General features: G+C 40.1%; 1 non-coding gene across 1 annotated transcript; it reads right to left on the bottom strand.

Moving 5' to 3' along the window:
- Window positions 1-48,701: 48,701 nt before the first annotated feature.
- Window positions 48,702-48,808, bottom strand: LOC127117118 (small nucleolar RNA R71). Its single transcript, XR_007801878.1, has one exon. It is a non-coding gene; the product is annotated as a small nucleolar RNA R71 (small nucleolar RNA).
- Window positions 48,809-72,089: the final 23,281 nt, after the last annotated feature.

Below are 72,089 nucleotides of genomic sequence, written 5' to 3'. Positions count from 1 at the left end.
GAGACTAGGTTATGCTTGCAATGCTGATGCATGATTTTTACAGTGTAATGCTCCATAACCATGGAAATTCTACGCAATGAGTTATGCAATATGCTATGCTTCTCTAAATGATGAATGTAAAAAAAAAAGAAAAAAAAAAGGTATCCCCCTCAAGGGACGACATGAGCAACTCTGCTGAGGAACTCGATATCTCTCCACTCTCCACCCTACTGGGGAATAGCACTGCTGCTGGGGAAAGGACAACCCTTACTAAGGATGACCTCCACTGAACCCGATCCGCTTGGGGACTTCGCTGGGGAAACAACAACCTTCAGGCCCGGCTGCCGAAGAAATACCGATCTCGAACCTGCTGGGGAGATAACAATCTCAACCCTGCTAGGGGAAACAGCAAACTTCAGACTTGTCTCCCGAGGAAACACCGACCTCGAATCCACTGGGGAGAAACAGTAACCTTCAGGCCTAACTGCCGAAGAAATACCGATCTCGAACCTGCTGGGGAGATACGGAATGTTGACACGGAACACCTGTTGACTCGTAGAACACCGGCGTTCACCATCTAACCAGAATATTAACTTTCTATTCTTTCATACTTTGAAGAGTCTTCTTGATTCATCACCTTGTATTCTCGACTTCTCTCTACTCCGAGACAATCGATCTCCTCAGATTCGGGCCAACTCTCCAGTCCTCAGACTTTGAAGAGTCTTCTTGATTAACCCTCAAGGATCGTCACAATTCTTTCGCCGTCTCTTCACCATCCTTCAACTCCTTGCCCTTAATTGGACTCGAAGGATTCTTTCGTCAAAAAGATTCACGTCACAACCTGCAAGTGAGTGAAAATATCTAACATCACCTGCAAAAGAGATCGTTAGATAAAAACGTGCCCCAGACGTGCCAAAATTTCAACACCTGGGTCACTCAACCTTCCGAATAAGATTTCAAGTCCTCAATCCTATAAACATGCATTGGAAGGGACCCCTATGTCTTAAAATGCAAAGATTCTTATCAAAATAAACGGATGTTTTTGCAATCAAAGCGGTTATGAAAACAAAAACAAAACTATTTGACTGAATATGCATTTTATTGATTGAAAAGGTGGCTCGTAACTGAGCAGTACACAGGAAGCAATCCCTGAAAAGAGGTAATTGTGCACAAAAGGAAAATCTATCCTAATGGCAATGTGAACCCGTGATCTCATCGAGTTCCAACCCGGTTACAACCCATATGTCCTCAAGACTCTCCGTGCTTTCCGCCTTCTGAACAAGACGCTTCCGACAGATCTCCGTCGGGGATTACCCATATGTCATATCCACAGTATAAACGATCATGCTAGACACAGTTGTTCGTTTCATTCCCTCTTTTTCCTGGACTGCCCTTTCGGGTTTTCAGTCCACCGGGATACCCTTTTTTGCCCAAGTCGCCCTTGTGGGGTTTTCGACTTGCCGGGTGTACAGTTTTTTCTCCTTTTATCCCTAATTTTTGCCCGAACCTTTTCATTTTCATTTTTGTTTGGTTCGCCGGGATGCCCATTTTTTCCTGGACTATTTTATTCTTTTCGTCCAGCGGGTCTCTCATACGAAGTATTTTTTAACTGCATCCGCATTCACAAGGGATGGAAAATCCTCGCCATCCATGGTCGTTAACAACAAGGCTCCACCAGAGAAAACCTTCTTGACCATGAATGGACCCTCATAATTGGGTGTCCACTTGACCCGACAATCGTTCTGAGGAGGAAGGATCCTTTTCAACACCATATCTCCCACATGGTACACACGAGGTCGCACCTTTCGGTCAAAAGCCCGCTTCATTTGCTGCTGGTACAACTTCCCATGACAAATGGCCGCCAGCCTCTTTTCCTCAATCAGTCTCAACTCTTCATACCGAGTCCTTACCCATTCAGCCTCTTCCAATTTCACATCCATCAGGACTCTCAACGACGGAATCTGAACCTCAACCGGTTGTCGTACCCCAATTTTGTCCGGGCATACTTAAATTTTCATAGAATTTATTTTATTTTTCATTTAGCATCATATGCATAACATGACACACATTTGCATCATGAATAATACCTGAAATATCAGTCAGAATGAATTTATTTGAGAATACAGAAAAATCGGTTGAATCGTTAAAGATTTGAAGAAGGACTGTATTTTTTAAGTATATTTTGTCCTGACAATTCTAGTGTGACCGGTTCATTTTTTTTCGAACAAATGTACATCCGATTTTTATTTATAATCAATCTTTTTATTTATATGTTTTAATATTCAAAACAAAAAATTCATGTTATTATATCTTTCTTTTTTTAAGTTGAATTAAGGATTGTTGATGTTTTTCTTTAAATATTAAATAATTAGGATTTGTTTAAAATTTAATATTAGTTAGTTTTTTTAATATTAGTTAGTTTTTTTAAATATTAATTAGTCTTTTTTTAGGATTTGTTATTTGAGTAAATAATAATTATGAAATATATATATTCTACATTGGATACCCTAATCCACTAAAAACAAATTCACACAATCCCTCAGCACTCACTCTAACGGATAGATCTCTTCCAGCTAGCACTCACGCATCCCCCCTCATCAATTCCGTTTCTCTCACAAAACGACAAAACCCTCCCACAACTCACTCTCTTCATTCTCTCCTCTCTCTTCGTTACAAATCCCTCTCCTCACTACCTCACATTTCTCATTCAGAAATCTCTCTTCACTCTCACGAAAACCCAACAAAACCTTCATCAAACCTTCACTCCACCGTTAACCTCTCCATCTACCAGCGAATCCTCCCTTCAACCACCACCAAACCCTAAATCCGCCGCCACTTTCCATCCTCACCTTCATGCAACCCATGAACCAACAAAACCTCCGCCTTCACTCAAATCGACCAATCACCGCCGTTGCCGTCCATCCGTAGCTCGCGATTTCTTTTCCGGTCGGTACACACTGAGAGTATTGAGTCGTGGTCTGAACCGTATCAATTTCCATTGTAAATACCCGATTGATGACTTTCTTGGCCAGCTTAAAGTTCGTACACCAATTGTTTTGATAAGGAGGTCGAGTTATTGGGTACTGCTTGGTACTCTTTACAACCCAAAAGCAAGGAGTCTAAGAATGAAGAATCTGGCGAGGTTCGTTTGAGTATACGTTTTGAGATGGAAACTGCGTCGGTCAAGTTAAGGGTTCACAAGGATCCAGTATTCCATCCAAAAGTGCTGAATCGCCCTTAAGGTCTTCCACTGGATATTCGATCTCATTTTCTTTTGCAAAGGAGGGAGTTGCGTCAGCTACCAACATCCAACACATTGTGACCTTACGGTAATCATTTAAGTCATGCTGTGAAGTCTGTAGTTTCTCTCCGATTGATTTATTTCATTTTGTTGATCTGTTTTGGTAGAAATTTTGCCTAGTTGTTTTAATAAGTTGTAATGAGTAATGAACGTAGCGGTGGGGTTAAGGCTGTACGTTTGAAGTCGAGTTCCATTCTCCGTCTCAATGCGTATTGGTTTTGATTTTAGTTTTTATTCAAAATTACATTATTGTTTTGGCATTCAATCCTGTTGGCCTATTGTGATGCTTGTGGTTTTGTTTATCCAACTATCTCCTTGTTTCTTTTTATAACTTGGAAGAGTGAATTGTTGTGATGGAAAGGAAATTAATTCCTGCTCTTCACGATGATGTTAGGTATTTCATTTTCTTCATGGTTTTTGGGACCAAATGATTGTTGCTAAAAAAAATCAATCCATCTATAAATAAGTTTAAGTTTGTTTTAGCAGTGTATGTTAAAAGATCAGCCTACCGACGATTTTTAGAGTTGTTTTAATTGTGTTTCTTGTTAAAAAATTTTGAAATATATTACATCTACAGGAATTTCCCAGCTAGGAACGTTGTAAATAAGTTGGATGTTATCTTTTGTATTTTATTACATTTTGAATTGGATTAAACCCTTGGGTTCAACGATTTCATGTTGCTACACCACCCAATTTCTCAATATATCAATGGAACACCTTCACCGAGTTTTGAATTTGCGTACGACATTAATCATATTGTCCTTATGCTCAAACCGGTTCCGAGCACATTTTCCTCAACACATACTGAGTAAATCAATATTAATGTCTATTTTCCTTCTCTTTTGATTAATTAGTTTAATTTCAATTAATCAATTTTAATTAACTAAATTATTTGATCTAATTAAATAATTTTGATAATTAAACTTAATTAATTCAATTAATTGATTTAATCAAATTTTTCATAAGTTAATTAATTAATTTTTTCCAATCTCACAACTTCACATTATTTCAACAAAAAAACTATTTCATGTCATCATCACTTCATAAATAATTTTCAATTTTATGGAATGTCAATTCATCAACAACACAAACCAATTTCAAAAAGCACAAATCATACAATTCTCGATTTAAATATCGAGCCCACTTTCAAATACCCTTGTAAGTCGATTGCTCTTAGCATCGCCATCAACCTCACATAGCTTACTCTTGGGCTTCCTTACAATGAAACCTACTTGGTTATTGATTAATCGAGTAGATGAAATAATACACTAAATAAAATTCATTTATTCATAAACATGAACTCAAACTATTTTCCAAACCAACTCAATTTCGAAAGACTTTTCTTTTAAACATAAACTTGGGATGAAAAGGAGATAGGAGGCGTACGCCTTACTATTTCTCAATTACTCGAATAATTGGCGTACGCCATATTGCGCGAGTTCTTGTCACCCGATTAAATCTTAAATCACACAATTTCAAATCATTTCTACAAATTCCAAATCCTTTTAATTCCATATTTCAGATGAAAAGGAGAATAGTGAGCATCCGCTTCATTATCTCTCGATTATTCGAATAATTGGCGTACGCCATATTGCTCGAATCTTCGTCATCAAATTTAAACCTACCAACCCAAAATACAAATTATTTTCACAAATCAAATACGATATCTAAAACATATCTTTTATAATTTAAACTTCGGATGACAAAAGATGAGAGGCGTACGCCTCGCCATATCTCGATTATTTGAATAATTGGCGAACGCCATATTGCACAAATTATCGGCTTCTGACTAAAACACGCAAAATAAACTTGGATAAGGGAATAGGTGGCGTACGCCTCATTATCCTTTGAATAAGCAAGTAGGGGCGTACGTCTCACTACCGTGCATATTCAACATCCACAAATAAACTTTCAAAATAATCCGAACGAAAAGGGACTAGAAGGCGGACGCCTTATTATTCCTCGAAAGAATTGGATAATTGGTGTACACCACATTGCTCAATCTTTCGTCGTTCTTCAAAAACATCTCAAACAAATCAAATCTAATTTCTCGCCCCAGTGCGATCGAAACCAAACCAAAACACCCAAACACATCAAATCAACTCGTCACCCCTGCGTGACCAGAACCTTTCTTCCAAAAAGAACACTGTCAATCCTTTCTAATGCGCACAACAAACCAGTGCTAGAGCCTCCACCGAGAGTAGACAAGCCAGCGTTTAACCGTTAGAACGCCGACCTACACAGTCGTTCATCAAAACAAAACTCACCAAATATTCGTAGTAGCCCGAACTACGAATGCTCTGATTTCCTTATTGCACCATAAGGATACGTAGGCAGGAGATTGCTGTATCTTCGCGAGCACACTAATAAAAAACCTCCCATTTCCCCCTCCTGAGGTCTTCATCCATATCTACCATCAATTCTAATCACTCGAAGCAAGCAGGTAACAATCAATTAACAGTCAAATAGCAAAATCAGACTAAGAGGTTCCCGTTGAGTACAACGGACGTGAGGGGTGCTAATACCTTCCGCTTGCGTAATCGACTCCCAAACCCGAATATGGTTGCGACGACCATTGTTCTTATTTCTAAAGGTTTTCTCGATATTTTCCTATTCCTTCATTGGAATAAATAAAGTTCGGTGGTGACTCTGTTTCGAACATTTTTTTCCGCGTCCTATCGCGAGGGATCGCATTATCATTTTCGAGGTGCGACAGACTAGCGACTCTGCTGGGGACCCTGCTCCAAGCAAGAGAGAGTCTAGCCTAACTTAGTTTAATTTTGTTGTGACTGTTAGAAGATGTTCTTATCTTCCATGCTTGTTTCTCTGTATTTTTATTATGTTACTTGTATGTAATGTGTTAATACTTTGTTATGGGGCTTGGTATATGTTGTGAGATAAGCTCCATACCCGAGCTTCGAGAAAAAACTTAGAACCCGGAGTTGTGTAGTATTGAACCGGGGGGTGTACACCTCATTGGGACAATACGAAGACTCCACCTAGAGTAGATCTGTTTGGAGTTTCCATCACAATATGGCTAGCCCATCATTGTGGGGGAGGTTCTAAATACGATCCGTGACTCTAGGGACCTCGCCTTAAACCCAGGTTTTGTTTTCATGATTGGTGATTATGTAGTATTGAACCGAAGGGTCTACACCCTGTTCGTACAATACGAGAATCCCACTTAGATTAGATCATTTCAGAACTCCCATCACGATGTGGCTAGCCCACCATTGCGAGGAAGTTTTGAACTTGATCCGTGAGTCTAAGTTCCTTCCTTGAAAACATAACTTTAGAACCTACCTTTGGGGAATTTCTTGTGATCAGAGAAACCTTTGCTTCTTCCTGCTATTCTAACGTACCTGACGTGTGAATGGTCTTGAGCATTTGTATTCCTTTGCGAAAAACATGGCAAAATTTCATGCATTTGCATATCATCAACATGCATTGCATATCATTGTCCAGAAACGAAAACTTACACCATATTCTACCCTTTGTCCAGTAACCCTGACTACTCGACACCGGTACGAGACACGCCACAACTACAAGATGACACTTGAACAGCTGGAAGCAAACCAGGTTTCGATGAGAACCGACATTGACTCCATGCAGGCAAAAATGGATCGCTTGTTGGAAACCATGTTACTCTTGGCCCAGAAGGAGAAGGATGATGAGACCAGCGCCGAAGCTAGGAAAGTTGCTGCCCAGTTTGGATCACCATTGCTCAGTATCCCTGGAGTGATTGACCTTGATGGTAACCCAAATCAGCCTAGAGGAGGACCGATCCCTATTCCTGTTCCCATGGTCAACATGAATCCCCATGAGCATTCTGCTACATCTGCTCGCCATGGATCCTTGATGGGTGATGAAGATCCATACGACGCCTTCTTCATGCCACAACCCGCCAAACTTGCTGTTGGAGGTCTCCCAGACCCGACTGTTGATAGACTTCATGCTTTGGAAGAAAAGTTTAAGTCCCTGGAGGTTCACACTACTCCCGGTTTGGACGCTGTTGACATGTGCCTGGTGCCAGGACTCGTGATTCCACAAAAATTCAAAGTCCCAGACTTTGACAAGTACAAAGGGATCAGTTGCCCGAGAACTCACCTCAGAGCTTACTGCCGCAAGATGGTTGCCCACATCAGTAATGATCAACTCCTGATTCATTACTTCCAAGATAGTCTCAGTGGAGCATCTTTGGAGTGGTACATGCAACTGGAGAGAGGACAGGTCCAATCATGGAGAGACCTTGCTGAAGCATTCCTCAGGCATTATCAGTACAACACTGATCTAGCACCCAACCGCACCCAGTTGCAAGACATGACTCAACGCAACAACGAGTCATTCAAGGAATACGCACAGCGGTGGAGAGAGCTTGCAACTCGTGTCCAACCTCCTCTCCTTGACAAAGAGCTAATTGACATGTTTATGGGAACTCTTCATACTCAATACATGGAGAAGATGGTAGGATCCAGTTTCCCGACTTTTGCTGAGGTTGTCTCCGTGGGAGAACGAATTGAAATCCAGATCAAGAAGGGAAAGCTACCTTGTGCTGCTAATGCTTCAAGTAGGGATGAAGAAACCTTATCCTAATCTCCCGAAGAAGCCAGAAGGTCAAACCAATGCCATAATGGGAGGAGGAGGATATAGGGCACACTCGAATGTTCCTATGCCTTATCACCAGACTGCTGCTGTCATCCCAACACCCTATCAACAACCACATCAGCAACAGTATCAACAGCCTTATCAACAGTCGGATTACCATCAGCCGCATCAGAATCAACAGCAACGTGCTCCACAACGTCAACCCAATCAGCAGAGGGCAAGGAGGCCAGAAAGACATTTCGATCCTTTGCCAGTGTCATACAGCAAGATCCTTCCCTACCTGCTAAAGGATGGATCGATTGTTCTGAAGAAGATAACACCTGCAACTCCACCATACCCTCCAGGCTACGATGCCAATGCTCACTGTGAGTATCACATGGGTGCCCCAGGGCACACAATAGAGAACTGTAAGGCTTTCAAGCACAAGGTCCAGGACCTGATTGATAGTAAGGCAGTTACATTCACGCCAATGAGGCCAAACGTTGCAACGAATCCCATGCCAGCGCATGCAGAGTCGAGTGAAGCTCGAAGATAATGCTTCCCACCAGCCTAAAAAAGTAGAACAACTCCCCAACGATGAATCAAGAGATGAAGTCTTGTTGCTCTGAATGAAGGCGATCATTATGCCAATTTTACCTTTTCGCACTCTTGTAATTTGTTCTTGTTTGTCAAAGTACTGTATTACGTTAAACATTGTTATTTGTATTTGGTTTTGTTAATAGGATGATTATGCATGCTTTGAATCAATCTTTCATATTCACTCATATTATCACATTTGCAAAGCACAAACACATACTTTTTCACCTCACTTTCTTCATCACACTATTGTTAGTAAATGTTGGAAGGAGGATGACGAAAACAAAATACTCACAATTGTTGATTGTACGCTTTCGGATAAATCCTGCTGATGATGTACAGGCATTGTTTCAAATCCCCAAACACTGGAGAGATAAGGAGTTAATCCCTAGTCAACCACTTCGAGCCTAGAATTAGGAGTTTCTTTCGGATCTACAAACCCTTACGCTTAACCTGGGGCAGGGTAGTGTTCAGTTGGTCTAAATACACTTTCGAATTACAAGATGAAATATCCCATACGAGGATCAACCATATGACACTCTTCACACACATCCTGAAGGATCGAAGGGACCATACAAATCCAAATTTTATGTCGGTTGTTCTTCAATAACCAATAACTTGGCAGTCACAATTTCCAAAAAAAAAAGTCAAAGAAAGAGCCCGCTAAGTCCAACACCCTGAAAGGAGACTTAGGCAAAAATGGGGCAATCCCGATGGATTAAGGCTTCAACAAGCGGTCCATGCAAAAGTTAGGGATCAAAACAAGAATCAAGAGAGACAATGAAAGTCCTCAACAAAACAAAACAAGATTCAGTGACCACCATACCAAAATCAAAGGGTCACCGACATCCAAAAAACGAAATAAGGTGGCTGCCATTCCAAGAGACCTTGAATCACCATCTTTATTCCTACACCTGCAAAAGACGAATGTGTGTGAATTAACTGAACATAGGATTGGAGATCATCATGAAGAAGGGGTGGGTTAAAATAAACTTTGAGCCTTATATCCTTTCGTTTCAAAAACCATGGACCAAGCCACGTTACAACCCTCAAAAGACCTAATTGAAGTAAGGTTTATTCTGAAAGCATACTATAGCAAGGTTGAGTAAACTGACTCCTAGAGATTTGCTAATATTCTCTTCTCACTATATCACTCACACGCTAGCTAAATCAAGCACCGCGATTGGACACATGATCCACTCGCCACACACTACCACAACACTCCAAATGAATGATTGTTTTTCAAAAATTGCCTAACTGTTGCATTAACATCACCATTTCTTGAATAACAATTCTTAGTTGTCAGTCAGTACTTGACATCAAGAAAATTCCAACAAGGGGCAATACGAGAGACACTTGATTGTTGGTGCTGACGCGAATCAAGACCATCCTATGAATCAGGGGCATGGCATATTTTGATCATGTTGACCTAAGAAGTAGTCAGCATGAGACAAATCTCCAAGCATCGGTTGATCAAAGAAAAAAACACTTCAATACTCAGTATGTCTGGGGCAAGTCCCTCAAAGGCTAATCAAGGGCAGACCATTGCAAGATTCAGGAACTGGGAAAAACAAACTCAGACAATGTCATGGGATAGTCATTCCTAAGATTTCCTTTCAAGGAGAATGTCATTTGAACACCCTACAGTAGGGGGCAAGACAAGTTGCAAGAGGCAAAGTTCCCTTCATATCTTCAAGACATTCAAGCAGATTGCGTCCAGACACTAGTAACTGCTTGAATTCACAACAAAAACGTCAAAAATTCATACCAGTACAACATCACATCTTGACAAGAATCCTTGCAGCACGTCAAGGGCATAATCATCATGCGTTGATCACGTCGCTATGCTCAGTTACCGGCTGAATGCATCAGAAGAAGAAATCAAGATCTTCTCGAAGACAAATACACAACATATCAGCAGGAAATCAAGCTTGGGGCACCAAGAGTATCCACATCTATTGCGAGTTCATCACATCATCAACTACCGAGTGTCGGGAAGTCGGATCCTTTCACCCACAAACAGTCTAAGTCACAGTGACAATTACCAGAAAAACCAAAGCCCACTTTGCTGGCACCTTCACAAAAACAAATACAACCAGCACTGGTTTCCAGAAGATACATTGCCTTTGAAAAGGGGGCCAATCCCAAACAAACCAATCATTCTTTGCATTCAAACATGCATCACATACATCACATGCATCACCTCATACATAATACATACATATCATTCATGTACATAACACGAATCAAGATCCAAGGTTTAGTCGTAGGCATCCAGGTCAACCCTCAGTTGAGTCATTATTTTTCTCTGAGTGAGTTCTTACCCTATTATCGGGCGTTCCCCATTGAGTTACATCCTTCAACCTTTTATTGATAAGATGTTATCCTCAACAAAGTCAAACATTGTTTCTTTAAACATTTACCTTGTTTCACGTTGAGCGTCCCTCAATGAGTTGTTTCCTGTAGCCTTTTGTTGACAGAAATTGCACCTCCCCAGAGAATATTTGTTCTGCAACCTTTTGTTGTCGATACCCTAACCAAGTCTTAACCAGTAAAGTTCCAACACTACCCAACAGGTCAGGTTTACTGAACTTTGTCAGTAGCCTTATTTTTCTAATATTTTCTCATTATCATCCTTTTGGTGAAAGTCCATTGAGGAATAATATTGATCATCGTCCTGTTTACGATGACTGTTATCCTTTTGGTAATGGTAAATCCCCGACATTTGTGATCTTACCATCATCCTTTTGGTGTCAAAGATCTTTGAAGTTTTGGTCCAAACTTCATCCTTTTGGTGAAGGGTGACTTCTGCAATAATTACAATCTACCGTCATCCTTTTGGTGTCGACGATCCTTATGGTGATAAGGATCCTTGTCATTTTGGTACAGTCGTCATCCTTTCGGTGATGACGTCCAATTTAATCTAAAATCATCCTTTTGTTGATAACGAGTTCTGTTGCTTGTAGTACCTTCATCCTTTTGGTGATGGTGACTATTGACTTATTATCATCCTTTTGGTGATAACAAGTTTTGTTGATTGGTCTTACCTTCATCCTTTTGGTGACGGTGACCATTTGAGTTATGGGCTCATTATCATCCTTTTGGTGATAACGAGTTTTGTTTTGACAATACCTTCATCCTTTTGGTGATGGTGATTGTTGACTTATTATCATCCTTTTGGTGATAACAAGTTTGTGTCTTGATCCTACCTTCATCCTTTTGGTGATGGTGATCAATTGCGTGTGTGCTTATTATCATCCTTTTGGTGATAACAAGTTTTGTCGTTTGACAATACCTTCATCCTTTTGGTGATGGTGATTGTTGACTTATTATCATCCTTTTGGTGATAACAAGTTTGTCTTGATCTTACCTTCATCCTTTTGGTGATGGGGATCCTTTGAGTTGTGTGACTTATTATCGTCCTTTTGGCGATAACAAGTTGTTTCTTTTAATTATACCTTCATCCTTTTGGTGATGGTGATTGTTGACTTATTATCATCCTTTTGGTGATAGCAAGTTTTTGTCTTGATCTTACCTTCATCCTTTTGGTGATGGTGATCAATTGTGTTGTGTACTTATTATCATCCTTTTGGTGGTAACAAGTTTTGTCGTTTGACAATACCTTCATCCTTTTGGTGATGGTGATTGTTGACTTATTATCATCCTTTTGGTGATAACAAGTTTGTGTCTTGATCTTACCTTCATCCTTTTGGTGATGGCGATCAATTGCGTGTGTGCTTATTATCATCCTTTTGGTGGTAACAAGTTTTGTCGTTTGACAATACCCTCATCCTTTTGGTGATGGTGATTGTTGACTTATTATCATCCTTTTGGTGATAACAAGTTTGTGTCTTGATCTTACCTTCATCCTTTTGGTGATGGTGATCAATTGCGTGTGTGCTTATTACCATCCTTTTGGTGGTAACAAGTTTTGTCGTTTGACAATACCTTCATCCTTTTGGTGATGGTGATTGTTGACTTATTATCATCCTTTTGGTGATAACAAGTTTGTCTTGATCTTACCTTCATCCTTTTGGTGATGGTGATCAATTGCGTTGTGTGACTTATTATCGTCCTTTTGGCGATAACAAGTTGTGTCTTTTAATTATACCTTCATCCTTTTGGTGATGGTGATTGTTGACTTATTATCATCCTTTTGGTGATAACAAAGTATTGTTTTAATCTTACTATCATCCTTTTGGTGATGGGGATCCTTTGAGTTGTGTGACTTATTATCATCCTTTTGGTGGTAACAAGTTTTGTTTTAATTATACCTTCATCCTTTTGGTGATGGTGATTGTCGACTTATTATCATCCTTTTGGTGATAACAAGTTTTATCTTGTACTATACCTTCATCCTTTTGGTGAATGGTGATCATTGAAGATATTTGACTTATTATCATCCTTTTGGTGATAACAAGTTTTGTTGTTGGATCTTACCTTCATCCTTTTGGTGACGGTGATCTTTGAAGTTGATGAGTCAACTATCATCCTTTTGATGATAGCCTTGATATTATACTCTCTATTAATGGAAACTCTATCAGAATAACCATCATCCTTTTGGTGACGGACATCATCCTTTTGGTGATGGGAATCTTTGGATTGTGTCTAGCTTTCATCCTTTTGGTGATAGCGAGATTTGTTGTTGATCCTACCATCATCCTTTTGGTGATGGAGATCTTTGTTATAGCCACTATAACCATCATCCTTTTGGTGAAGACTACTTTTGAAGCTCGGTTTATCCATCATCCTTTTGGTGATGATGATCCTGAAAATCATGTTGAATTCCCATCATCCTTTTGGTGATGACCATTAATTTGGACTGTCATCCTTTTGGTGTCAGAAAACATGTTCATTGGTCTTTACAACAATAACGACCTGTGCAAGATCGAGTGTCGACTCGAGGGTTGGCATTGATTTGGCATTCTACCCTTATTACCTTGGTATCCATTGCATTTTCATCTGCATCTCTCCATTGCACTCCAAAGGACAAAATTTGGATCCTTTCGTATTTAATTACCTTCCACCACGAATGTATGATGACCATTGTCATTCTTACCTTCTAATTCAAGATAATTAAATAGGGGCAGCTGTCGTACCCCAATTTTGTCCGGGCATATTTAAATTGTCATAGAATTTATTTCATTTTTCATTTAGCATCATATGCATAACATGACACACATTTGCATCATGAATAATACCTGAAATGTCAGTCAGAATGAATTTATTTGAGAATACAGAAAAAACGGTTGAACCGTTAAAGATTTGAAAAAGGACTGTATTTTTTAAGTATATTTTGTCCTGACAATTCTAGTGTGACCGGTTCATTTTTTTTCGAACAAATGTACATCCAATTTTTATTTATAATCAATCTTTTTATTTATATGTTTTAATATTCAAAACTAAAAATTCATGTTACTATATCTTTCTTTTTTTAAGTTGAATTAAGGATTGTTGATGTTTTTCTTTAAATATTAAATAATTAGGATGTGTTTAAAATTTAATATTAGTTAGTTTTTTTAATATTAGTTAGTTTTTTTAAATATTAATTAGTCTTTTTCTAGGATTTGTTATTTGAGTAAATAATAATTATGAAATATATATATTCTACATTGGATACCCTAATCCACTAAAAACAAATTCCCACAATCCCTCAGCACTCACTCTAACGGATAGATCTCTTCCAGCTAGCACTCACGCATCCCCCCTCATCAAATCCGTTTCTCTCACAAAACGATAAAACCCTCCCACAACTCACTCTCTTCATTCTCTCCTCTCTCTTCGTTACAAATCCCTCTCCTCACTACCTCACATTTCTCATTCAAAAATCTCTCTTCACTCTCACGAAAACCCAACAAAACCTTCATCAAACCTTCACTCCACCGTTAACCTCTCCATCTACCAGCGAATCCTCCCTTCAACCACCACCAAACCCTAAATCCGCCGCCACTTTTCATCCTCACCTTCATGCAACCCACGAACCAACAAAACCTCCGCCTTCACTCAAATCGACCAATCACCGCCGTTGCCGTCCATCCGTAGCTCGCGATTTCTTTTCCGGTCGGTACACACTGAGAGTATTGAGTCGTGGTCTGAACCGTATCAATTTCCATTGTAAATACCCAATTGATGACTTTCTTGGCCAGCTGAAAGTTCGTACACCAATTGTTTTGATAAGGAGGTCGAGTTATTGGGTACTGCTTGGTACTCTTTACAACCCAAAAGCAAGGAGTCTAAGAATGAAGAATCTGGCGAGGTTCGTTTGAGTATACGTTTTGAGATGGAAACTGCGTCGGTCAAGTTAAGGGTTCACAAGGATCCAGTATTCCATCCAAAAGTGCTGAATCGCCCTTAAGGTCTTCCACTGGATATTCGATCTCATTTTCTCCTGCAAAGGAGGGAGTTGCGTCAGCTACCAACATCCAACACATTGTGACCTTACGGTAATCATTTAAGTCATGCTGTGAAGTCTGTAGTTTCTCTCCGATTGATTTATTTCATTTTGTTGATCTGTTTTGGTAGAAATTTTGCCTAGTTGTTTTAATAAGTTGTAATGAGTAATGAACGTAGCGGTGGGGTTAAGGCTGTACGTTTGAAGTCGAGTTCCATTCGCCGTCTCAATGCGTATTGGTTTTGATTTTAGTTTTTATTCAAAATTACATTATTGTTTTGGCATTCAATCCTGTTGGCCTATTGTGATGCTTGTGGTTTTGTTTATCCAACTATCTCCTTGTTTCTTTTCATAACTTGGAAGAGTGAATTGTTGTGATGGAAAGGAAATTAATTCCTGCTCTTCACGATGATGTTATGTATTTCGTTTTCTTCATGGTTTTTGGGACCAAATGATTGTTGCTAAAAAAAATCAATCCATCTATAAATAAGTTTAAGTTTGTTTTAGTAGTGTATGTTAAAAGATCAGCCAACCGGCGATTTTTAGAGTTGTTTTAATTGTGTTTCTTGTTAAAAATTTTTGAAATATAGTACATCTACAGGAATTTCCCAGCTAGGAACGTTGTAAATAAGTTGGATGTTATCTTTTGTATTTTATTACATTTTGAATTGGATTAAACCCTTGGGTTCAACGATTTCATGTTGCTACACCACCCAATTTCTCAATATATCAATGGAACACCTTCACCGAGTTTTGAATTTGCGTACGACATTAATCATATTGTCCTTATGCTCAAACCGGTTCCGAGCACATTTTCCTCAACACATACTGAGTAAATCAATATTAATGTCTATTTTCCTTCTCTTTTGATTAATTAGTTTAATTTCAATTAATCAATTTTAATTAACTTAATTATTTGATCTAATTAAATAATTTTGATAATTAAACTTAATTAATTCAATTAATTGATTTAATCAAATTTTCATAAGTTAATTAATTAATTTTTTCCAATCTCACAACTTCACATTATTTCAACAAAAAAAATATTTCATGTCATCATCACTTCATAAATAATTTTCAATTTTATTGAATGTCAATTCATCAACAACACAAACCAATTTCAAAAAGCACAAATCATACAATTCTCGATTTAAATATCGAGCCCACTTTCAAATACCCTTGTAAGTCGATTGCTCTTAGCATCGCCATTAACCTCACATAGCTTACTCTTGGGCTTCCTTACAATGGAACCTACTTGGTTATTGATTAATCGAGTAGATGAAATAATACACTAAATAAAATTCATTTATTCATAAACATGAACTCAAACTATTTTCCAAACCAACTCAATTTCGAAAGACTTTTCTTTTAAACATAAACTTGGGATGAAAAGGAGATAGGAGGCGTACGCCTTACTATTTCTCAATTACTCGAATAATTGGCGTACGCCATATTGCGCGAGTTCTTGTCACCCGATTAAATCTTAAATCACACAATTTCAAATCATTTCTACAAATTCCAAATCCTTTTAATTCCATATTTCAGATGAAAAGGAGAATAGTGAGCATCCGCTTCATTATCTCTCGATTATTCGAATAATTGGCGTACGCCATATTGCTCGAATCTTCGTCATCAAATTTAAACCTACCAACCCAAAATACAAATTATTTTCACAAATCAAATACGATATCTAAAACATATCTTTTACAATTTAAACTTCGGATGACAAAAGATGAGAGGCGTACGCCTCGCCATCTCTCGATTATTTGAATAATTGGCGAACGCCATATTGCACAAATTATCGGCTTCCGACTAAAACACGCTAAATAAACTTGGATAAGGGAATAGGTGGCATACGCCTCATTATCCTTTGAATAAGCAAGTAGGGGGCGTACGTCTCATTACCGTGCATATTCAACATCCACAAACAAACTTTCAAAATAATCCGAACGAAAAGGGACTAGAAGGCGGACGCCTTATTATTCCTCGAAAGAATTGGATAATTGGTGTACACCACATTGCTCAATCTTTCGTCGTTCTTCAAAAACATCTCAAACAAATCAAATCTAATTTCTCGCCCCAGTGCGATCGAAACCAAACCAAAACACCCAAACACATCAAATCAAGTCGTCACCCCTGGTGACCAAAACCTTTCTTCCAAAAAGAACACTGTCAATCCTTTCTAATGCGCACAACAAACTAGTGATAGAGCCTCCACCGAGAGTAGACAAGCCAGCGTTTAGCCGTTAGAACGCCGACCTACACAGTCGTTCATCAAAACAAAACTCACCAAATATTCGTAGTAGCCCGAACTACGAATGCTCTGATTTCCTTATTGCACCATAAGGATACGTAGGCACGGGATTGCTGTATCTTCGCGAGCACACTAATAAAAAACCTCCCATTTCCCCCTCCTGAGGTCTTCATCGATATCTACCATCAATTCTAATCACTCGAAGCAAGTAGGTAACAGTCAATTAACAGTCAAATAGCAAAATCAGACTAAGAGGTTCCCGTTGAGTACAACGGACGTGAGGGGTGCTAATACCTTCCCCTTGCGTAATCGACTCCCGAACCCGAATATGGTTGCGACGACCATTGTTCTTATTTCTAAAGGTTTTCTCGATATTTTCCTATTCCTTCATTGGAATAAATAAAGTTCGGTGGCGACTCTGTTTCGAACATTTTTTTCCGCGTCCTATCGCGAGGGATCACATTATCATTTTCGAGGTGCGACACCGGTAACACGACTTCCATCCCATACACAAGCGAGAAAGGCCTTGCCCAAGTAGACGTACGCACCGAGGTTCGATACCCATGCAATGCAAACGGCAACATCTCTTGCCAATCCTTATAAGTCACGACCATCTTCTGCACAATCTTCTTAATATTCTTATTGGCTGCCTCGACCGCCCCATTCATCTTCGGACGATAAGGAGAAGAATTGTGATGCTCGATCTTGAATTCCCGGCACAGTTCTATCATCATCTTATTGTTGAGATTAGAACCATTATCAGTAATGATTCTTTCGGGAACCCCATATCTGCAAATGATGTCTCTCTTGAGGAATCTGGCAACGACCTGTTTCGTCACATTTGCATAAGACGCCGCTTCCACCCACTTGGTGAAGTAATCAATAGCCACTAATATGAACCGGTGCCCATTCGAAGCCGTAGGATCGATCTTTTCGATCATATCAATGCCCCACATAGGAAACGGCCACGGGGACGACATCAAACTCAACGGGTTCGGAGGCACGTGCACCTTGTCAGCATAAATCTGGCATTTATGACATTTCCGCACGAAGTTGAAACACTGGGCCTCCATCGTCATCCAATAATATCCAGCCCTTAACAACTTTTTCACCATTGCATTCCCACTGGCATGGGTACCAAACGACCCCTCATGCACTTCTTTCATCAATTGGCTAGCTTCTTTGTCATCGACACACCTAAGCAAAACCCAATCGAAATTCCGCTTGTACAGAACCCCATCCTTGTTCAGATAGAACACCATGGCCAACCTCCTCAGAGTCTTTCGGTCCTTCTTCGATGCTCCCTCGGGATACTCTTGGGTTTCCAGATAGCGCTTGATATCATAATACCACAGCTTTTCATCATCAGGCGCTGCCTCAACAACAAACACATAAGCCGGTCTATCCAGGCGTCCCACCTCAACACTAGGGAACTGATTCCACCACTGCACCTTAATCAAGGCGGCCAGAGTAGCCAAAGCATCTGCTAAAGGATTCTCTTCTATCAGCACATGGTGTAATTCCACCTTGGTGAAAAACGTCAACAACCTCCTCGTATAATCCCGGTATGGAATTAAATGAGATTGATGCGTATACCATTTCCCGTTAACCTGATTCATAACCAAAGTTGAATCTCCATAAATAACAAGGTTCTTGATCCGCAAATCAATCGCCTCTTCGATCCCCAAGATACAAGCTTCGTATTCAGCCACATTGTTGGTGCATTCAAACGTTAGCCGGGCAGCAAAAGGAATGTGGGATCCCTTCGGCGTAACCAAAACAGCACCAACTCCACTACCATTCACGTTAACGGCCCCATCAAACATCAGAATCCATTCGGATTCAGGGTCAGGACCCTCCTCTGGGATTGGTTCCTCACAATCTTTCGATTTGAGAAACATGATGTCCTCATCAGGGAACTCAAACTTCATCGGTTGATAATCCTCAATGGGTTGCTGGGTGAGGTAATCAGACAATACACTCCCCTTTATTGCTTTCTGAGAAGTATACTGAATATCATACTCAGTCAAAATCATTTGCCATCTCGCAACCCGTCCGGTCAATGCTGGCTTCTCAAATATATACTTGATCGGATCCATCTTGGAAATCAATAAAGTTGTATGAACCAACATATACTGTCTCAGTCGGCAAGCAGCCCATACCAAAGCACAGCAAGTTTTCTCGAGCAGTGAATATCTTGTTTCACAGTCGGTAAACTTTTTGCTAAGGTAGTAAATTGCATGCTCTTTTCGACCAGACTCGTCATGCTGCCCCAGTACACACCCCATAGACCACTCGAGGACCGTCAAGTACAGGATTAACGGTTGTCCCTCCACATGAGGAATCAGAATCGGAGGCTCATGCAAATATTCTTTTATTTTTTCAAATGTCACTTGGCAATCATTATTCCACCTGACCGTTTGATCTTTTCTCAACAACTTAAATATGGGTTCACACGTGGCTGTTAGATGAGATATGAACCGTGAAATATAGTTCAATCTACCTAAGAAACCACGAACCTCCTTCTCTGTTCTTGGTTCAGGCATTTCTTGTATTGCTTTTACTTTAGCAGGATCAACCTCGATTCCTCTTTCGCTTACAATAAACCCCAGCAACTTACCGGACCGCACTCCGAAAGTGCACTTATTCGGATTCAACCTCAGTCTGAATTGTCTCAATCGGTCAAACAACTTGGCCAGATCTACCAGATGCCCCTCTTCTGTTTGGGACTTTGCTATCATGTCATCAACATAGCATTCGATTTCATGATGAATCATATCATGAAACAAAGTCACCATAGCTCTTTGATACGTGGCACCGGCGTTCTTGAGACCGAATGGCATCACCTTATAGCAAAAAGTGCCCCATGGTGTGATGAACGTTGTTTTCTCCATATCATCTGGCGACATTTTAATTTGATTATAGCCATAAAAGCCATCCATGAAGGAAAACACCAAGAATTGAGCTGTATTATCTACCAACACATCGTTGTGAGGTAATGGAAAGTCATCTTTCGGGCTAGCTCTGTTCAAATCCCGGTAGTCCACACACATCCTCACCTTTCCATCCTTCTTCGGCACTGGCACAATATTCGCGTCCCAAGGCGGATAATTAGTGACAGTTAGGAAACCAGCATCCAACTGTTTTTGCACCTCCTCTTTGATTTTCATGGCCATCTCAGGTCGAGTTCTGCGCAACTTCTGCTTCACTGGAGGACAATCTGCTCTCAATGGTAACTTGTGCACAACAATATCGATATCCAACCCTGGATTATCATGATAAGACCAGGCGAAGATATCAACATACTCTTTCAACAAGGCTACCATTCTGCTCTTGACATTCACCTCCAAAGCGGCCCCAACTTTCACTTCCTTTCTGGCCTCCTCGGTACCCAGATTCACAACCTCGACTCGCTCCTCATGCGGTTGAATCACCTTCTCCTCTTATTTCAACAACTTGGCTAATTCCTCCGGCAGTTCACAACCTTCTTCGCCTTCTTCTTCGGCATGATAGATCGGATTATCGAAGTCATATGAGGGTGTAACAAGATTGTTATCAATGAGATCCGGAGAATGATCGCATCTGCATGAATGTTGATTCATGCATTGCTTTTAGAACCGAAACGAAGCAAATTAAAAGGAAAATGAAAACAAACATTTCCATTTTTATTTATTTTCATTAAACTGCAAATATAAATGAAAAACAGGGAGCACCACTTTTAATGCGAAAACATCCTTTTAATGATGATGCAATCAATGCAAAAATGAAACACATGAGGTGGCCCTTACAATGAACCATTACGTTTCGGGCAAAACGCATGGTTTTCATGCAGACAGAATTGAAAAACAGAAATATTACTCTTCACGTAGAGTGACAGTGATGATCTTTTCGGCCTTCCAGTTCTAGATCTCCATCCCTGGTACGCACAGTTTTATCCACGAGTCGAGCTCGCAGTCACTGTCGATCTCTTCACCCACCGCACAGACGTGATCTGGATCTAGCATTCCAGCACTGGTGAACGTGAACGGTTGAGGACGTCCTCTATTCTGTCCAGACGAGCCTCGGCCTGGCTGATAACCAACCCCAAACCTGTCTTCCTTTGCCGCGATGTCTATCATTCTTCCCCAACCTCGGGCTTCTCCATTCTTCACCACCTCAGTGGCCTATTTGTATGAAGAAATGGACGACTTTTTCTCTTCCTTAGCAAAAATGGCATTCTCCACCTTAACGGTTTCGAATGCCTGACTCGGTGTTTCAAATATTTCACCATCCATTTCAACGTACTTGAACGATGACAAGTGGCTGACAAAAATGTCCTCCTCCCCACAAACCGTGACGACCTGCCCATCCCAGATATACTTTAACTTCTGGTGCAAAGTCGAAATCACTGCCCCAGCAGCGTGTATCCATGGTCGACCCAACAAGCAACTGTATGCCGACTGAATATCCATGACATAAAAAACAGACTTGAACACCTCGGGCCCAATCTTCACAGGGAGCTCCACTTCCCCAAACACAGCCCTCTTAGAGCCATCAAATGCCCTAACCACCAGGTCAGTAGGCCTCAAAACCAATCCTTCACAATCCAGCTTTGCCAGGGCCTTCTTCGGCAACACATTGAACGACGAACCGGTATCAACCAGAACTTGCGAGAGCACTGCTCCTTTACACTCCATTGAGATGTGTAATGCCTTGTTGTGATTACGCCCGTCTACAGTAAGATCCAAATCAGTGAAACCCAGCCCATGGCTGGCATTAACATTAGACACCACTGTCTCCAATTGATTGATCGTTATCTCCTGCGGGACATAGGCTCTCTTCAATATTTTCAACAAAGCCTCTCTATGCCCTTCAGAGCTTAACAACAATGATAGGATCGAAATCTTAGATGGAGTCTGCTGTAGATGGTCAACAAGCTTACACTCAGACTTCTTGATGATCCTCAGAAACTCCTCGGCTTCATCATCAAGTTCTTTTTCCGACCCAACAGGCGCCGGTGTCGTTACAGGAGTACCCTCACTCACCACCTGCTTCCCTCTTGCCCTGGCTAAAGCCTCGGCCTTATCTCTCTTTTCTTTTTCTCCCTCCCCACTCCTCAATGTATTGGGTGCAAACAACCTCCCGCTGCGAGTGAAACCACTAAGTCCAGCATTATCCACCTTTGAAACGGTGATTTCACCTGCAGCCTGATCTTCCTGCTTCTCTCCATTGCAATATACCTCCTCACCATAATCTCACGGCACAGCATCCTCGTTTTCATAAGGAATAGGTCCCGGTACCGTGATGGTAACGGGAGCCGCATCTGCTGGCGCTGACAAGTTGATAGGATCAAAATAAATGGTTATGGTGGAAACATCCTCCCTCTCCAAACCAATTCTCTCAAACCTGAGACTTCCCTCGTCCATCATTCTCTGAACCGTCTCCCTCAACAACACACATCCATTTGGAGTAACGGTACAAGCAGCACAACGATTATCACAACCCGGAGAAACTCCATTCTTTAACAACTGTCTCTTGATCTCAGCCAATGGAGTTCTTAACTGATCCACGTTCATCAGCCCAATTGTCCTCCTATCCTCGGAAATTGCATTCACCCCCATCTGACCATGCGCCGGCATGGGATTAGCATTAACATTTGGAGATGGAGCAAAATTGATGGCCTTGGAGTCTACCAAATCCTGGACCACATGCTTGAAGGCTTTACAATTCTCAACATTGTGTCCAGGGGCACCAGAATGGAATTCGCACTTGGCGTTCTCATCATAATTTGCAGGCCTCCGATCCCGTCTCAATGGAGCCAATGTTCTCAACTGAACCAACCCTAGATCTTTCAACTTCTTCAACAAAAATGAATATGTCACAAGCGTCCTATCAAACTGACGATCAGTCATTCTTCCTCTTACTTGATACCCGGCCCGTTGTGTTCTCTGTTGAAATGGCTGTCGTTGCTGTGGCTGTTGTTGTTGTTGTTGCTGTTGTGCAGGTTGAATATCAGCAGGAATTGTTACTGCAGTAGTGTGCTGGTAGTAACGATCCCTACCATGTCCTCTCTGGGCATACACAGCACTCGTGTCACCCTCCTTCTTACGCTGACCATTACCAAAGGGCTTCTTCGATCCAGACGACGAAGCATTACCCTATATCTTCCCCATTTTCAGCCAGCTTTCAATTCTCTCGCCTGCCACCACTATATCTCTAAAACCAGTGACGGGACAACCCACCATTCTCTCAGCAAAAGTCCCCTGCAGGGTACCCATGAACAGATCAGACATTTCCCTATCCACCAACGGAGGTTGAACTCTGGAAGCCAACTCCCTTCACCTTTGTGCATATTCTTTAAACCCTTCATTCGGCTTCTGAGACATACCCTGCAGCTGGGTACGGCTAGGAGCCATGTCAGTATTGAATTGGTATTGTTTAAAGAAAGCTTCTCCCAAATCCTGCCAGCTCTTGATATCCGATGATCTCAACTTGGTATACCACTCCAGAGACCCACCAGACAAGCTGTCCTGGAAGAAGTACATCCATAGCTTCTGATCCATAGTATAGGCAGATATTTTCCGGACAAAGGCCTGGAGATGAGTTTCCGGGAAAGAACTCCCATTATACTTATCAAACGTGGGCACTTTAAACTTCTGTGGGATCACAATCCCCTCAACCAGCCCCATGTTTGTCATATTGATAGCCCCGGGAGTAGCATGGCTTTCCAGAGCCCTGATCTTCTCTACTAGTACCTGAATCTCCTTGTTTGGTGGCTGAATACCGTACTGACCAAATTGCTCGTTCAGCACAGAGAACTGATCTTCTTCCTTATCCTCCAAAGCCCCAAAGAAAGGAGGAAACTGATTATCCTTCAGATTATTGCCCCCAGGACCTAATCCACCGCCTGCAGCAAAACCAAAACCTCCCCCATTGTTGATCACTACACCAGCAGTTGTTGCCTTCCTCCTGGGATCACCACCATCCCTAGAACCACCAAGACCATTGTTGGAAACACCCTCTAGATTATTGCCACTATTGGCAGCCGAAGCCCGCTCAAGCTTTTCCACCTTCTAAACCAGCGCCTTCTGCCCCAAAGCGAAGCCTTGCATGACGTTGATCAGCTCTCCCATCTTCTCTTTCAGTTCGAGAATATCTGCGTTGGATGGATCCATCAGTTTGGATTTGTTGCGCCTGGTAGGGTATTTGTGCGGACGAGCTACGTGCAAAGGAATGATTCTACGTGCGCGAGCAATGATTCCTGAAACAATCAAACACGTTAGAAACCGACACCTGCAAAATAGAAGACAAGTTATTATGATTCATGCATGAATGCAATGTCTATCCATATGAGGAACACTCTGTCTTTCGATCCTGGTTTCATCGAGACAGATAATAGTCCGACAACAACATTCTGACATCAATCATCTGGTTTTCCCATACAAAACAGAGAGTCATGATTTAGCAAAGATATCACCCGACCATGTGTGTGCTGTGAGAGTGCGCACAGAAAAGCAAATAAAGCTTGAAGATCAATCACAAAATGATGATAACCACTATATATCAAAAGTGCACAACACGTGCAAGAATCATACATCAAACTTGATACAAATCAATTTTACAATTCTCCAGATTCAGAAAGAAAATACAAGCAAGTGAATTCCATCAACATGCCTGACGGTAATCCAACACATGATGATAACTGCGATAAAAGTCTAAACTGAAGAAGGTCCCACAAAAGGCTCTGCATCATCAACCATCTTGGTAAACTTCACGGCAAACCTGAGCTCAGTGTTCTCCTGCTGAAGTTTTCCCATCTCTTTCTGGTGAATCTTCATCTGACGGAAATAATGGTCCCTCTCAACAAGATAATGATCTCTCTCAGCCACAATCTTCGCGTTCTCTTCTTCCTTAACCTTCAGCTTTGTTTCCCACTCTGCGGTAAGGGCTTTGGCTCTAGCTTCCCTCTGAGTCTTCACAAGAATTTGTCTTCTCTTCTCATCTTCAATGACCTTCAAAGCTCTAGCCAACTTCCCCTTGGTAATGTCGTGCTCCTTCGTAGATGATTCTAAAGCTTGGCTGATCTTGCAATAATAAGCGGTATCTACCTCAAAACGCTTCACCACGAGAGCATGTCTCTTAGCTTGGTCTTCTGCTTTCCCCTTGATCTCCTGATCAGCCATTTGGGTTCTAGCAACACTCATCTCCAACTCAGTCTTCTCTACTTGCAGCTGATCTCTCTCCCTTTTTATCTCAAGGAACTTTTCCATACTGACAGAAGAACGTGACCCCTCAATCAACGGATACCAAGGATCACCCCTAGGAAATGGTATATGCGTGAGCTCAACCCTCTCTCTGAGCCAATCATCAAATGGAGGAAAAGACCTACTATTAACCCTACCAAAAGGAACCTTGCCCTTCCTTTGAATGTCGCTCCAGGCATCAGACACTTGCCTCAACCACGTCTGATTACCCTCAGCCGGGAAGTAGAAAGACTCCTGAATCTCACACTCAAGGGGAGGACCCTCCATAGCGAATCCCATTTGTCTCTTAAGAAACGTCAGGTTATAGTTAATACAACCTTGAACTCCTATAAGAGGCACATTGGGAAAACTCCCACAACTGCAAATGAAATCTCGTCCAGCCATACCATTGTGAGTCCAAGCTATGTCCTTGGCTCGCAAACCCATCAACTTGGTTGCCCACTTGACAGTATGATCAAGAAAGACAAAAGCTCCTCTGGAAGGCAAGTATCCCATGAACCATTTGTATAACAACTGAGCACAGCATCTAACCGAACCTCCACGCCGCTTCTCATTCCGATTATGGACCGAGTAATAGACATCTCCAATCAAGGTAGGAATAGGATTCCTCTGCACAAACACCCGGATGGAATTAATGTCTACAAAGTTCTTCTGATTAGGGAACAAGATGATTCCATAAATGCTCACAGCAAGTAGAGCATAGACAGCCCTCCAATCACCCAAAACAGCATGTTCCTTAGCTTTAGCCTCCAAGAAATTCAGATGAAAACCGGGCAACTTTCCCTTCTCCTTCAAACCTCCCTTAGTCACTTCGGGGCTTAAATAAAGAGCACGAGAGATCTCACCAACATCAGGTTCTTCCTTAGTAGCATAGAAAGGAACTTGATTTCTGATCTGAATACCCAGGATACCGGCATAGTCCTCCATCAAAGGTCCCAACCAGTAATCCGGGAAGACAAAGCATCTCAAACCAGGATCATAAAACTGGAGAAAAGTATGTAGGGCGCTCCTATCCCCATCTGTAAGCCTGAAAACCATCTTCAAAATACCACCATAAGTCTCACGGAACATCCCCACACGGTCAGGTGTAATCAATGCTATCATATCTTTCAGCACGCCAATCTTTGGGTCAAAGAAACTGTAGACAACATCAGCTTTCAAGCCGGTCCTCATATCTTGAACAAGAATGTCTCTCAACCAGGATATCAATCAAGAATGTCCCCTGCATATGGATAAACATGAGTTAGATGCGGATAAATGCAAAATGGGAATGATGCGGATGTATGAATGCAATGCATAGTGCCATCCTCCAAGTCATCTGAACATCATCTGTACTGGATTCCGATCTCTGAACTGATCACAACCATCTGAGGGACTGAGTAACCATAATTCCAACTCGGGGGTTCCGAAATAAACGGAACCTGAGGATACATCACCATCATCACAGGTAAATCACTGACCATCTGGACAAGCAACCCCAAATTCAACCCGGGGATCCGAAATAAACGGAACCCGTTGATAAATACCACAGACAGAACTCCGGCGTGTCAGTAATAAATATCCATAAATCCGACTGAACCAAAGTCACCATCAGAAAGTCACTAACAGAACTTGTATCTGTAAGAATCAACCCTCCCCTCACAGGTGAATTCTATAAGGTCATCCTAAGGCGAATAATGGTCTCGACAATCGGACAAGATACTCAACGGGTTTGCCCTTTCGGGTGTGCCGTTGCAGCTCTCATAAGATCATCTAAACCAAAGATCCGGGAAAGAACGGTCACCGAAGTCAACAGCTCAAAAGAGGTAACCCAACCATAGTGGATACTCCACGAGGAGGGGCTCTCTCAAAAGAACCTCATCCGGCTGTGGTATGTCACATTGCCAAAAACATGTTGACCTAACATGAGAGGCAACATGAAACCACGCTAATCCTAGGTGTATACTCGGGCCTGGGTTTTAGCCCCACTCAGAACACCCACCCCAAATCAAAGGAACCAAACATGTCCAGAATCCAGCACAGTAATAATATGATGCATGCAAACATCTATGCAAATATATACGCAGTATAATAATCATAAATGCAATAAATAGAGCAATAAAAGCAACCAAAACTATCCTAGAGAGCGCTAGGATTGACTCGCTTAGGGAAGATGAACCAGTAAGAGGTCAACTTATACTCCCCAGCAGAGTCGCCAGCTGTCGCAACACGAAAAACAACCGGCGGAAAAAAACAAGTTTTCAGAGCCGCCACCGACTCTATTCATCCTATGACGGAAAGGAAGCGCAAGACTAACCTAAGAAAGGGAAAAGGAACGGTCTTTCGACCAGAGATTACAAGGTACGGGAGTCGGTTACGCAAGGGGAAGGTATTAGCACCCCTCACGTCCGTCGTACTCGACGGGATCCACGCTCAAAAGAATAGGAAAAGGTTGCTAAATAACTGCTCAAAGAAAATGCACACACACTGGAATAAAAAACAGGTGAACAAAGATGGAGGAAGTGGACTCGGCAAGATGTCGCATCCTGGGCCTACGTAGTTTGTCAGAAACAAACATCAGAGTCAACGTAGTTCGGGGAAATGGGAAACATGTTCACTAGGACATCGTATCTTGTGCCTACGTATCTTCTCTATCCAGAGAAGAATCAGAACACTCGTAGTTCGGCTAACGCACACCGAAACAAAACACACAAAGAGATGCTGAGACGTCAAAAGAAACACTCAACAGGAAACGGAATGCCAATCCATGGACTTACACCCGACTCCTGACAAACAAACAAAAGGAAACAGAGTGCCAATACATGGACTTACATCCGACTCCAAACAAATACCAAAAACAAGGAAACAGAATGCCAAACATGGACTTACATCCGACTCCAAACAAATGACACACACAAAAGGAAATAGAATGCCAATACATGGACTTATATCCGACTCCAAACAAATAGCACACGCTAACCAGCGAACACCAAAGCAAAAGGTTATCAGATTGACAAACTAATAGGGAGTCTGGAACTCGAGCCTAATAGTTGTCACACAAACACAAAGAGACACTGAGATGTCAAAAGAAACAAAAAGGTTGAACACACACAAAAAACAAAAGGGTGAACAAACAAACTAATAGGGAGTCTGGAACTCGAGCGTAATAGTTGCCACACAAAAAAAGAAAAGGTTTCCCGGAGAGATCTCGCTCGATCTTCTGCCTATGTATCTCATCTGGTATGAGAATCAGGGCGACGTAGTTCCCCTTAACAGGGGAGAAACTCTCTCCTAACCAGAGACCAGGGAAACAACAAACTAAAAGGGAGACTAACTCGAGCCTAATAGTTGTCATGCAATCCACAATCCCTAAGTTGAGATCTCTAATCACATCTAACTCACACAGGAGGCAAGTCAATTCAAAACATCAACACCAGTGAACAAGTATCACACACTATATACATACAAGAGGCTCAGACAAATGGTTGGGCTTTAGTCAAGAGGGGTCATATCAACCTCGACAAACAAGCCAAAACTGTAGGGGTATGCTGAAGCTCTTAACCATTAATATTGAGAGTTAGGGTGAAGCTGATCAAATATGGTAATGAGGATTAGACCTCATGCTCTTAACCCTGGCCTGGGTGAGCTCAAATCAAAGAAACCGTGGGGATCCAGAAAGTGGGATCCTATTCCACTTGACAGACTCTGGACAAAGATCTTGGGTATTTGTTCAAGAGCATCAGCACATAGTGCGAGCATAAAGAACGACTCACTGAATAACAGGGGACTGATTGCTAGTCCCTTCTATCTATCAATTGCCTCAACTTGAGGTCTTATCAAGTAGCATGCCTCGTTTAGAGGTCTTTGGCACAAATGTAAACAATCACAATCAGAGCCTCTTAAGGAGGACTTCAGCCAAAATGCCTGCCAAAAAGGTGACAGGGCTTCCAGACTACATGGAGTAAGAAGGCTAAACTACCTCAGTGGTGTATCAACCATACTCCAAAGCTTAAGCAAAAGCTAGCTAGCAAGCAACTAATGTACATGTACAAAAGCCAAATAGTTAATATTGTATTCAGAAAACCAACAGACAACAACAGTGGAACTTTCCAATATCTACACAATGCAAGTCATAAGTGCAAACACTCAAGTGAGTTCATCACATCAATGGACCTAAAACACAACCAGAGTTAGTAATCAAAGTAACTTGCATCTCAAATAACGAGACCAAACCAACCATTAGTGCCAAATGCTCAAACCTGAAACACAAAGCTCAATTAGTATGTGTACAAAGCACTAGTCCAAAGACTAGGTTCAAGAGCAAGTCAAATGACCAAAACAGAAGTCAATATTTCACATGAAGCACATTCAATCAAACAAGAAAGAGTCCTCAAAAGGACCAAAACCAATTCATAAGGCAAAGCCATCAAATGATCAAGGTAAAGCAAAGGCAAGCAATATGCACAAAGTTGGACATCCAAATTAGAAAATCCAAATCAAAACAGAAAAGCATCCAATGATCATGAAAAGTTTTATGTAAATTCAACATGTTATGAACATACATCATGCAAAAAATCAGATCCTGAAGAGCTCAAATGATAGGCAAATGAAAATGCACAAATGTAACATCTAAAATGTGATACAAATTGTCACAACATATGTTCATGTGTCCAAAACAGTGATGGCATATGATAAAAACCTCAAACCAAAGCCAAACAATCATATCACATGTTAGGATCAAGCATGCCAAATTTCACATCAATTGGATTAACCATGAGCATTTTACAATCAAATGAATGTAGCATATCAATTTGGCATCATGTTCAATCAAAAATCACACATTAAAAATCCAACATCACACAAATCATGCAAATAACATCAAAAAATAATAGACATTAACACAAGCATGTGAAAAAAAGTTTGGATCAAATTGGATTAATCTACTATTTTAATGATTTTTTGAAGTTGATGAAATAATATGGATTAACATGAAAAGATATGGAAAATAGGAGGGAAAACAAGGTTTCAAATAATATCAGCATAATGCACCAAGCCAGTATCGAACCTACGCATCCAAAGACCAAGCGCTTAACAAAAATTAAATTCAGAAACACACACGCGAGGGATCGAACCCACGCAAGGCCAGGTAAGTGATAAATCAAAAAATAATTTCAGAAACAGCATGCGCCAGGTTCGAACTCAGGTATGGACGGTTCAAGGCGCGCTCAATTGGAATTTTAAACAAAATGCACAAGCGAAGGTTCGAACCCGCGTATTGAAAGATCAGAAGCGCTTGAAGCCAAACCCTAAGGAGCTGAACCAGACGGCCGGAACAGTGTTTCCGGTCATCTTCTCCGGTTGCACTCCGGTGGACACGCATCAAAAAATTCCAGAAACTAACGAAATTGGTACCGTTCGAAAGGTCTTTCTATGAGGATCAAGAATATCATAATCATTTAGCCTAAAACTTCATGAATCAACCGGATCGAGCGAAAACATTTTGAGCATCAAAACTTAAAGTCAACATAGCATGTTCAATATCCAGCCAAATCAAAATCCAATTACATCAGCATTCTCAGCATCAAAAGATCTACCTATCTATGGCAAGAAAAAGGCAAAACGAGAGGTTTGAATTTTCACTTACTTGAACAGCAGTGTTATGAATTCGTGGCTTCCAGCTCTCAAACCTTCCAGATCTTCTCCAATAATCCTCTAATGAAGCTTTGTGCAAGAATTATCTACTGAAACAACCTGAATCAAGCTCAATTTTCAAGTTCCATCTTCATGTTCATGCTTTCGATCTGCTCAATTCTGGACCAAATTCTTCAAATCAAACGTGGATTCTTGCTCAATGAAACTCCATAATCATGATTATGCCAAGAAATTGATGAATTGTGTGAAGAAAATTGAAGTTTGAAGTGAGAGAAAAAATGGAGGGAAATGAAAATTCTAGATCTGAATTGTGTTCTCTTAGCAAAAACAGTTATGATTTTCTATTTATATGATGTGCTAATCATGCTGCTAATCACAATTAGGCTTGGTTAATTAAAATTAAGGAGATGTGAAGCAAAGTGCAAAAACATGCAAATGAGATTATGCATGGACATGTGCACGTGAACAGTGCCATGCTGAGCTTCATCCTCACTTAAAATCAACCAACAATCAACATTGGAATGGTATTTTGCTTGTGTGATCAATCAATTTTGAACTATCCAACTTCCCTCCAAAATGCACATGAATGAACAAGTTATCACATGAGCCTTTTCCATGCAAGGCAATGGTTGAATTGGAAAGTATTGGTCAAAACAAGCATTTTGCAAAAAGAGTGGACCAATTTGGAGTTTTGAACCAAAAGTTATGCAATGTTGAACTTCCATGTACACTTTGTGATCATTTGGCCATAACTTCTCAACCAATCATCTGATGATCATCAAATAGGACTTTTTGAAAAGGGGAGAGAAATATATTCAACTTTCATGTTCACCAAAAATCCATTTGAGACTTCTTTGATGTTGATAAGTCAAGTTGAATGTGGACCAGAAACTTGCCATTTTTGGAAACCTTCAATTACAGGTCACTTTCCATTTTTGGAAACTTTTGCCATGACTTCAAAATCTTCAAGATAAATGTTTAGAATGACAAATGGACCTCTTTTGAACATGATTGAGGTGTCTCAACTCATTTCCCCACCTCATAGCCCTCAGTTGACTTTACAGTTGACTTTCTGGTCCTCAGATGACCTTGAAATGCTTTGATCAGCTTGAGCCTCTACCACTTGAGGAATTTGATCAGAAATGAACCCTTAGCTCATGTAAACTCCTCAATATGACCATGTGATCTTCATCCCATAAAAATACCTCATCTCCTTGAGAAACCCTGGTTGGAAGAATGGCATTGATTAGGGTTGACTAGAGGTCAAAACCCTAATCCAAAGGAACTTGACCATGAACAATGAAATCCTTGATGATGACATAACCATGATGATGGTAATACATACTTGCAAGCAAGATAATGTTCAACCTTTGAAACCCTGGTGAAAAGCAAACCCTCAGATGGTTGATCATCAATCCATAGAAACCCTCGGGCTTGAATCATGCAACCTCTCCATCTTCTGAAAAGACTTTGGAGGATGACTCTCTTATTTTCATATGATATGCAAAATGCAAATGCCTAATGCCCTAAGATATGAAATGCAATGTGTCAAACTAGTCCCAAGAAGAGGAGGGCAAATTTTGAGGTGTTACAGTATGGATGAGATTAGGCCACCTCTTTTGCATATTCTTTTTATGAGTGGTATGTTTCATGAGCATAGTCCATTATACTATGTCTCTAACATGCATTAACATCAAAATTCTATTGCCCGGTCTCAAATAGTTGTGACTTCTACATAAGTCCAATTACGATTGCTTAACATAGCGCGTAAATTTTTGACACAAAAAGGCATAGCATTCTAGTTAGTGAGATTGTAAGTCTCCCCTCTTTCATGGTATTGTGTGGAAACTTGGCCTTTTTTCCTTCCTTTGGAAGAATGCTTGGCTCAAGGATCCATGCTTGTGATAAGTGGGTTGAGTGTTCTCCAAGGATCCATTTACTTTAATGTCATTTAATTTTAGTCTTTATTCATTTGCCATTATTCATACCATTCTAATTGTTTATGTTAATGCAATTTTCACTTTATCCACTTGGACCATATTGTGTGATATATTCCATTTTGTGTATACTTTGTTTGTTTGTGTTATCTTTGACCATTAATGTACATAATAACAACAAAAATCCTAAAAAAAACTTTTGTGTGGACTGTTGACTTGATCTTGAACAAATGAACTTAGAACTTAGGCGACATTCCTATGCTAAAGGACTTGGCCAATGCCAACTTTTGTGAAACCAAGTCATTACAATTTGAAACTTCATCTGATACATCATTCAAGATCCCTTTGAGTTCATTTGTAACATGATCATTGTGAATCTGTTATTTTGAACCTATGACTTGTGGAATTCATCTGTTACATGGGCTAATTTGAAGAAGATCATGGAGTGGCTAAGCTTGGATGTGGCTATCTTTATTTGATGCCTTGCTCTTCAAGATTGATATAATTGTGTATTTGTGTGTTGCTTGATTCAAAATGTCCAAGGGAATATGGGTTTCTATTGACATTCTTGTCTACTGGATTGCTACCCATTGGTCAGATCTTTTCAACCCTTAACTTTTAATTTTGTGCATAGGATTAGTCTCTTCATATTCTCCCTATTTCTTAAATTTCAAAATCTCTCCCTCCTTTTAAAATTTTCTTTGTGTGAACTTATTTTGTTCAAAAATTTGACCACTTTGTAAAAAGATAGAAACTTTGGCCTTATGCCATTGCATTTTCAAACTTCTTTTCTTAAATCAAATTTGTAAATACACTTAACTATACTTGACTTAAACTTTCAAAAAAAGCCAAAAAGAACTAACTCATTCAAACCATTTTTAGGCATTTGTTCCTTTCAAACTTAATTTTTGTTAAAAGCAATGCATCCACTTTGAAATTTGTATCACGAACTACGAGGTTTTGATCCCTCATTTTTATGTTGGTACGTAGCCACAAGCCTAAAGGTCTTGTCAAACACAAAAATATAATTAATGAATTCTTTTCTCATCCCCCCATTCTATTTGTTTGTAAACATCATTTTATACTAAATACATATGCACACAAAAAGGTCTCCCTAGGAGTACCTAGGACACTTTAGGTGCTAACACCTTCCCTCCATGTAACCAACCCCCTTACCTGTAATCTCTGGCATTTTATTAGTTTTGATTTGAAAACTTCTTACCTTTGGGTTTTGTTTTTACTTTTTCCCTTTTCCCTTGGAAACAATAAAAGCGCAGCGGTGACTCTGGTTTTATTGATGTCTAGCTTATCCATAGCTTGATGATCATGAATTTACCGCTACAAAAATTAAGTGGCGACTCTGCTGGGGAGTAGTCTCCAGTGGGTTTAGCCTACTTTTGTGTGTGTATATAATTGTATATATGTGATGTTTGTCTATATGTATGTGTGATATAATCTGCTTGTTGTGCTTGGTGATCTCTTAGTGGTAAGATAAGTTCTAACCCGAACTTGAGTGCAATTAAGATAGGAGGATGGTATAGTCATGTTCGACTTGTGTGGAGTAGTCCTTAACAAGTTGGCTTGAGATCCATCTGCTTAGTGGAGACCCTTTTGGATTTGGAAATGTCACACAAGTATTTGTGGTTAGGCATTACTATCTCTAATTTGGGTCCGAGAAGCTGAGGACCGTAGAACATTTACCCCCTCTTGGCCTATTTAGGACGTAGTGCGGAGATTGTTCAAGTGTACACTTGATAACAGTTGTTACACGATACTACACTCAGACGAGTTTCTCTTGAGAATATTATGGGTCAATGAGTCAGTCATCTTAACCTGTAATACCCGATAGATGGAATTAAGACTCTGGGAACTTTTTAGAACATGATCTACAGGTTTTTATCCTTAGTTCACTCCTTTGGGATGGTTCTTACCCAGACTCCATGCTCGTGACTTACAACAAAACCTTGATTTTTGGTTGATCCAATCAAGTCTTGTCAATATCAATGGAACTTGGGTGTTGATAAGGTTTAAACTATAATCCACCAAAATGGATGATTGGTCTTGACAATGACTTGATTCATCCCTTGACCTTTGTTTGTTTGCCTTGTGTGTGATCCCTTATTTGTGATGGTTGCATTCATGCATTCATGCGCATCATAACATTCATCACACGAAAATTTCAAGGAACTGAGGTATTATTTGCAAATATTTTCAGACCATGGATTATGGACGAAGGAACACTAAGAAGTACAGTTTCAGATGTTCCGACTTGAAAGAGTTAAGGAAGCTAGCATCTTTTGTATTATATCCCTTGGACTTCAAACAATGCCATGGGAAGATTCTGTCCATCTTGTTTGCTGATGTGGTTGAAGGACTCTTGAGTGTGTTGGTGGAGTTCTATGATCCTCTCTATTGTTGTTTCACTTTCCCAGATTTTCAGCTTGTGCCTACATTGGAGGAGTATTTTCATATTTTGGGGATACCTATTTCTAGTAGAGTGCCTTTTTGTGGATTGGAGGAGATTCTCTGATCTAATCTTATTGCTGAAGTTCTTCACTTGAAGAAGTTTGAGATAGAGGCTCATTGGGTGAAGAAAGGAGGGTTATTTGGGTTGCCATCTGATTTCCTCATCAAGGAAGCTACTGCTTTTGCTCAAGTCGGTAGTATGGATTCTCTTGAAGCTATCTCTGTGTTGCTCATTTATGGAGTAACTTTGTTCCCTAACATTGGCGGTTTTGTTGATGTTAACGCCATTAGACTTTTCTTGATTGGGAATCCTGCGCCTACTCTGTTGGGTGATATGTATTTCTCTTTGCATCTAAGGAATTCTAAGGGTGGTAGAACTATTGTCTGTTGCGTTCCTCTTCTGTACAAGTGGTTTATTTCGCACTTGCCTGGGACACCTGCTTTTGTGGAGAACAAACAATGTCTACAGTGGTCTCAGAGACTTATGTCTCTAACTAATGATGATATAGTTTGGTATGATCCTTCTATGATCAGTTTGGAGATTATTGATAGTTGTGGTGAATTCTCTAATGTGCCTCTCATTGGTACACATGGAGGAATCAACTACAACCCTACTTTGGCTCGTCATCAACTTGGGTTCCCCTTGAGAGACAAACCTAATAACACTTTGTTAGAATGTCTTTTCTATCAAGAAGGTAAAGATCCCCAACATTTGAAGCAGAAGATTATGCATGCTTGGCATAATGTGCATAGGAAGGGAAGATCCGAGCTTGGTCCGTGCAATAGTGTAGCTTTGGAAGCTTACACTCTTTGGGTGATGAAGAAAGCTTTGGAGTAGAAGATGCATTATCCTTGTGAAAGACCTATGTCTATGGTTGTGGTTGAGCCATTAACTCTCCCTAACCAAGATGTAGAGGAGTTGGAAGACGCGCTAGCCAAGATGAAGCAAGAGAAAGATATGTGGGAAGAGCATTTCCGTGCTTTGAGCAAGAAGCATGAAGAGTTGCAATTGGAATCTAAGGACAAAGATGCACTTATTGAGCTACTTGAAGACCGAGTGACAAAGAGACAGAGAGAGCCAGAGGTTTCATCTTCTAGCATGCCTCAGCCTTCCGTTGCTTGGAAGAAGATTGTTGATCGGCTTGTCCTCGAGAAGAATCAGATGAAGACTTCTTTTGAGACCGAGATTCGTCGCATTCGAAGGAAGTACGCGCCTTCAGCTAAGTCTTCTGACATTTTGTTAGGGATCCTTAGGATGACTAGTCTCCTTTTTTCTTGTATTTTCCATTTGGGTTCTGAAATTGTACTAAGTGTAATCCTTCCAATTATATAAATGAAAAGAGATGTTTGGTCATATAAAAATAATTGCAATTGTTGATATATATATATGTATTTGCAAATGATATAGTAAGTTCCTTGAAAATAAAAAAATAAATAAACAAGCATTACATTTCATGCATCATTTGCATAAGCAGGTTTCTCTTTTGCCAGATGTCTCATTGGTGTTTCTTCTGTGCTTTAGCCAAGATGACTCATCAGTACAATACCCGCGCCAATCATCTGAAAATTATGGATCATCTAGAGCAAGAGAACAGAGAGCTGAAGGACGAGATCGCCCACCTAACTGCCATGATGGAGTTAGTTCTTACTGCTCAGAGCCAAGCTTCTCCAACGTCTGCAACTCCTCCTCCCCAGAGGACTGTTATTTCAGAGGTGGCTACCTCTTGCATGCCTGCTTCTACCACTCATTTTGTGCCCATTATGCCTGTCAGATTCCCATGGGGAATGCCGCCGAACTTTATGCCTGAAGGCTTTGCGCCTACATTTGCTTCCATGCCGGCATCTAGCCTGGTCATGTCTGTGCCACCTCCCGTTGTACATACCTTACCTCGTATAGAGGACACAATTTATCACTCCGAGCCATCTGAGGGTCCGGATGTTTATGATAAAATGGATGAAATGAAAGATCAGTTTCTTGAGATGTGCAAGGAATTGAAGACGCTAAGGGGTAAGGACTTGTTTGGAAAGAGTGCTGCTGAGTTGTGTTTAGTGCCCAACGTCAAGATCCCGATGAAGTTCCAAGTGCATGACTTTGAAAAGTACAAAGGGAACACATGTCCACTCAGTCATATAGTGATGTATGCTCGCAAGATGTCTACTCAGATTGACAATGATCAACTGTTGATTCACTACTTCCAAGACAGTCTGACCGGTGATGCGCTCAGATGGTATATGGGATTAGATAGTGCAAGCATTCGTACTTTCAATGATTTGGGAGAGGCTTTTGTCAAGTAATATAAGTACAACATGGACATGGCTGAAATTCTAGTTATCAGACTTTGGATGTCACACTGGTTGTTATGACATCCAATTCTGCACAGACAGGGATTATGCAGAACTTAACAGTAAGTGCAGTAAATAACACAAGTAATTGTTCACCCAGTTCAGTCCAACATGACCTACATCTGGGGGCTACCAAGCCAGGGAGGAAATCCACTATCTACATCAATTCAAAGCTAAACTCACCCGTTTACAACTTATCACTTAATCCCTACCCAATGCAATTTCAATCTTAACCTAAGATCAGAGTTCCTACTCACTCCCCCTCAATCACCTCAGTGATATTAAAGACACTTTGAAGTCACACTTCAAAAACAACTCTTGATTATGCTTCACAGCTTAAATCAAGATACACAGCACTCACGCTTAAAAGCTTTGAGTGACACAACACTTACAACTCAATGAGAACCCTATGCCAAAGCAATCATCTACTTGATAATGGCTTGGCTTACAAGATAAGTCTAATACTAGACTCACAAAAATACAGCAGTGAAGTATGATGGACACACTTAATCTTCACGCCTCAAAATCCCTGAAACTGAATGAAGGAACGCCTTCCTTTTTATATTGCAGCACCTGGGCTTTTGCACCTGTATTCTCCTGAATTTAAGGTCACTCAAGTTCCCATAAATTCAACATTTAGGTTACTAACAAATAGGCTATTTGTTAGGTTCATTGAATGTAGCTTGGTTGTTGATTTCCTGGATTTTCTCTAAGCTGTTGACTTCCTAAAGAATAGCCTGAGAAAAAGCTGAAACAGAAAACTGAACAACCTACAATATAGCATATGCTGTCAGGCATGAATGTCACGACATTCAGCTTGACATCAAGGTCCATATGCTGAGTCTGTTTTTCCAGAAAACAGACTGTACAATTTTGCTGACCTGTACATGATCAAAATGATCATACTACTGTAACAGCTTACATTAATAAATGTCAAAGTGTCCAACTTAACATTTACACATTTGGCCTTAAGTTAGTTCTGTTATTCTCTTGAAGAACAAACTAAGTTACATGCTGAAGTATAACAGAACACCACTCTGTCTAATCTTCAGCAGCTGCTTTCAATGATGAATGTCATAACATCCAGTTTGACATTCAGTCAGTAGGCCTTGTGCCAGGTCTGGTTCTTCCTTGATAACCAGACTGCACTTAGATACTAAGTTCTAACAGAACTTCTGCTGTTCTATTCCTTAGTATCTGTTGACAGGTATTAATGTCACAGCATCCAGTTTGACATTCAATAAATCCTGTGTTAGCTAGTCCTGCAGTAACTACTATGTAGTCACACGTACATGTCATGACATCAGTCAAGACATTAGTACCCATCTAGTGTTTTACCATATAATGCAGCCAATTAAACACCTACAAACTCCCCCTTTGGCAAATTTTTGGCTAAAACACTTTGATCCCCATAACAGAGTTCATGGCAGCGGAATCACACACCTAGCAGGAAATAATACTAGCTAATACACTCAGAGTGGCAGCACAGTCACACACATGGAAGTTAAATAACAACTTCACACATCAGCACACACACAGTTGCTGCAGGGGAGGGAATCTTCAGATCTGTCATGAGAGTCTGTTGTAGAGACCCACTCTGTTTGTCAGGGGTAGTGGTGGTGGTTATTACTCCCCCTTTTTGACAAAAATGTTGCCAAAGCCAACAACATAGCCAGAGCACAATGACAGAGTTCCAGACTTGGTTTTACTTCACAGTTTCAACCAAGTTAACATCCCCTTGATCTTGCTTCACAGCTTCGATCAAGTACTCACCCACTTCTGCTTTACAGTAGGTACCACCATATCAGATGCCCTGATTTTGTTTCTGACGTCCAGAACCACTCCTGCATGAACAGCATCCTTGAACTCCTGCAGGTACATTGACCTTCTCACAGTAGGGTGTCTCCTTACCCTCTTGTATCCACCCTTGTTACAAGTAGCATAGCTATGATCTGGTGCCCAATCATAACTTAGTACAAATTGTTTAATAGACAGAGATATTAAACAATTTATTCCCAACATCAGTGGTTGCTATAAGGTCTCAGAGAGACATATTCCCAGTTTGCTCCTTAAGTTTTCAAATTGAGTAGCATCCAGAGCCTTTGTAAATATGTCAGCCAGTTGAAGATCCGTGGCTACATGTTCCAAAGTGATCACCTTGTCTTCCACCAGATCTCTGATGAAGTGGTGCCTAATGTCAATATGTTTGGTCCTGCTGTGTTGGATGGGATTCTTGGAGATATTGATGGCACTGAGATTATCACAGAACAATGTCATGACATTTTGAAAGACATTGTACTCAGTGAGCATCTGTTTCATCCAAACTAGTTGGGAGCAACTGCTTCCAGCAGCTATGTATTCAGCCTCTGCAGTGGACAGAGAGACACAATTCTGCTTCTTGCTGAACCATGATATGAGGTTTTCTCCTAAGAAGAAACATCCACCTGATGTGCTTTTTCTGTCATCAGCACTTCCAGCCCAATCAGCATCACAGTACCCAAATAGGACAGGCTCAGACCCATGTGAATACAGCATCCCATAGTCATACGTCCCATTGATGTACTTGAGAATCCTTTTGACTTGATTCAAGTGGCTCACCTTGGGCTCTGCTTGGTATCTGGCACACACTCCAACTGCATAAGAAATGTCAGGTCTACTTGCAGTTAGATACAGCAGACTACCTATCATGCTTCTGTACAGGCATTGATCAACACTAGGCCCTCCATCATCTTTGGTTAACTTCAGATGAGTAGGAGTAGGAGTCCTCTTGTGCCTGGCATTATCCATACCAAACTTCTTAACTATGTTCTTGGCATACTTGCTTTGGGAGAGAAACATAGAGTCCTCCATTTGGTTTACTTGCATTCCAAGGAAATAGGTCAGTTCTCCCACTAGACTCATTTCAAACTCAGACTGCATCTGGTGAACAAATTTTTTAACCATTTGTTCTGACATTCCACCAAAGACTATATCATCAACATAGATTTGAGCTATCATGATTTTGCCTTCTTCATCCTTCACAAACAGGGTTTTATCTATGCCACCCTTTCTGTATCCATTTGAGGTCAGAAATTCGGTTAACCTTTCATACCAAGCTCTGGGTGCTTGCTTCAACCCATACAAGGCTTTCTTTAACTTGTATACATGCTCAGGTTGGTTAGGATCACAGAACCCTTTGGGTTGTTCCACATAGACTTCTTCATTCAGGTAGTCATTCAAGAATGCACTCTTCACATCCATTTGGAATAGCTTAAACTTCAGGATGCAAGCTACCCCCAACAGCAATCTGATGGACTCAAGTCTAGCCACAGGAGCAAATGTCTCATCAAAGTCTACCCCTTCAACTTGAGTGTATCCTTGAGCTACTAGTCTTGCTTTATTTCTAGTAATTACTCCTTTCTCATCAGATTTGTTTTTGTAGATCCACTTGGTACCAATGATGTTGGACCCTTCAGGTCTTGGAACTAGCTCCCATACTTCATGCCTTGTGAACTGCTCGAGTTCCTCTTGCATGGCAATGATCCAGTATTCATCAGTCAGGGCTTCTTTCACATTCTTTGGTTCAACCTTGGAAGCAAAGCAGGAATTTGAGTTTATTCCTCTTGACCTGGTAGGTACACCACTGGTGGGATCCCCTATGATAAGATCCTTAGGGTGGTCTTTCTGAATTCTGATAGATGGCACTTTGGTGGTTGCATCTACTTCACATTCAGGAGGAGGTTCCTGTACTTCTTTAGACTTGACTGGACTGTCAGTTGGACTGTCAATGAATGTTTCAACATCCTCCATGACATCGGTTCCTTCCTCTTTATCATCCACAATGACATTTATGGATTCCATCAGGACATTGGTCCTGTAGTTGAACACTCTGTAGGCCCTGCTATTAGTGGAGTATCCCAGAAATACGCCTTCATCACTTTTGGGATCTAGCTTCCTTCTCTGTTCACGATCTGTGAGAATGTAGCATTTACTTCCAAAAATATGAAAGTACTTCACAGTGGGTTTTCTGCCCTTCCATATTTCATACAGAGTGGAGGAGGTTCCTTTTCTCAAGGTGACTCTGTTGTGAACATAGCACGCGGTGTTCATTGCTTCAGCCTAAAAGTGCATAGGGAGCTTCTTTGCATGAATCATTGCTCTTGCAGATTCTTGAATAGTTCTATTTTTTCTTTCAACTATTCCATTCTGCTGAGGAGTTATAGGAGAGGAGAACTCATGGCTTATTCCTTCAGACGAGCAAAACTCATCAAACTTGGAATTCTTGAACTCCGTCCCATGATCACTTCTAATCCGGACCACACAACTGTCCTTTTCCCTTTGAAGTCTTATACACAGATCTTTGAAGACATCAAATGTATCTGACTTCTCTCTGATGAAGTTTATCCACGTGTATCTGGAATGGTCATCAACCACCACGTAAGCATACTTCTTTCCACCAAGACTTTCAACCTGCATAGGTCCCATTAGGTCCATGTGTAACAATTCCAGAACTCTGGAGGTTGTGGAATGTCCCAGCTTCGGGTGTGACATCTTGGTTTGCTTGCCCACCTGGCATTCTCCACAGACTCTTCCTTCATCAATCAGAAGCTTTGGAATTCCTCTGACTGCTTCCTTGGATATGATCTTCTTCATTCCCCGTAAGTGGAGATGTCCCAGTCTTCTATGCCACAGCTTCACCTCCTGTTCTTCCTTGGCTGAGGGGCATGTTGTGGAAAGGTTAGAGAGTTCAGGTTCCCACAGGTAGCAATTGTCTTTGGACCTGGTTCCTCTCATAACTTCCTGATTGTCACCATTTGTCACAATGCACAGCTCCTTAGTAAACTGAACATGAAAACCTTGATCAAACAGCTGACTTATGCTGATGAGGTTTGCAGTTAGTCCTCTTACTAACAGCACATTATTCAGTTTTGGCACTCCAGAACAATCCAGTTTGCCCACACCTCTTATTTTTCCTTTGGCACCATCGCCAAAGGTCACAAAGCTGGTAGTGTGAGGTTGAATATCTACCAGTAGATTTTCCATACCAGTCATATGTCTTGAGCATCCACTGTCAAAGTACCAGTCTTCTCTGGAAGAGGCCCTTAGAGCAGTGTGTGCTATCCTAGCATACCATTGTTGCTTCTTAATGGGAACACATCGCTTATGTGTTTTGTGCTTAGGTCTGACATGCGAGGCTCTGTTAGGGAAACCAAGAATCCAGTAGCAGAAGGCTTTTATATGTCCAAGCCTACCACAGTGGTGACACCTCCAATCCTGGTATTTCCTCTTCTGATGATCATTCATCCTAGATCCTCGATGTTGAGACATTGGCTTTGACTTCTGCTTGTACTCATGAACTTTAGCCTTTGGGCGTTTGTGTTCGGTTGAGGATCGTTTCCCAAATCCTAGGCCAGATTTGGTTCCAGATTGCTGTCCCACCTTGAGAATCTCTTCCAAGGTGTCAGTCCCCTTATTCATCATTCTGATGGATTTAGTCATCTGGTTCAGCTTGGAGGTCAGCAGGGCTAGTTCACCATTTAGACCCTCTATGACACACAGTTGCTTTTGTCTCTCATCTTCCAGTTCCTTGATGAGTTTCTTCTGCTTTTCTCCTTGTGCACGCACCTCTGCACTGGTGGAACACAGCTTCTTATAGGCTGCAGCAAGTTCATCAAAAGACAGTTCATCTGCACTTGAGTCATCATCAGAGGCACAAACACTGGTTAGTGCAGTGACATGTTTGGCAGATTCTCCTTCAGATTCACTTTCAGAATCTCCTTCAGACCATGTGATAGCTAGCCCCTTATTTTGCAATTTGAGGTAAGTAGGGCATTCAGCTCTGACGTGTCCATACCCTTCACAACCATGACACTGGATCCCCTTGCCATGGTTGAACTTCTCATCAGAAGTTGATCTTTTCTTAATGTCAGACGGGATGTTCTTGACATTAGATCTACCTCTTTGATCAATCTTCTTCACGAACTTGTTGAACTGCCTCCCAAGCATGGCCAAGGCTTCTGATATACTTTCATCACCTCCAGTATATCCTGCTTCTGACTCCTCTTCAGCATTAGATACAAAAGCTATGCTTTTGTTCTTCTTCTCAGCATACTCACCCAAGCCCATTTCAAAGGTTTGGAGGGAACCAATGAGCTCATCCACCTTCATGTTGCATATGTCCTGCGCCTCCTCTATGGCTGTGACCTTCATAGCAAATCTCTTAGGCAAGGACCTGAGAATCTTTCTTACAAGTTTCTCTTCAGCCATTTTCTCACCTAGTCCACCAGAGGTGTTTGCAATTTCAAGAATATTCATGTGAAAGTCATGAATAGTCTCATCCTCTTTCATCCTCAGATTTTCAAACTTGGTGGTCAGCATCTGAAGTTTGGACATCTTTACCTTGGAAGTACCTTCATGAGTTACCTTGAGGGTATCCCAAACTTCCTTAGCTAGTTCACAGTGGTGTACCAGCCTGAAGATGTTCTTGTTGATTCCATGGAACAATGCATTCAAGGCCTTGGAATTTCCAAGAGCTAACGCCTCTTGCTCCTTGTCCCACTCTTCTTCAGGAATCTGCACACTGGCTCCATCTTCACCTGTCCTCATTGGATGTTCCCATCCTTTGTTGACAGCTCTCCAGACTTTGCTGTCTAGAGACCTTAAGAAGGCTATCATACGAGGCTTCCAGTCATCATAATTAGATCCATCCAACATGGGTGGTCTGTTTGAGTGTCCTAAATCCTTGTCCATGGTACTAGAAAGTAACTTCCCTAGATCTCACCCAGAAATTCACAGGCAGGGTGCCTGCTCTGATACCAATTGAAATTCTAGTTATCAGACTTTGGATGTCACACTGGTTGTTATGACATCCAATTCTGCACAGACAGGGATTATGCAGAACTTAACAGTAAGTGCAGTAAATAACACAAGTAATTGTTCACCCAGTTCAGTCCAACATGACCTACATCTGGGGGCTACCAAGCCAGGGAGGAAATCCACTATTAGTAGTATCAATTCAAAGCTAAACTAACCCGTTTACAACTTATCACTTAATCCCTACCCAATGCAATTTCAATCTTAACCTAAGATCAGAGTTCCTACTCACTCCCCCTCAATCACCTCAGTGATATTAAAGACACTTTGAAGTCACACTTCAAAAACAACTCTTGATTATGCTTCACAGCTTAAATCAAGATACACAGCACTCACGCTTAAAAGCTTTGAGTGACACAACACTTACAACTCAATGAACACCCTATGCCAAAGCAATCATCTACTTGATAATGGCTTGGCTTACAAGATAAGTCTAATACTAGACTCACAAAAATACAGCAGTGAAGTATGATGGACACACTTAATCTTCACGCCTCAAAATCCCTGAAACTGAATGAAGGAACGCCTTCCTTTTTATATTGCAGCACCTGGGCTTTTGCACCTGTATTCTCCTGAATTTAAGGTCACTCAAGTTCCCATAAATTCAACATTTAGGTTACTAACAAATAGGCTATTTGTTAGGTTCATTGAATGTAGCTTGGTTGTTGATTTCCTGGATTTTCTCTAAGCTGTTGACTTCCTAAAGAATAGCCTGAGAAAAAGCTGAAACAGAAAACTGAACAACCTACAATATAGCATATGCTGTCAGGCATGAATGTCACGACATTCAGCTTGACATCAAGGTCCATATGCTGAGTCTGTTTTTCCAGAAAACAGACTGTACAATTTTGCTGACCTGTACATGATCAAAATGATCATACTACTGTAACAGCTTACATTAATAAATGTCAAAGTGTCCAACTTAACATTTACACATTTGGCCTTAAGTTAGTTCTGTTATTCTCTTGAAGAACAAACTAAGTTACATGCTGAAGTATAACAGAACACCACTCTGTCTAATCTTCAGCAGCTGCTTTCAATGATGAATGTCATAACATCCAGTTTGACATTCAGTCAGTAGGCCTTGTGCCAGGTCTGGTTCTTCCTTGATAACCAGACTGCACTTAGATACTAAGTTCTAACAGAACTTCTGCTGTTCTATTCCTTAGTATCTGTTGACAGGTATGAATGTCACAGCATCCAGTTTGACATTCAATAAATCCTGTGTTAGCTAGTCCTGCAGTAACTACTATGTAGTCACACGTACATGTCATGACATCAGTCAAGACATTAGTACCCATCTAGTGTTTTACCATATAATGCAGCCAATTAAACACCTACAATGGCGCCTGATAGAGACCGGCTGAGGTCTATGTCTCAGAAGGATAAGGAGACATTTAAAGAGTATGCGCAGAGATGGAGGGAATTGGCTACCCATATCACTCCTCCTTTGGAGGAAAAAGAGATGACAAAGATCTTTCTGAAAACTCTGAGTTCATTTTATTATGAACGAATGATTGCTAATACCCCCAGTGACTTTACCGAAATGGTAAACATGGGGATGAGGCTTGAGGAAGGTATCCGAGAGGGACGTTTTTCGAAAGATGAAGCATCGTCGAGTAAGAGATATGGCAGTAATTTTGGGAAGAAGAAGGACAATGAAGCGAATGCAATAACTAGTGGGAGGCAAAGGAGGCCTCAGATCAGATGGAATCAACCATCCCATCAACATCATCATCAAGTATCTTCAGTTATCCCTGTATTTTCCAATCAACAATCAACACCAGTTCAACAACCACAACATCAACAACAACAACCGCAACAACAAGCAAACACCTACAACAACAGTAATACAAACAACAATCATCATCAACAAAACTTCGAGAGGAAGAAGGTCTCTTTCGACCCAATTCCTATGTCTTATGCAGAATTATACCCGTCTTTGGTTCTCAAGAACCTAATCCAACGAAGAAACCCGCCGCAAATTCCAGAACCACTTCCATGGTGGTATAAGCTTGAGCTCCGTTGTGCTTTTTGATAACACTAAAATTTACCGTATTTTTTACTCCGATTTCACATGCATTCTAGTCGTTTTATTATCATTTTGTTGTGTTATTGATATGTTTTCCTTTGTTTTCAGGTTTTTACTTTAATCGGAGCCTCGATCGCGAAAAGGAGTGAAAAAGAGCCAAAAACCCTAAAATTCAGCATTTTGTTCTTGTGGCCTACCCCATGGCTGGCGCCATAGACCCTACCATGACGTGTCAAATTCAACTTCCATCAACTCCCACGTTTTCCCACTACTTCCACTCAGAAGCAACTTTGTTTCACTTAGGCATGTATTCAGTATTTTATAGTGGTAATCGCTTCGCATTGGAGTGTTGCCACAATTGTGTAATCAAGTTTGTGATAGAGTCTGTAATCGAGTTTGGAGCATTTTGGAAGGAAGTTAATCCTGCCGCCATTTTCTTTTCCGCATTGCAATTTACTCAGCCCTCCGATTGGAGCAGGTTTTTATTACTTGTCTTTACTTTATTTATTTCCCGCACTCACTTTAAATTATTTATTTCCCGCACTCGCTTTAAATTATTTATTTCCCGCACTCGCTTTACTTTATTTATTTCCCGCACTCGCTTTACTTTATTTATTTCCCGCACTCGCTTTACTTTATTTATTTCCCGCACTCGCTTTACTTTATTTATTTCCCGCACTCGCTTTAAATTATTTACTTTCCGCACTCGCACTACTTTTATTTATTTTAATGCACTTTTACTTTACCATGTCTAGCTAAATTTATAAGGTTAGAATGTAAGGATCGTAATTGAACCAGTAATCCGTACAATTGTTCGTAGAAACACTTAAGGGCTATTTTAACTTTCAACTTAAGTTTTCCCACACTTCAACTCCATTGGGTAAGATCGAAAGCCGTCCAACGTCCTTTTAAACTTAATTGTTTTTAACTATTTCAAAAACAGCGAAAGCGCTTTGTTTAGTTCATTATGAGATTTTAACATTACGAAGAAAAGAGATTTTAAAACTATTTTCGGACGCGTTTATAAGTTTAGAGTCTAGTTCGTGAGAACCTCTTTTGGTTAAGAAATCCAGGTTATAATACTTTTCAACTTAGTCAAGATACTATATTTCTTAAAAATAGGTTTACTACTCTAACGCAATGCGCGCCTTTTTATAAGTGACAATAAGAGGGTTTGATAAGGGAGTACAACTCGGTTATGAATACGCGAAAGCGACAGTTCCTGTTAAATTAGTTCTTTTAAAAGTAGGAAACATTGCCCATAAGTAATTCTATTAGCAAGTACTTGGATTATTAATTGATTACGTGAATTACATTCGACCCTGTCTTTATTAATTAAATTTATTTCAATACTTTACTTTTCATTGCACACTCTAAAAAACACCTATTTTGATTGCCTTTGATAAACACCATAACAACAGATAACGATAGATTGACACTTGGTCTCTGTGGATTCGATAATCTTTTATATTACTCTGACGCGTTCGTATACTTGCGAAAAGCACGCATCAAGTTTTTGGCGCCGTTGTCGGGGACCAATTTCGTCAAATTTCATTTTCCTGGTGTTATATCGTTTAGACTTAGGCTATTTCCCGCCGGTCAATGCGAAGAACTCGCAGCACCGGAAGTTTAAGCTTAGTATACCCTCTGGCGGAACCTGAACGTTACGCTCGCGCACATTTATTCTTTCATAGAATTAAGAGAGCTATGGCCGAAGATCAAAACCAAAGACCTCTTAAAGATTTCTCTCAACCATCTAACGAAGAACCTAGTTCTAGTATAGTAAACCCAACCATACCAGCTAATAATTTCGAACTTAAGCCATCCCTGTTGCAACTAGTGCAACAGAGACAATTCGCAGGTCTCGCTACTGAGAACCCAAACCAGCATTTAAAAATATTTCTTCAATTAGCAGATACTTTTAAAACCAATGGAGCTTCTCCTGAGGCAATATGTTTAAGATTATTTCCTTTTTCCCTCAGAGATAAATCCCTATCGTGGTTAGATTCCCTTCCACCCAATTCCATTACAACTTGGGATAACCTTAGAAGAGTTTTTCTTGCTAGATATTTCCCCCCGAGTAAGACCGTCGTTCTTCGAAACCATATAACTAGATTTACCCAAAACCAAGGAGAATCGCTATTCGAAGCTTGGGAGAGATATAAAGAGTTGTTACGAGCATGCCCACATCATGGTTTAGAAAACTGGTTAATCATTCAAACCTTCTATAATGGACTTCATTACAACACAAAGATGACCATCGACGCTGCCGCAGGCGGTGCTCTGATGAACAAGCCTTATCCTGAAGCTAGCGCCATCATCGAAGATATGGCTCAAAACCATCAATCATGGGGAGTCGAACGAGCGACAGGTGAGAAGAAGAAAGCTCAAGGAGGAGTGCATGAACTAAGCTCTATAGACATGATGCAAGCTAAGATGGACGCATTAGCCCTTAAGGTCGAGCATATGTGCATAAACCCGAATACTGTAGCCGCAGTTTCGTCGGATTGTGAGATATGTGGAACCAAAGGACACCAATCTACAGAATGCAGTCTATTAAACGAAACCCACTCTGAGCAAGTGAACTACACCCAAGGGAACCCATACTCGAATACCTATAACCCTGGATGGAGGAATCACCCGAACTTCTCCTATAAAAACAATAACCCTATCTAAAATAATGCACCTCCGAGACCTAGTTATCAAGCCCCTAAATCAAATCAACCTATGCAACCTGTACCACCAAAGTCGAGCCTTGAGAAAATTATGGAAAATTTTATCACCGCTCAAACCCAACAAAACAAGGAGTTCATGAACCAAAACATTCATGTTAACGAATTGATTACCCAGTTAGGAACCAAGGTTAACCAAATAGTTACTCATACCAAGATGCTTGAAACCCAGATCTCTCAGGTAGCTTTAAACCAAGCCCCTCGGACTACACCTGGAGGACAATTCCCTAGACAACCTCAACAAAATCCGAGAGGACCAAACCCTAGATTGAGTGAACCCGAAACTTGACGACAATGCCATTACCCTACAAAGTGGGAACGCTTATGATGAGCCACCAAACCCTAGATTGAGTGAACCCGAAACTTCTAAGGAATGTATTAAACCCCCGGACGAAGTAAAGGAGCCAGAGGAATCTGAAAACCAGGAAGGTCAAGATAAAGGAGAAGAACCTAAAGATAAAATTTACGTACCACCCCCGCCATATAAACCACCTATATCATATCCGCAAAGACTCAAACAAACCCAGATCAATAAACAGTATCAAAAATTTATTAAAGTTATAGAAAAAATTCATGTAGAAATCCCTTTCACAGAAGCCATCACCCAAATACCTTCTTATGCAAAGTTTCTGAAAGACATCCTTACCAACAAATGTAGACTTGACGATCCGAAGCCTTTGGAATGTAATGCTATTTCCGAGGACAAATTAGCAAAGAAAGATAAAGATCCTAGAAATTTCTCCATTCCTTGCCTTTTGGGTAATCATGTCATCGAAAAAGCTTTTCTAGACTTAGGAGCTAGTGTGGGTTTAATGCCTCTAGCAGTTTGTGAGAGATTAAACTTAGGAGAATTACAACCCATTAAGATGTCACTTCAGTTAGCCGATAGATCTGTCAAATATCCGATAGGCATTTTAGAAGATGTTCCTGTTAGGATAGGTCAACTATTTATCCCTGCTGATTTTGTCGTCATGGACATCAAAGAGGACAATGATATACCAATTCTTCTAGGTAGACCATTCTTATCGACTGCAGGAGCCATAATAGATGTCAAGAAAGGAACGTTTACATTTGAGGTAGGTGACGAGAAAATAGAATTTATACTTTCGAAATTTCTTATGGTACCTGTGATGGGAGACTCGTGTTATGCCTTAGATATCATTAATGAATGTGTTAGAGAATTAGAACAAAAAGAAATTATAAAAACAATTAAGTTACCATCAACTCTCATAAAGGAAGATGATGACTTTAAGAAACCCTACATCGATGATAACCTTTACGAATGTTTATCCCTTACCCCAGATCCTATGCCATGCCCTAAGAAACCAACCTTAGAACTTAAGGAACTGCCTAAGAACCTGAGATATGAGTTCCTCGATGAAAAGATGAACCGTCCAGTTATAGTGCCTTGAGCCAAGAGGAAACGAACCAACTTTTAGACGTTTTACGAAGATATCCCTCAGCCTTAGGATATAATATCTTTGACCTGAAAGGTATAAGCCCATCTGTATGCATGCATCGGATTTCGCTCGAAGAAGATTCAAAACCCTCAAAGGAACATCAGAGAAGGATAAACCCTATAATGAGTGATGTTGTTAAAAAGGAAGTTCTTAAGTTACTTGAGGCAGGTATCATCTACCAGATCTCGGATAGTAAGTGGGTGAGCCCTGTGCATGTAGTACCTAAAAAGGGAGGCATCACAGTCGTGCAAAACGATAAAGGCGAACATGTAGAAAAACGTTTTGAAGGAGGATGGCGGATGTGTATAGATTATAGAAAATTAAATAAAGCAACTAGGAAGGACCATTTCCCTTTACCATTTATAGACCAGATGTTGGAGCGTCTAGCCAGACACGCTTACTTCTGCTACTTAGATGGATACTCTGGATTCTTCCAAATACCTATTCACCCCGAAGATCAAGAAAAAACTACCTTTACATGCCCCTATGGAACGTTTGCCTACAGACGAATGCCTTTCGGCCTCTGTAATGCTCCAGCTACTTTCCAACGCTGCATGATGTCAATCTTTGCAGATTACCTAGATGGTATCATGCAAGTGTTTATGGACGATTTCTCGGTTTGCGGATTTGATTTCCACGATTGCCTTGCTAACCTTGAGAAAATCCTGGAGAGATGCGTGGAGGTGAACCTCGTGCTAAATTGGGAAAAATGTCAATTCATGGTAACCGAAGGAATAGTTTTAGGACATATAGTTTCCGAAAAAGGTATAGAGGTAGATAAAGCTAAAATAGAAGTTATAGAAATCCTAAAACCACCAAAAACCATCAGAGAAGTCCGAAGCTTTCTTGGACACGCTGGATTCTACCGGCGTTTTATTAAGGACTTCTCCAAAATAACCAAACCGTTAACCAGACTTTTAATGAAAGATGCTGAATTCATTTTCGACGAAAAATGTAATGACGCATTTAATCTAGAGTAGAAACCTTTTGAGATAATGTGAGATGCTAGTGATTATGCAGTTGGAGCCGTTCTAGGACAAAGGAAAGATAAAAAAATTACATGCCATTTATTATGCCAGTAGAACCCTAGATGTTGCCCAACTTAACTACGCAACAACTGAAAAAGAATTACTCGCTGTAGTTTTTGCTATAGACAAATTTAGATCTTATCTAGTAGGAGTAAAAATTATTGTTTACACCGATCATGCTGCCATTCGTTACCTATTAAGTAAAAAAGATGCCAAGCCCAGGTTACTAAGATGGATTCTATTACTACAAGAGTTTGATTTAGACACAAGAGATAAAAAAGGCACTGAAAATGTAGTAGCCGATCACCTTTCTAGGCTAGAACATCTAAAACCTGAACTAGTACCCATAAATGATGATTTTGCCTATGATAGACTGATAGCTAGAGTAGAAACCATTGAAGATGATAACCTAGATCCTTATGAGCACCCCTAAAATTCCTAGCAATAAGTAACATACCCTGGTATGCAGATTTCGTTAATTACCTAGCTGCTGATATAGTACCCCCTGATCTTGACTACCACCGCAGGAAGAAATTCTTCCACGATGTGAGAAACTTCTATTGGGACGAACCGCTCCTTTTCAAGAGGGGTAAAGATGGCATTTTTCGTCGTTGCGTTCCAGAAGAAGAGGTAAATAGTATTATCGAGCATTGTCATTCTGCACCTTATGGTGGACATGCGAGCACCTCTAAGACATACGCCAAGATTCTTCAAGATGGCCTATTTTGGCCTACCATGTGGCGTGATGTCTATGCTTGTATTGTCAAGTGTGATAGATGCCAACGCACTGGAAACATTTCAAGGCGTGACGAAATGCCTCTAAGGAACATTCAGGAAGTAGAACTCTTTGACGTATGGGGTATAGATTTCATGGGACCTTTCCCACCATCCTTAGGAAACAGGTATATCTTAGTAGTTGTAGACTATGTGTCTAAGTGGATTGAAGTTATAGCTGCACCCACAAACGACACTAGGGTAGTAATCAAACTATTTAAAAACTATATATTCCCTAGATTTGGAACACCACGTTTAGTCATAAGTGATGGAGGATCACACTTTATATCGAGAATATTTGTCAAACTTTTAAGAAAATATGGAGTTAGGCATAGAGTAGCAACACCATACCACCCACAAACTAGTGGCCAAGTAGAAGTATCTAATAGGGAGATAAAACAAATCCTAGAGAAAACTGTTTCTATTTCTAGGAGAGACTAGTCTCAAAAGCTTCAAGAAGCATTATGGGCCTATAAAACCACTTTCAAAACCCCTATAGGAACTACTCCTTACCAACTAGTCTATGGAAAATCTTATCACTTACCGTTCGAGTTAGAGCATAAGGCCTATTGGGCCATTAAAACTTTGAATTTAGACTACCTAGCCGCTGGAGAAAAGCGTACCCTAGACATTCATAAACTAGAAGAACTTAGGCAATCTGCCTATGAGAATGCAAAAATATATAAAGAGAGGACAAAAGCCTATAACGACAAAAGAATAGTAAAGAAAAATTTCGATATAGGCGATCCTGTACTCCTTTTTAACTCTAGGTTGCAACTCTTCCCTGGAAAGCTACATTCAAGATGAACTGGTCCTTTCGAAGTATCCAAGATTCTGAGATCCGGAGCCGTAGAAATCAAGAATGATATTTGTAGTCCATTCATTGTAAATGGACAAAGACTGAAGCTCTACGAAGGAGGAGACATTCCAGCATACTACTCAAGCCACACCCTGATTGATCCATCAATTCCTACTACTACAGGTGTATAAATTCTAATCGTCAAGCTAATGACGTTAAACAAGCGCTGCATGGGAGGCAACCCATGGTTTTTCTTTCATTTTACTTTTTTGCATTTATTTAATTTTATTTTTATTTTATTTTATCATATTTTGCATAGAGACTAAAAGTTTGAATGGTTTGCATTTTCAGGATCACTTTCTTAACTTTTACAGGATGTAGGGTTTCGATGACATGCATGTTGCCTATAGAGATAATGCTCAGAGGGAGCGCTACATTGCCCTGTATCAGCGCCCTATGGCACCCACGCGTTACCCTGATCAGCATTGTATGGAGGCACTGGGTATCGCGTCGAGTATCCGATTCCTTAGCCACCAGCTCCACTGGGACGAATTTGCTGATGACTTGAGTAGCACATATAGGAACCTGACTTTGGAGTTCCTGAGTTCCTTCAACTATGACCATATTCTGGACCAGATGGGTATGATGCTTTCAGGCTTTTTGGAGTTGAGTACTCCTTCAGCCAAAAAGAGTTCGGCGACCTGTTGGGTTTCCAGACCACTCCTGATGCTATCCCGGAGACACCTATGGGATATTTCCTGGGTAAGGAAGTGGAGAAGTTTTGGAGTGATATATCAGGTGGCGGAAGCCAGGATCCATCTACGCGTCTATCTTATGTCATACATAACCCAACCTTTAGATATTTTCAGATGATATTAGCACATTCCTTCTTGGGAAGACCGGATGCAGAGACACTACTGAGTAAAGAGGAGATCTTCCTATTATTTTGTGCATCCCAGCCTCGCCCAATAGCATGTGGGAACTTTTTATTAGACAATCTCAGCGGTATCTCCAGATCCACCGAAGGAGTCATCCATGTTGGTGGAATCATCACACAGATTGTTGTCGCTTTAGGTCTGTCTCGCAAGCTGTCACATCTTCGGATCTACTGTGGGTACACGACCATGGACATTGATTTCTGTTTGACCAGAGGATTGATGAGGAGAGCCTCTTTCCACCCATGTCAGTTCCGATTGCTAGTCGACAGTGAGGCTATCCATTATTTCACACTGCCAGACCCTATGATGACCAGTGTGCATGATCAAGCGAATTGGAGTTATGCTCTAGAGGGCCAGGGAGAGACCGTCGAGGCACCGAGATCTCCACCCATTGCTAAATACACGCCTACACCACCATCTCCTAGAATCACTGTTTTCTCTAATAATCATTCATTGCAGACACTCGACATAGGTACCCAGATTGTTGAGTGCCGTAGAGAGATTGCAGAGCTTAGACAGGAAGTCGCAGACCTAACTTTACAGATGGGAGTGTCTGATCTCACCCATGCTACTGAAGCCGATTGTCTATATCAGGAGATCGCAGAGCTCAGGCAGGAGATAGCCGTGCTCCGTGGATCCACTTAGGCAGACGACACCCCTACTACCTGATCTCACCATTTCATTTCATTTTATTTCTCTTTTATATATTTCTCGTATTTGCATTACTCATTTTTATCGCATTTGGAATATTATATAAACTACTACTATACATTATTATTTCTATTTTTATTTATATATGTTTTATATTTATTTTATTTGCATTTTAATTTTTTCAGTTATTTATTTATTTATATTTAATTTCTGTTTTTGTTTTTGTTTTAGTTTCACTTTTTATTTTCGTTTTTACTTTTATAAAATTATGCAAGTCAAAGATACTAGGAGAATCACAAGACAAATGTTATCCAGACCCCTCAAAGCCAAAAGACTAGAGAAGCCCAAACCAAAGGACCAAAATCTGGCCCAGCCTGATTTTGCCTTGTGGCGCCCGCCATAGGACCTGTGGCGCCCGCCACAGCGTCTGTAAATGGTCGGGGCGGACCCCTTTTCTTCACCATTTTTACAACTTACAACCTCCCAAACCCATTTTTTCACCTTAGAAAAACATCCTTGAACCCACAAAAAGCTCATACTTTCCTAACCACCACACCACACAAATCATTATTCCACTTTCCATTTTCAATTTCATCCGTCGGATTTTGTAAAAATCCAATCTTTTCACCAACCACTTCATCTTCTTCATTCACTTTTCAAGGGCTTTCAAATGGAGTTTAACGGATTCATTCTTCGAGGAGAGAAACCGGGGGATCGACAAAGAAAAATTATTGAACGGTTGCAAAATCGGGAAATCCTCCCGACAAGGTATGTTGACGAAAATTGTCTCTACACTTTAGGTATCTATCATAGGATTTTCCATTTATTAGATAACTTAGGTTTGCATAATTTCTTTACCAACAAAGAACCCACCTATGAGCGGTTGACAATCGAATTTTTGAGTTCCTTAATTTATGTTGTCAACCCTAACACTGCTAGCACAGTCGGTACTATCAAATTTAGAATGTTTGATGTTGAATACCAATTCAGTACCGACGAACTAGCCAGCTTGTTAGGGATCCCTCATGGGGAAGGTGCTTTTTGTGAGGCCCCTTTGGATTCCGAATGGTCTGTTGAGGTATTTTCCTTCTGGGAGCGTTTATCAAATACTTCCATAAATTCTTTTGAAGGAGTTCTTGCCTCAACTATCCATAACCCGGCCATCAGAGTTTTTAGATATCTGTTGGCATGCACTATTTTTGGACGGGAGAATCCAAATAAGGTTAATGCTAGAGAGCTTCTATATTTGCAAGGAAGCCTCACAAATAGGCGAATTAATTCGGTTCCGTTCATGCTCGCCCATATGATTTTAACTCTGAATAAGGCGGGACCGATTTCTTTTGGTGGATTGATTACGTCTATTGCTCGGGCACTTAACTTAAAATTTCTGAGAGACATGAAATTGTGCCGCTCAAGGAGAGAAGGAGGTTATACACTTATAGTTCATGGTGTAGCCATCCCATCTATTATTCTACCTTGCACTAGACGTACAGATATACGTGATGAGAGGAATTGGACCTACGATTTAGATGCTCCACCTATTTTGGGTCCTCTTCCTCCTAACATTCCTGATGAGGCGGGACATGACACCGATGATGAATATGATCGGAGAGAGCGATCTCCCGTACCCCATGTTTCCCCCCATCATCCTTCACCACCACACACCGCACCATCTTCTTCTACAGGTACCACTCCTGGATTCTATATTATAGAGGAGATGTGGCGTGACCACATGGCTAGAGAGCAAAGGCGAGATGACCTGCTATCTACCCTCCAGCAACAAATGACGGATAATATGAACTTCATGCAAGAATCGCAGCGGAGGTCAGACAGGTCCTATGACACTGTTCTACAGTCTCTGCTTACGGTTACCAATACACAAGCCCGTCAGCAACAATACCACCAGAGACACATGGCACTAATTGAAGCCACTCAAGGTTCCATTATAGGTAACCTTCAAGAGGTGAGGACCGCTCAGGATGCCCTGATGGCGAGGATGGATCAGAGAGACCGTCGTCGTACCCGATCCCGTCGTCCACCTCAGGATGGCGAGGGCACTAGTGGTCAGCAATAGGTTGCCAGGTAACTCTTCCTTATCTTATTTCGAAACATTGGGGACAATGTTCGATTTAAGTGTGGGAGGAGACTCTATCGTCTTTTCTTTATTTGCTTTTCTCGTTTTTTTCCCCTTATCGTTTTTTTTCTTTGTTGTTTTTAGATAGTTTATTTATTGTTATTTCCTTTTAGTTGTTTATTTTGCTTTTTAGTATAATGCATGAGTCTGACGAGTCACCAAATATAGTAAATCTTTAGTACAATCCTACCTCCCCATACCTTTAGCCCCACCAAAATTTTTTTGCAAAAGAAAATAGTGTTATTTCGAAAGTTTTCAGGTTTTAAGGACATGTTTTAAGTAAGGATGCGGTGACTTGGGAGAACTTTGTGAAACATCAGTATCTGTTTTAGTACCATAAGCTTCGTAAATATAGGAATCATTCCCGAAACCCCATATACCATGGCCTTAATCATCATTTCCGTATAAGTCCTCAGTAGTTTATCTCAGCGGTCAGCTCCGGCCTACGCATCCTCTACGTAGGGGACCGATGCAAATAAGTGAATGATCCAGAAAAAACAAAAAAATAAAAGAAAGCAAAAAGGCAACTCCGGTATAGGTGACCCTCACAAAGTCATTTAAACCAAAGAATTGTAAAAAAATGCTACAAAAAGAAAAAGAAAAAGGAAAAGAAAAAGAAAAAGAAAAAGAAAAAGAAAAGCAGTACCCACTGTTAGTTGGTTCAGAGGTATCTGGCACTGAACTCGGTAGGGCAGATTACGATCCGATCCCCCACAACTACAATTGGGTCCAATAAAAGGGTTTACACATATTTATGTGCCAGAAACCCCAAGCTCTGATCATAATCACTAACAGGCCACTCTACTATGAAGCATGTACGGATAACGGGTTTAATGTGATTGCACCTGAATGAAAAGGACACAAAAGAGATGAAGGGCAGGCCTAGGTATTGTGGGATAATATGGGTTGGTTAATATAGGAATGAAGTTTATGTCCGTATTTGCGGATTAGTGTCATCATGATACCCTTAGTTCACTCAGTTAGTACCTATCACTTCATCCCGACTTGAACTTAGAATTTTTACCTGAAGCACTCGTTTACACAAGTTTTTCTTTTATAAGCTTTTTAATGTTTTGCTTGAGGAGAAGTAAAGGTTTAAGTGTGGGAGAGTTTGATAACACTGAAATTTACCGTATTTTCGACTCCGATTTCACATGCATTCTAGTCGTTTTATTATCATTTTGTTGTGTTATTGGTATGTTTTCCTTTGTTTTCAGGTTTTTACTTTAATCGGAGCCCCGATCGAGAAAAGGAGTGAAAAAGAGCCAAAAACCCTAAAATTCAGCATTTTGTTCTTGTGGCCTACCCCATGGCTGGCGCCATAGACCCTGCCATGATGTGTCAAATTCAACTTCCATCAACTCCCACGTTTTCCCACTACTTCGACTCACCGGGTGTACATTTTTTATTTTTATATCCCTAATTTTTTCCCGAACCTCTTTATTCTTTTTTTTGGTTCGTCGGGATGTCCTTTTTTGCCTGGACTATTCTTTTTACTGTCCAGCGGGTCTATTTTATGCGAAGTATTTTTTAACTGCGTCTGAGTTGACAAGGGATGAGAAGTCTTCACCATCCATGGTTGTTAGCATCAGAGCTCCGCCAGAGAAAACTCTTTTAACCACGTATGACCCTCATAGTTCGGTGTCCATTTGCCCATGTGATCTGTGTTGGGATGGAGAATTCTTTTGAGTACCAATTCACCGACTTGATACTCCCGAGGGCGCACTTTCTGATCAAATGCTCTCTTCATTCGGGCAGTGATTATTACTCCTCAAGGCACGCATCTACCATTTACAACTAGATTGACTTTCAAGTGTACAAACAATATGGCAGAATATGAAGCTTGCATTATGGGGCTTGAAGAGACCATGAATCTCAGAATCAAGTATTTAGATGTCTTTGGAGATTCCGCTTTGGTTGAAAATCAAATCAAAGGTGATTGGGAGATGAACCAACCTGGTTTGGTACCATATAGAGATTATGCGGTGAGGATTTCAACTTTCTTTACAAAGGTTGAGTTTCATCATATCCCTCGAGATGAGAACCGGATGGTAGATGCTCTTGCAACGTTGGCATCAATGATCATAGTGAAGTATTGGAATGAGGTTCCCAATTTGTCTGTGATGCGTCTTGATAGGCCAGCTCATATGTTTGTTGTTGAAGAAGTCAGAGACGAGAAGCCGTGGTATTACGACATCAAGTGTTTCCTCCAAAGTCAGATTTACCCGTCTAGGGCATCTTTGAAAAACAAGAAGACTTTGAGAAGATTAGTCGGCAATTTCTACTTGAATGGTGATATATTGTACAAGAGAAACTTCGACATGGTTTTTCTCAGATGCGTGGATAGACACGAAGCAGACTTGTTGATGACTGAAGTGCATGAAGGTTCCTTTGGTACTCATTCCAATGGACATGCAATGGCAAAGAAGATGTTGCGAGCAGGTTACTATTGGCTGACAATGGAATCTGACTATTGCAAGTTTGTGAAGAAATGCCATAAGTGTCAAATTTATGCGGATAAGATTCATGTTCCTCCGACACTATTGAATGTTATTTCTTCCCCATGGCCCTTCTCCATGTGGGGAATTGATATGATTGGGATGATTGAGCCTAAAGCTTCGAATGGGCATCATTTCATTTTTGTGGCAATCGACTACTTCATAAAATGGGTTGAAGCGGCATTGTATGCAAATGTAACCAAGCAAGTTATTGTAAGGTTTATCAAGAATCAGATCATATGCCGTTATGGTGTGCCAAGTAAGATCATTACTGACAATGGGTCGAACTTGAATAACAATATGGTGAAAGCTCTTTGAAAAGACTTTAAGATTGCACATCATAATTCTTCTCCATACAGACCTAAGATGAATGGGGCCATTGAAGCTGCAAATAAGAACATCAAGAAGATTATTTAGAAGATGGTTGTCACATATAGGGATTGGCATGAGATGATCCCATTTGCTTTGCACGGGTATCGTACATCCATCCGCACTTCAAAAGGGGCAACCTATTTTTCTCTTGTATATGGTATGGAAGCAGTGCTCCCCGTAGAGGTTGAGATTCCTTCATTGTGTGTGCTCATGGAAGCCAAGTTGACTGAGGCTGAATGGTATCAGACCAGGTATGACCAGCTGAATTTGATTGAAGAGAAGAGATTCACTGCCATGTGTCATGGTCAGTTATATCAGTAGAGAATGAAGAAAGCTTTTGATAAGAAGGTCAGACCTCGTGTGTTCAGAGAAGGTGACCTTGTGCTCAAGAAGATTCTATCGTTCAAACCAGATTCTATGGGAAAATGGACTCCTAATTATGAAGGCCCATACGTTGTTAAGAGAGCCTTTTCAGGCGGCACTTTGATTCTTACAACTATGGATGGCGAAGAGTTCACTCGTCTTGTGAATGCAGATGCAGTCAAAAAATACTTTGCCTAAAAAAAGAAAAGAACAGCTCGCTAAGTTGAAAACCCGAAAGGGCGGCTTAGGCAAAAAAGAGTGTCTCGGTGGATTGAAAACCCGAAAGGGCGATCCAGGCAAAAATTAGAGACATAAAAACAGAAATAATTTCCCGATAAGTTAAGTACCCCACCTTGGGGAAACTTATGCAAAAATTAGGGATCATGGCAAGTAACTGCAGTCTACTGATCGACTAGTTGAGCACAAAGGTTAACATCAATTTATCATCCCAGTAGCGGCCAAGAGCACAGTGGATATCAAGAGTTGGTAGAAGGATTAAGGATCATTTGTATTCAATGTAACCCTTTTCCATGTAAATTACCATTTTCAACTTTGTAAAAATCTATGGAGTCTTGTCATTTACAAACTACCATCCCATTAAATAAAGTTGAGTTTTTGTCCAATTGTTTCTACTCTTACTTACTTCAGCCAATAATTTAAATTTTATTATGATCATTTTGGAAATTTAAATTTTTTTAATCAAAATCATTTTTTTCTTAAAACATATAAAAACAAGAATTTTTTAAAGCAATTAAAAGGAAGTATCGACAGCACTTCAAAGGGTAGCAAGTCCTTAAGTGCTAAGCATCAGAGGTTCCTCAAGCAGTTAACCCTTCGGGTATCCCTAGTTGTTTTTGTTGATTCGGTTCCCCTATGGAGTGTTTGTTCCTTAGAGGAGTTCCAATTCTTTTCCCCAATTGTGTTGGTTGATTCAGTACCTTGTGGAGTGTTATTTCCACGGCAGAGTTTCTGTGTTCCCTAACAGAGTTTGTGTTTCCTCGGCAGGGTTGATCTTCAGCAGATTAAGATGTTTTCCCCAGTAGATTGGGTTGGTTCCCCCCACCAGTCGCCATCCGACTCGCTCCCAGCCAGAGTTTCCTCCTGGTTTCTGAGCAACTATTTATGTTTATCTTTTGTATGGTTGTCTCCCATTTGATATGGTGTTGACCTAAAATTCCCTGCAGACTCGATAACATTTCCTCTCCTCGGCATATCTCCTCTTCCCTCGGCTAGATTTGAGCCTTTGGGTTGTTGATCTCTCTATTCTCCAGCAGTTGTCTCCCTCTTTTTGCAGATTGATCGAGGATTGTACTGATGATTCAAATTCTTTGCGACACCTTTGTATCCTTTGTGATCGTTTTGTCAGCATAATCATCATATATATATACATATACATATACATTCATATAATTTCATAATTGCATATTTGCATCATCATATCCGATTAACTTGTTGATTTGAGATTCTCATTCTCTGTTATGGCGGTACTTTATCCCCATACGAACCTCGGTGTCTGTCCTCCCTCAATTGTGGAGCGTTAGCCCCTTAGGAAGAAGGACTTTAACCTTTCTCCTCTTCCCCATTGAGTTGTTTCCTCGTGGATGATTATTACTTCAGTTTCCTCCCCAGTTGTTTATTTGGATGGAATCACTCCCATTGAGTTATATCCTCATTGGGCTGAGTCTTGATTGACTGTTTCTTTCTAGACCATGCCTAGATAGATGCTTTGAGTCTCCTAAGAGCTTGTTACCCAGTAACTGGTAATATTCTTCTTAGTTTGCAGTTTGTTACTTCTTGCCCAATACCAGGCATAAGTACCCATGTTTTCCCAGCAGTGGAGTTCCTAGTGGATTCATTTGTTTCTGATTCCCTAGGAAGTATATCCTTGATATGTTCATCCTAACCGGTGACAGATATCTTTCTTTCCCCTTCCTGAGTCTATCCTTGATATTGTTCATCTTAACCGATGACAGATATTCTCATCCTTGATATTCTACCCAGAAAAAAGGTAGTTGTAATCCCTATTATGTTCCCCAGAGAGTTAATCCTTGATATGTTCATCCTAACCGATGACGGGTTTCCTTCTCTTTGTGGTATTCTACCCAGTAACCGATAGTTGTAAACCCTACTTTTTCCTGCAGAGTCTATCCTTGATATGTTCACTTTAACTGGTGAAACATACTCTCTCATGGTATTCTATCCAGTAGCTGATAGATGTAATTCCTATCTTCTCCCCTCACATAGTCTATCCTTGATATGTTCATCCTAACCAGTGACGGATTTTCTCTTTGACGGTCTTCTATCCAGCATTCGATAGATGTAATTCCTACTTGTGGTTCAGTTGGTATATCCTTGATATGTTCATCCTAACCGATGACGGGTATCCTCCTTGATAGTCACAGGCAAGTTTATCCTTGATATGTTCATCTTAACCGATGACGGATCTTCTTCCCTATTGAGTCTATCCTTGATATGTTCATCCTAACCAATGACGGATATTCTCACCTTTGGTCTTCTGCCCAGTAACCGGTAGTTGCAAATCCTATTTTCGGCAGTTTTCCCTAGCAAGGTTATTCTTACCCAGTAATCGGTAATGAATACTCCCTCCTGGCCATTCTCAGCGAGTCATCCTTGATATGTTCATCCTAACCGATGACGAGTATCCTCTTTGTCATATCTTTATTATCTCCTCACCAAGTAATACGTAGTAGATAATAGATTTCTGCTCCTCCTGTGTTGAAGTTTATTCCTTCCCCAGTCGAGTTGAGTATGCATTTCCTTAGTGAAATCACTTTTCCTGCGTGATTCAAGTACTTCAGTTTTATCCTGACTTACTTGTATCCCCTGCAGATGTTGTTTCCCGGATGAGTCTTTTCCATGTTTGTATGGAATTCCTCAAGTCCCTCAGCAGTTTTAAGTCGTAGCATGGCCTACGCATAACTCTTTTATCCCCCAGGGTCTCAGTCTCCCTAGTGAGTTTCCCTTACGGAATGCATTATACTCCTATGGACTTTCGGTCTCTCTGATTTCTTTTCCTTTGTGGCAATATTTCCCCACAAAGAATTTACTTTTACATTCATATCATATGCATCATGAGGTCTCTTAGGGACCAAAATTTGTTTCTATATGTTGTTATTTAAGCCCATTCTACTCAGTCGACATGAATATTTTAACCTTCGCCTCCTCAGTTATAATGTCCTTAAATATGGGCAGCTGTAAGACCCCAATTTTGACCCTAAGATCCCTCATGCAAATTCATCATAAGCATTAGCATTGGGATCATACCTTGGCATCCTCCTCACCCCTCTTTCATTGGGTTTGTTTTGGCAGAGATCATCAAGCACTATGTGATTGTATCATACTTGTATATTATCATTTTACTAACCAAAATACCAAAAATATATCTTTGTACTTGCCTGACTCTTTTGTAGGTAGGGCATGATCAGCATTGATCTATCAAGTTCATATCTAGGGTATGAGACCCTCATGACAAAGAGCACAACCATGAATTAATCCAAGAATGTTTATGATCATCATATATAAGTTCGATTGATTCCTACATGTTATATTGATCACTTTTTCTTCAAGAGTTTGGAGGTAATTTGCCTTGGAAACCCTAGTTTGACTGGGTATCTTGAGTAACTTCTCCAACAAGATATCTCACCAATTGATCAAATTTCTCAAGTTAGACTTCAAAACTCATAATCTTATGCATATATGATCTTCCATGAACCAAGAAAGTCCAAAGAATTGAAGGTTAGCAAGTTGGTTGATGGTGGTTGGCCAGATGAATTCATCTGATCAAAATTGGGTCTCTCTAGACCCTATCTCCTACAATTTTCACCATATGAAAATGATTCCAAGAGAAACGTTACTCTCAATGACATTCCAAATAACTTTCATGTTGAGACCTAGAGCTAGTTTTGCTTGTAAAATCTTTTTCTATGTTGAAACATTATAGGCCATTTTGTCTAAACCCTAAGTTGAAAGTCAACTTCCCAAGGCCATAATTTGCTCAATTTTTATGATATGAAAGATTTACAAGTTGCACAACCCAATTCAAGATGTCTATTACAATTTTTATGTTTGGAGTGAAAGCAAATTCAACTTTTATGAGCATGTGATATGAGGATACATTATAGGTCACTTTTGACCTATACCATTGAACAAGTGATTTTTCTCAACATCAAAAATGCATAACTCTATCATTCTAAATCCAAATGACATGAAATTGGTTACCATTTTAAAGGTCTTTGAAATAGCTACAACTCTGATGAAGACACGTTTCTCATTTGAAGCTCACATAAAAAGTTAAGCATGTTGAAATTTCCAAACTTCCACCTCAAAATTCTCCATGTTCCGAGCTCCAAATGGAAAAGTGTTCAACCTCGAACTTGTTCCCCTTGATCCAAGCTTCCCAAAGAACCCAAGTTCATGCATTTTGGACAAAGATTGTTAGGTCTGCGTATGGCTTTAACAGGGATGCATCATTGGAAAGAATCAATTGTACAAACTTTAGTTCACAATGCCCTACCATTCAAGCTTCATTCAGACTTCAATTTGAATCATTTTTGGACCTTAATGCATTACATCAGGGGTATGTACATGCTCATGCACTCGTGCCATTCACATTGCCAAATTTGGACAGATTTTGAAGTGTGCAAATATCATTCCCTTTGGCTATAAGTAGAAGGCTTATGAGCTCATTTGAATCACCCTTTGCGCGCCAACTTTGCGCCCCATTGAAACCCTCTTATTCTAAAGGAAAACCTGATCAATTTCAATTTGAAATTTGAGTTTGAATCTCAATTGTTGAGATTCAAGAACTCTAGGATCCACAACCTTGCAACCTCTCCAATCACTTCCTATTAGCTTCTCAACTGTGATCAGATCGTATTTGAAGCAAGCAACATCAAGAACTGCATAGCATTGCAGGTAATTTTTAGAAAACTTCATTTCTTTGATTCTTACTCAATTCTACTCAATTCTATTGGATCTTTGGTTGTCTAAAGTCCTACCGATGTAGGCAAGAAGATTGAGTTGCTTAGAGGTCAAATCGAAGCAACTCAGTTGACACACCTCAAAATTCAACTCCTCATATCCTTCTATATATGTAGAGTTAGTTAAAATTGAGGTCAGATTCGTGCTCTACGCTATTTTTTCTTTTAGATCATGTCCTCCTTTTTTATTTTGGTGATGGTTGAGGGTGGACCAGTCCGGTGAGATCCACGGAGAAGAAGACCGTAGCTACAGCTCCGGCCGTGTGTTGACACGTCTCAAACCATAGGATCCTTGCAAAACGTTTTAATCTCGTGCGTTGGTTTTAAATACCATCCCTGCAGCGCATTGACTAGTGTCCATTGTGGAACGCACGCTGAGGACCACTTAATTTGCCACCTCAATTAATGAGGGAGATCAAGTGGTCCACGTTTTTTGCTAGTTTATGATTTTCATTTTAATCCTTTTATTTTCATTAATTCATATTAATTTTAATATTGATCCAAAAAATATGAGAGTTTCAGCAAAAAAATCCTCTTTCATATTTTGAATTAAAATTATTTTTTGGATCATTATTAATATTTTTTATGATTTAATTTATTTTGTAGTTGTTTTTAATTGTTTAAAACTACTTTTATGTCTTTAAAAATTCTGAAACTTTTTCTCCAAGGTCCCTTGACCTTGTTTGACCTGTAATAAATCTCATGGCCATCTGTTTGGTGTTTTGATGAGGTTTTAGGAATTTGACAAACCATATTTAATTTAAATGTATTATTTTAGTCTTTTTTAATTTGAATAAATGTCAATTAATTGTGTTGACCAATTGTGATGATTTGTTTGAGTTTGACTCTTGTTGTTGGGCATTGGTCAAGGTTGATTTGACTTTGTCAAGTTAATATCATTGGATTTAGGGGATTTATGGAATGTACATTCCATCCCCCAAAATGAATGGATGATATTAATTTGGTAAAAGTCCTCCTTTGACCAATTTGAGTTTTGATCCATTCCCCTCTCTCTTCATCTCATTCCCATTCTTTATGCATTCATCACATTTGGCCGACGATATCTCAAAATCCTAAGGCTAGTTGATTACAAAATCAACATAAGTATGGATGAGATTAGGCCACCTCTTTTGCATATTCTTTTTGTGTATGGTATGTTTCATGAGCATAGTTCATTATACTATGTCTCTAACATGCATTAACACCAAAATTCTATTGTCCGACCTCAAATAGTTGTGACTTCTACATAAGTCCAATTACGATTGCTTAACATAACGCTAAATTTTTGACACAAAAAGGCATAAAATTCTAGTTAGTGAGATTGTAAGTATCCCCTCTTTCATGGTATTGTGTGGAAACTTGGCCTTTTCCCTTCCTTTGGAAGATGTCTTGGCTCAAGGATCCATGCTTGTGATAAGTGGGTTGAGTGTTCTCCAAAGAATGACTAAAAAATGAAAAGCAAAAGCAAAACAATACTAACTTCTAACTCATTAACAACTAACTTTTAATTTCAAGCCATTTACTTTAATGTCATTTAATTTTAGTCTTTATTCATTTGCCATTATTCATACCATTCTAATTGTTTATATTAATGCAATTTTCACTTTGTCCACTTGGACCATATTGTGTGATATATTCCATTTTGTGTATACTTTGTTTGTTTGTGTGGTCTTTGACCATTAATGTACCTAATAACAACAAAAATCCTAAAAAAAAACTTTTGTGTGGACTGTTGACTTGATCTTGGAAAAATGGACTTAGAACTTAGGCGAAATTCCTATGCTAAAGGACTTGGTCAATGCCAACTTTTGTGAAACCAAGTGATTGCAATTTGAAACTTCATCTGATACATCATTCAAGATCCCTTTAAGTTCATCTGCAACATGATCATTGTGAAGTTGTTATTTTGAACCTGTGACTTGTGGAATTCATCTGTTATATGGGCTAATTTGAAGAAGATCATGGAGTGGATAAGCTTGGATGTGGCTATCTTTATTTGATGCCTTGTTCTTCAAGATTGATATAATTGTGTATTTGTGTGTTGCTTGATTCTAAATGTCCAAGGGAATCTGGGTTTCTATCGACAGTCTTGTCTATTGGATTTCTACCCATTGGTCCGATCTTTTCAACCCTTAACTTTTAATTTTGTGCACAGGATTAGTCTCTTCATATTCTCCCTATTTCTTAAATTTCAAAATCTCTCCCTCTTTTTAAAATTTTCTTTGTGTGAACTTATTTTGTTCAAAAATTTGACCACTTTGTAAAAAGATAGAAACTTTGGCCTTATGCCATTGCATTTTCAAACTTCTTTTCTTAAATCAAATTTGTAAATAAACTTAACTATACTTGACTTAAACTTTCAAAAAAAGCCAAAAAGAACTAACTCATTCAAACCATTTTTAGGCCTTTGTGCCTTTCAAACTTAATTTTTGTTAAAAGCAATGCATCCACTTTGAAATTTGTATCACGAACTACGAGGTTTTGATCCCTCATTTTTATGTTGGTACGTAGGCACAAGTCCGAAGGTCTTGTCAAGCACAAAAATATAATTAATTAATTCTTTTCTCATCCCCCATTCTATTTGTTTGTAAACATCATTTTGTACCAAATACATATGCACACAAAAAGGGCTCCCTAGGAGTACCTAGGACACTTTGGGTGCTAACTCCTTCCCTTTGTGTAACCAACCCCCTTACCTGTAATCTCTGACATTTTATTAGTTTTGATTTGAAAACTTCTTACTTTTGGGTTTTGTTCGTACTTTTTCCCTTTTTCATTGGAAACAATAAAAGTGCAGTGGCGACTCTGGTTTTATTGATGTCTAGCTTATCCATAGCTTGATGATCATGAATTGATCGCTACATATGAGCACCCATATATAATGTCTAGAACCATTGTGAACCATATCTTGATTGATCTCCTTGCACTGAGGGTCTCAAACCCTAGTTGTGAGTTTGATGAGGCATTGGTGAATGCACACACTACCTATAAAAGAAACAAAGCTATACATGGACGAGGGGTGATACAATCAAATATGCTTGGTTATCTCTCCCAATGCAAACCCAATAGATGATGGGTGAGGAGGATGCCAATGTGTGATCCCAAAGCCAATGCATATTATGATATAACATGAGGGATCTTAAGGTCAAAATTGGGGTCTTACAACTGCCCCTATTTAAGGACATTCTAACTGAGGATGTGAAGGTTAAAATCTTCATATCAAATAAGTATAATGGACTTAAATAACAACATAAAGAAACAAATTTTGGTCTCTAAGAGGCCTCATGATGCATATGAATGTTAAAATAATATTTTAGGGGAATATACTTCCACAAAGGAAAAGAATCCGGAGAGACTAAAAGTCCACAGGAGCACAATGCATTCCGTAAGGAACACGCACTGAGGAGAGAGAGACTCTAGGGGATAAAAAGATATGCGTAGGCCAAGCTACGACTTGAATACTGATGGAGACACGAGGGTTTTTCCATGAAAATAAATCAATGGAAGAACTCAGCCTAGGGAAGGTTATCTGTAGAGGATGGCGACTTCATTGAGGAAATATGCGCCCAAACTCAATTGGGAAAGAACAATCTTCAACATAGGAGTAAAAGAGATATATCATCTGCTATCGGTTACTGGGTAAGAAGATCAATACACTCGGACAGAGGGATATCCGTTATCGGTTAGGGTAAACATATCAAGGATGACTCGCTGAGGAAAAAGAGGCACATTCATTACCGATTACTGGGTAAGAATAACCTACTGGGGATTAAAGATCGAATAGGATTTACAACTACCTATTATTGGGAAAAAGACCAAAAAGAGAGTATCTGTCACTAGTTAAAGTGAACATATCAAGGATAAACTCAAAGGAGGAATATTTGTTATCGGTTAGGATGAACATATCAAGGATAGACCACCTGGGAAAGACGAAGAATATTCGTTACATGTTAGGGTAAACATATCAAGGATAAACTGTCGGGGAGCAATAGGAATTACAACTACTGGTTACTGGGTAGAATACCAAAAATAGAGAATATTTGTCATCGGTTAGGATGAACATATCAAGGATAGACTCAACAGAGGAAATCAGATTTACAACCACCGGTTACTGGGCAGATGGCCACAAAAATAGAGATAATTCGTCACTGGTTAGAGTGAACATATCAAGGATTAACTTTGAGGGGAAAAGTAGGATTTATATCTACTATTTACTAGGCAGAAGACCATAAAGAGGAGAAAATCCTCCATCGGTTAAAGTGAATATATCAAGGATTAACTCTCTGGGAAATAAAAGTAGGGATTACAACTACCTTTTTATTGGGTAGAAAACCAAAAAGGAAGAATATCCATCACCGGTTAAGATGAGCATATCAAGGATAGACTTACAGGGGAAACGTGAAAACGAATCCGGTGGGGAAAACAAAGGAAGTAGATTACATTTTACCGGATTTTGGGAAAAAGTAATGTACCCAACATCAAGATGAATATTACCAGTTACTGGGTAATAAACTCTTGGATACCAAAGGATCTATCTAGGTAAGAACTAGAAAGAAATGATTGATTGAAGACTCAACCCAATGAGGATATAACTCAAGGGGAGTAGTTCCATCCAGATAACAAACTGGGAGGGAAACTGAAATAATCATAATCCATGAGGAAATAACTCAGTGGGGAATGATAAAGGATAAACTCTTTCTGCTTAAGGGGCTGACACTCTACAATTGAAGCAGGACAATCACGTCAAATTTGCATGGAAAAATAATATCACTAAAGCAGGGGATCAGAAGGAAAATTAATGTGATAAAATGCACAATGAAATATCTGATGTTGTGCTACATGCATGAATATATATATGCATGTGATTATGATTATGCTGACAAAATAGCATTAAGGATACAAATATCAAAGATTCGAATCATCACTACAACACTCAGCTAATCTCAACAAGATGGAAACACCAACTGGAGAATATGCTAGGGATGAAAATAAATCATCTTTCTCTGAATCAATTGAAATTCTGGTATCAGATATGAGATGTCGAAGGTAATGTCACGACACTAATATCTGAACAACAAGTGAAATATGAACAGAATAAAAACCAAGAAACAATTGAAAAACCACACAAGCAATTGTTAACCCAGTTTGGTGCAAACACACCTACGTCTGGGGGCTACCAAGCCAGGAAGGAAATCCACTAAATAGAATTAGTTCAAAGACTCTCAGCAAACAACTTCAAGTTACAGTCTTTTCACCTAATCTCTACTCGTGTGATTTCTATCTAAGAACTCTTAGACATGAGACCCTACTCACTCCCCCTCAATCACAGCAGTGATACTAGAACAAATATCAAAAGGAAGAAGACACACTTCAAGGACAAACACTTGATCTTGCTTAAAAGCTTCAATCAAGTAAACAAATACACTCGTACTTCAAAGCTTAGAGCGGACAAATTACAACTCAAAAACTCAGTCCAATTCACACATCAACAAGATGGATGAAGGCTCACAATTCACAAATGCACACAAGACTAAAACCATAATACTCACTCACTTCACTGTTAGTCTTTTCTATCTCTAAAATAGGGTTTACACAGTCTTTAAATAGAAGCTTTCTAAATGGGCCTGAGCAGCATGAAACCCTAATTCTATTTATTGCGTATTCCCTAAGAAATAGCAGCGAATCATTCCTTTTTGGGAAATAGAATATTCTGGATTTAAATAGAATTACTCCTTGAATAATGCAGGCAATCTCCACATAAGCACACAAAGACTTTCATGAAAAGAGCAACAACAAAATACATAACATTCAGACTGAATGTTTTGTATGCACATGTCGTAACATCAGGTCTGACATCTTGAATAAATCCTGCACAACCATATCAAACAACCTGCAGAAAGTTGATATCACATGTCAAGACTACAAGCGTGACATCTTGTGATAACACTAAGTTTTACCAAAATTGATGCCAATTCATAGAACCAACAAACTCCCCCTTTGGAAAATTGTGGCTAAAACAAACAACAGATCACACGTTCACAAGAAATCAATCAGAGCATCAGTTCAGCAGCAGAAAAAGACATACACACGTCACTAGCAAAAATAATAACTAGTAGACACACAAACACCTGCACATACAACACTAGCAAGAACCAACTAGCAAACATCAGGACACACAAGTGCTTATACTCTCCCTCAAGTCCATGCAACTTCCCAGAACACTACAGCTCCCCCTTAAGCCAGCAACAACCACACTGCGACACACAAACAGAACACAAAGAATTCTCCCCATGTACCAAACAAATAAACACCAGAATTCTCCCCCTATATCAGACAAAGAGAGCAACAACAATACTACTGAGCTAAGCTAAGATACTCAGCTACATTTACAACTACTTCTCCCCCTCTTTAGCCAAAAGAGACCAAAGAGACAAAATAAATGTCTATCTAGTCATTGACAGAAATACCAGAAGTTAAAGAGTTACATCACCAAGTACATACACAGCTGTAAGAATTCTGAGAAACAAACCAAATAAACACAAAGAAATCCACCAAAACAACAAAAAACCAAGGATACCATCAAAACAAGAGGGACCAAAGCCAACAAAGCTACTCAGTAGAGCTTGAGTTTGCAGCCTCTTCAGCAGCACTAGAAGCAGAATTGTCACTCGCATTATCATTATTAGCAGACCTCTCACTAGAGGTGCGGGCTTCAGCTTCTTCTTCATGG

This window comes from Lathyrus oleraceus, chromosome 1 (genome assembly GCF_024323335.1).
Source record: "Lathyrus oleraceus cultivar Zhongwan6 chromosome 1, CAAS_Psat_ZW6_1.0, whole genome shotgun sequence".
Taxonomy (NCBI): Eukaryota; Viridiplantae; Streptophyta; class Magnoliopsida; order Fabales; family Fabaceae; genus Lathyrus; species Lathyrus oleraceus.
The sequence above is the reverse complement of the archived record's forward strand: the minus strand, read 5'-3'. Positions and strand labels throughout refer to the sequence as shown.